Source organism: Delphinapterus leucas, chromosome 17 (genome assembly GCF_059928025.1).
Source record: "Delphinapterus leucas isolate spDelLeu-1000000601 "Yukka" chromosome 17, BTC_Dleu_Yukka2, whole genome shotgun sequence".
NCBI classification, from domain to species: Eukaryota; Metazoa; Chordata; class Mammalia; order Artiodactyla; family Monodontidae; genus Delphinapterus; species Delphinapterus leucas.
Genome location: NC_143145.1, coordinates 65331932 through 65404020, shown reverse-complemented (window position 1 = coordinate 65404020; position 72089 = coordinate 65331932). Strand labels below are relative to the sequence as shown.

General features: G+C 34.1%; 1 pseudogene; it reads right to left on the bottom strand.

The window, feature by feature from the left end:
- Positions 1-36122: 36122 nt before the first annotated feature.
- LOC111185555 (calcineurin B homologous protein 3 pseudogene) lies at positions 36123-37238 on the bottom strand (annotated as a pseudogene).
- Between the last annotated feature and the right edge of the window lie 34851 nt (positions 37239-72089).

Here is a 72089-nt window from a genome sequence, read left to right as displayed (position 1 = left end):
ACTCTCAACCACTGCGCCACCAGGGAAGCCCTGTACTTACTTTTAATTCTTATCAACTAACAGGTAGAAATTTGAATCCTAATTTTACAGATGAAGAAACATGGACCTGATGTCATTAAATATTTGTTGAAGGAATACATAGGTAAGAAATGGGGAGAACAGATTTTGAAGCCAGATCTGCTCACTCTAACCAATTCACATGCTGCCTTGAAAGTAGAACTTTCCAACAGTTGGACCTGCTTAGTAGTATAAAATTCTGCTTCAGGATGTAGTAATTCCTATGTTCCAGATTCACTAGAAACACAAAACAAAACAAAATAGAATAAACCAAAAAAATATATATAATAAGGACTCTTGTGGTCTTCTGCTGGAGATATCATGACGCTGTACAACACAAGAGAATGAAATTTTAAAATTTTTGCTAATGCACTTGGATATTTACTTTTCTTTTTCATCCTATTTATTTCTATTTTATTCTGGTCTAGCCTATCTAATTTTTTAAAAATTCTGGTCACAATTCATTAAATGTGTTTCAAAAATCACTAATGGGTGAAAAGTTTGAAAATCATGAAATTAAGTGATATTTCCCTCTGAGAACCTTTGATTTTTGTGACACACACATGGACACACATACACACATTTTTTGTACTTTTGGACTGGGAACACTGATGCTCACCTGGTAATCCATTAGCCAGTGTTACATGTTTGCTATTGTGTCTCCTTATTTCTGCACCTTAATTCAAAATGGTCTGGGATGAGGAGGTTAGATCTGTTTCCCTGGTATGCAAGCTCCCTTTCATGGGCATGGGAGATTCCAAGGTCTAGCTAGAGTCTTCAGAAGCATATGATGGGGGAACTGAATTCAGTTTCTCTAATTTCCTGTCTTATACATAGTTAATTCATTCATTCATTAAATATTCATTGAACACTTAGTACATGCAAGGTGCTGTGTTAGGCACTGAAATTTCATCAGAAAATTAATGCAGACATGAACTCTTCTCTCACTGAGATTATAATCTAGGTTTATAATCTTTCACACATAATCACACAAAGATATAGAATTGCAACTTTTTGTGACATACTTCAAAAAGATTCTCTTGCTTAGAAAATCCCTCTTCCTATTGCTTTACCCCATTTCCCCCTCCTTCCCCAGTAAATATAGGGAATAAAACAATGTTTAGTAGGTAAATCTAGAAATGTCACCAAAAGTAGCTCTCTGAAAAAAATGTGCCCTACCCCCTGCCTCAGCCCTGTCACATACAAATAGCATATTATAGTGTCATTGGGGGAGGGGGTGAAGAAGGAAAGAAAGAAGGAAAGGTAACTGCCTGTCTCAATTCCTGACAATTGATTTCCAAATGCAGATTTGGAATACAGTTCATTTGAATTTGAAGGTTTCCTGCAAAGCAGTTTTGCAAAGCATAATAACAGCGACCAAATTTTCAGCAAATTTGATTTATTTCATACATTGATTTTGTCATAAAAAGCCAGACATCTGCAGCTTTACTTTTCCTGAGGCAGGTAGAGTGATGTAGATTCACAGGACAAAACAGATTTGCTACTTTTTTTCTTTTCTTTGAACTGATTATTCCCTATTAAAATAGATTCTCCTCTGAGTTTCAGTCAGCCTTCCAGTCAGGGATGGTTTTCCTGAACAGTATTGGCAGGAAGTTCTGACTCTGATTTGGATTTTGAGATTTAGTGTCAGGTTGAGTTAAGGAGTTGATTAAATTATTTCATTTCATTTCTAAGGTACCATTTTTAAATGTCAAATCATTGTTAGATGCTAAACCTTTCATTGTATTTTAAAAGTGTATTTCAGCTTACTTTTAAAGAAAAAAATACTCCCAAAAATATTGGATCAATAGAGCCTAAATGATGGACATTTATGCAGTTACATTCAGTTGTCTGAAAAATGAAACCTACATTATAGCTGTTGTTTGAAACCTTCCAACCTTCATATGTGGTTACTAGTATCCTTCTCAGTGAGTGCCATACATAGCCCTCTAGTGATTCTGATTTCCACTGGTAAATTCTCAGAAAGAATCCTTATAATGAACAACACATTTAGTCTTAGAGGCATAGATTTTTTTTTAAGTTAAAAATTAGCCAAACAATCACATTTAATAAATTACTCTCTATACAACACCTAGCCTAAACTTACATATAATTTAATGTAAACTTTACGTTATGTTAATGTATTTCTAATTGGGCAATAGTTTGGTTACATGGTTTCTTTTTTTTTCATCAAAGGTCTTTCAAATGATAGATGGCAAAATAGAAGACTGAGTAAGGGCTAAAGCAATATATTTGATTAAACATTTGCATAAGAATAATATAGAAGTACCAACTGCAAACAGATGAAGCATTATATTGGACTGTCCATAACAAGAGTATATAATATTAAACTATGTATCAGTTCTTCTTCGCTTAGTGTTAACTTATATGAACATAATATAGGGTAAGGTTTTAGAGCTAAAAGCTTAGGCTTTGGGGATAACCAGACTCTGTTTTCTCACATTAGTTACATGCCCTTGGGTACATTATTCAACTTCTCTAAGCCCAGATTTCTCCACTTACAAAATCTAGATAATATGGCAAGAATTGAAAACGGCACTAAATTAAATAATTTATTTAGGGAGCCTTGTAGTAATCAACAAATAGTAGTTCTTTTCCACGCTTCCCTAGATCATTCATAATTCACTTCTCAATTTAATCCAAATTTAGAGGGCCTGGAAAAGCATTTTCAGTAGTACTAATTATCACTGCCCATCCTTCAAGTTCTATGAGTTGTGAAAATAGAATTGTTTTCCAATTTTTATTTTTGCTAGTACTTGTACCCAGAGAGCTCTAAATATCTAATAGGTGTCTTATTCTTGAAGCCACCTCCATCTCCCCAGTGCCCAGTGCTACCCAGCACCCTCCAGGAATGATGCATTGCTTGAGCTTGTATTTCAGCAAGTTCTTATAACATTTTTCTGACTGCCCTGCTTCCTTTAGATTTAGCTTGCTCTTCAAATCTTGTTAGGTATTTTTCTGTCATCAATTCTCTTCATAAGTCGAGCTCAGTGGACCTATTTTATATCAAGTAATGTTTAAACACTAGTAGAGTGATTGTGTTATAAGATTCATCAATCTTACCATTTGATATTAATAAATGCCTCTAGGGTATTAGTTTTTGTTTGGTAGGGTTTTTTTTCCTTGAAAGAGTTAGCACCATCCTGGATTTGGGTATCTGTAGAGTCTAGCTTGACTATCCAGTGGTGGTGAAGAAAGAAAATTGGACACTAAAGATTTTGGTTCATTGGATGCACTGTTTATTGAAAATCCTTTAAAAATCTAAGTGATATTCCCGGTAGGTCAAACAATTAGCAAAGAGAATTGATTGATGTTACTTTTGTAAAGTGATAGTTTGGCACAGAGAATAAGAAATCATTGACCCTCATCATATTTTCAATATCTAAGTTACTTACTTGTCTTCCTGATTTTCTTCAACCAACAGGGCCTCATTCATATTTCCTGCTGAGATTGCAAAATTTGTTTACTGTATTTACTCTCTTACTATTTAAAAAATGTCAAATTGTGGAAGGTTTTATTATATGTTCTTTTCAACAATTATGCTAGGGATCACAATAACCTCCATGTACATAATTACATTGTTTAAGGCAAAGTAAACTATTTTACAATTATAGGCATAGAAGACACAGTAAATGTTTTAAATTGCAGAAATATTCATGAACCAAAATCCAGTAATCTAATTTCTGAAATTTTTATTTTAGGGAAACACTAAAAATTAATAAATATTTCACTCAAAATTTATTGCAGCAACATTTTTACTGATGACAAGTTGAAACCAATCAAGATGATGCATGCATATAAAATTGGAGAAAATAATAGAAAAATTTTAAAAGTCTGATTTTTCTCTGTGGTTATATTTTCTTTTTTGTTCTCTATTATATTTGATATTATCCAAATTTTTTTTAAGGTAAAGCTTGTGTGTGTGTATGTTTGTGTGTGTGTGTGTGCTAGAGAGAGAGAGGCTCCTACATCAATTTTTCTGGAAATCAATACTTACTTCCAACACAAATTCAACAGTGCCATCATTTATATATATGGTAACTAAAATTTAGTTCTAAAAATAAGCCCTGATATTTAAATGTTTATCTTTGTTAAGTTTTATTTTAAAATACCAGACATCTCTGAAAATAGTGAAGGATAGAACTGACCAAAATGATTAAGTAAGTTTAAATTTGTCCTCATGATAGAATTCAGCAAATATACCCTCAAAGTAATGGAATACACTTGACTCTCCTCAGGACTGATTACGTCTTCATCATGTACCTACACAATGTAAACATTATGGAGACTGTAATGATATAAAATGTCCAAGCATTCCACAACAATAACAAAGCAACTGATATGTTACTTTTCTATAAAATCTTAAATTGTCATAATAATATTAATACCTATGAAATTTGAATAGAAAGGTAAAATTTACTAAAACTGCAGTTGTCTCCTTTTACCAGCAGATCATTACTATCTACTACTACTACTATCTACTACTATTACTATAGTAAAGTAATAACTTTTGTTAAAAAATACATTTTATTTTCCTTGGCTGTTGTTTGAAATAAGCCTTACTGAAATTCTGTGCAGTTATATTCCTTGCCACATTGAGGCATATACATTTTTGAGGCAGTTAGCAAAATTGAGAAATTGAACCCAAGGTTTTGCATTTTCACTACTTAATGGGAAAATTTTGTCATTTTTGAATTCAGTTGGATATAAGCAAACCCAACTCCTTATTTGTACCACTGAGACTCTTACAAAATAAATATCATTATAGTAAAATTAAAAGAAAAAAGCACAATCTTGTGCTCACTGGACATTTGCTGTTTATGAATATTACTTTAAATGAGTGGGCCATTATCTGCAACATTAATTATTTCAATGCTGAGATTTTCTTCATAAATTATATGTTTGTAATAGAATATCACTGACAGAGCATCAATCTTTCTTTTTTTCCTTTTTTACAAATGAAAACCGTAATCTGTACAGAGACCAGATTCTACCCAAAGCGCAAAATCCTGCTTTACATTCAGAACATATAATTGAGATGAAATGATATCTGGATTAGTATTAACAATGGATAGCAGAAGTCCATAAGTTAGCAATAATTATGTTTCCTTTGGATGATTTTAAGGCATGGTTTGATAATGCAAAGTTAGAAAAGAAAATCTCATTCAACTAACTATAAGCTCTTTTGTAAACTCAGAGATCCCAAATTTTGAAAATTGCCCTAGAATGCCCTATTTTTCTTACCAGTGTAATGGATAAATCAGTATATTACCTAAATCATTGAGAACTTGGTATTTGCTGATTGCTTTATATATATATATATATATATATATATATATATCACCTAACCTTCCCAATAATAATATGCATGGTGACTATAACCTCAGCTGACATATAAGGAACTGAAGCTTTGAGGCAATACATAACATATTCAAGATCACTCTGTTAATAAATGATAGCACCAATCAGATTGGATTCCAGTTATATCTGACTCCAGAACCAATGCTTTCTGTGATAATGTTGTTGTACAGCAGAACAATATATATCTAGGAGTCTAAACATGCAAAATAGCTCAACAATAGATTAATTCAGAAGTTGAGTTTTAAATGACTAATCAGTACTTTAAGAAACATACCATTGTAATGTACAAATAATAAATAGTGTATCATGAAGGCATGACACACGTGATGCAGATCAAGGAGATGGTGGTGTTGAACAAGTACAAACTACAAGATGGAGAAGACAAGGGTTGCACTGCAAATGGCAGATTAAAATACATTTACTGATTGTTATTTTGAGCTGTGAAAAATCTCAAATATAATGGAAGGAATTAATAGCATGAAGGATATTTACTACTGAGCAGAAGACACTGTGGATTTGCAGACTGAGGGGACAATTTGCAAAGGAACGATATCACAAGGCACTCAAATGACTCCAATGGACAGTTTCAGGAGAGCTTTGACATCTTTATTTTCCTCATAATAAGTCACTTTAATATACTCCTACCTGGTGGTCAAAAAGATTCTCAGACATTAAAAATGACTCACTTTTTTATGATTATAAAACCTTTTCTGACATTTTTAAGGAGATGAGAATGAGTCGCAAACTGATTTTCTGTGACAGAATCTACAAGTAAAGTGCGCTGATTAAATTTAAATAATATATAAGTTTTAAAAACTTATATTTTCCTATTTCCTATTTTGATTGATATAATATGCTTTCTGAAGTCATCAAATATTTTATAAAATATTTAAAGACTTTTAAATATTTTATACGTTATATATTTACATTAAATATATATTTCATATTTAGTTTAAATCAAATGTGTTTAGTTTTTTACCATACCTAATGGTCCAGTATGCTAAATACCTTTTCCTTTTTGATATTACAGTATTCAAACATAAATATTATTAATCCAGAACAGGTCAGTGCCTAGCCAATCCAGAGACATGGTCTACAGCGCATCTTTCTGCCATCAGTCAGTGATGGTTATTCGTATAAAGGAGTTCTGTTTTCTAGCCTTTTTTTGCCTACCTGAGACATAGTGTGCAGCAGAGGGCTGCACATAAACCAGGCTAAATCAGAAGTGTTTGATTCATTTAGTTTCCCTACTGATCAGCTTTACACTTAAGTGACTAGGTAAGAAGACCACATCCATTCAAAGAAGGCTGTCTCTTGGTGACGGTGGTAGTCAATCTAACATTGGAAGACAATAAGCAGGAGATGGAAATAAGTTTTGTTTTTTTTAGGGTGGAGATTACAGGTAACATATTTTTTTCTTTTCATAATGCTTTCTTTCATATTAGTATTACATTGTTTTTGTAATTAAGATTCAATGTACTCTGCATCCCTGCCATCACACTGCCAGATCCCTTGCAAGCTCCCAGCATCTGTTTTATTCTGAATCCGTTGTTAACCCTGAAACTCAAGATCTCTGCAAGCAGGGCTCTTTTATGCCAAAGACCATTCACTCTACATTGCTCATATTTGAAAAGCACCAATAAGATTTGACTGACCAAGAATATCTCTTCCAGCTCTTTCAATTTCTAAGGTTGATTCAAATAGTATTTCCTGGGAGAATTACACATCAATCAACACATATTTAGTACACATTCTAAGCAAGACCTATGTAAATATTGTAACTCATTAACAGTATCACAGTCTATAAATTAGGCAGCTATTGCAAGATAACGGCAAGGCCAGGAGGTAATGGGGCATAGGACATTAATCAGAAATATAAGCCCTACATGAGAATAGGGCAGGCCAAGTTGTTCAGGATGGAGTGGAGTTCTGAGTAATGTGGATAACTGTTGGACAACTGTGGAGGAAAACAAAGAAAAGTTTGCCTGTGATACTATGTTGACAATAATAACAGCTGCATTACATGGAGTTTTGGCTATAAGCTGAATCTGCTTCTGCCAGGCACATTATTTTATAAACATTATTTGTAATTTTCACAAGTAAGGATACATATCTTCATTTTATAGATGAGGACACCAAGATGTAGAGACTGTAAGTGTTACTTAAAGCCACACAGCTAATAAATGGTTCAGCCAGGATCTGTCTGAGTGCCCCCTACTTGCTGGTACTTATTATTCATTTGTTCATTACCATAAGTTGAAATTTTCATGGGGATTTTCTTCGTATTTTTTTTTTATTCCTTTAGGTAATATTTAGGTCACGCCTCTATCTACGGGCCCTAGTGCTTCCAACCCTGGAAAATCAGTTAAGCTCTGAAGTCATAATTCCTATGATAAAGCATTTCATTGCTTATCACTTACCCCTGCCTCATTATTTTTCCATTATATCCAAGAGGGAAATTCAACTAACAAATATGCTCCAAATTACTGAAACCCCATGCCCTGAATATATGCATTTACTCTTTTATTGTGAAGTTGAGATAATTCATTTTCTAATTCCATCCTTTCCATGTTCCATTTCTCACATTCATGCGTTCCTTATAATATTTTTAAAGTATAAGGAGAATAAAAAGAATGAAACATTGGAGGGAAAAAAAGTAACCTGCTATTCCTCCTTAGTATGTATTGTCCTTTTTTCTTTCCTTTTTCTTGTCTCATATGAATGGCTTTATTGGGAAAATCTCAACACAGACTTTCCCTTCTTTCTTTCATTTTATCATGTTTCTTTCTCCAAAATCCCATATAATTTAAATATTACCTAACTTTCTCACTTAGCTTTCCAGAAGTTTACAAGCCCGAAGGCCCAAGAAGAAGTCTCATGTGAGATCATGAAAAAATATTTACATGTGAAAATATATGTGATTTGCAAATCATTAATAGATATGACTTTAGTAGTAAGAATTCTTACTAATACAGATATCTGGGGAACACAGGACCTCTAGTTGCTGCATAGCTATTTCCCAATGGATTTTACGTAGAAGAGGAATTCCTCCTTGCCCTGTCAGGTCATATCACCTACACAGACTACTTGGCAGTGAATGATATGTGAGCTTGGCTGTGTTAATGGGAGAAAAACATTCCTGGTTCTCATTCAAGATCATAGAGTTATGCCATTAAAAGATACTATCTTCCCTCTCTGTAATACCAAAAAGCAGAGTATGGTCACATTTTAAGAAAAATATTCAAAAAATTAAGAAACTCTCACTTTCATAGCATTTAAAACTGAATGATTATTCAAAATACCACACTTTTCAGCATTTTGTAAATAAGGACACTCACCGAGTAAAATCTATTCTGCAAATTTTTCTTAGGCGGTAAATATAATCCCTTCATGATTATTAAAACCATGGCATTGTTAATGTTTTTGATAGCACAGACCTAAATGAACACATAGATGAATCCATTATTTTAAATGGCAGTATTGTCAATTCTTAAGCAATTAACAATTATTCATTTAAAAAGGGTGCCTTTAGGAACAATATTTTTAAGCATCTCCCTTTTCTTTTTTTCTTTCTTTTGAAAAAGAGACGCACTTTGATAAGCTGTTTAAACATATTATGCATTATTAAAACTTAACATTATATGCTTGACAGATAGCATATAGTTTTCTCTAGGGCTTTATTGCAGTCTGTGAAACTCATTAGTTGTGATTTCATTGCCAGTGGCAAAACACAGAATGTTCTATAAATTAAAACATTTGGCTATGGCTATGGGAAATTCTCCATGATAAACAGGGGTTGAGGATGGGAGTGGGAATCAAACCTCACTGTTTTCATCCAAAAAAGAAAAAAATTCAGTGTGTGCTGAATTTGTGCTCCAAGTTTGTTTATCTCAGAGATTGAACATTCTAAACAACGTGGGAATTGCAGTAATTTTAGAACCAGTGTAGATAAATTTACAAGTTAAATCACAATGTTTACGAAAGAATATATAGAGCAGTACACCTTACTTGTACCAGATGCTGGTAATCCGGACAGTGGGCTATCAATTAAAGTGGACAGTAACTTGGCCATTCTTCATGTTGACTCCATTTTGCCAGATTCTTTTTTTTTAGGTTAATGTTTTTTAACAGCATGCTATTTCCTGTCATCATCAACTTTTACTATCTCTTCAGTTTCCATTCTATATTTAATTCAATTATTTTATTGGAATTGACAAATATATATTCCACCATTGACCCATATAGATCCAGCCAACCATGTGTCCTGAAGTAAATACGTTTCTGCCCATAATACTATAGGTGGTTGATTTCATACTCATTTGTATGACATTAATATAAAATTCAACTTAGGTACACATTTCTATGACTTGAAACATATATAGATACCATCAATGTAACTCACACCTTTACATAGGATAAAATGATCAAGATTATGTAAGTGCGAACGAATTACTACCAACACGTAAATAACGGGGACACTTTCAACTGAATTGCTGATACTTAATTAGTTAAACTTGTCAAATAATTACAGAATAATCAAAGCTCTCATCAGCAACTGTGATACGCTGATGAAATTTGATTTAATAGAACATGTATAAATTTGCACTTGGTTGAAACATCTGCAAACTGGCAAACTGTTTTAGCGCATTGGGCTAGAGGCATTTCTGCAATCACTGTGACTGTATTCCTCGCTCCTCCACAACCTGCAACCTTCTCCTTTTTGTTTATCCCCTTCCTCTTTCCTGCCTTTTCTCTTCTTTTTGCTTCTTTACTATCCCCCACCTCGTCTTTATTACAGTTTTAAATATTGTATGTATAATCCATGTTACTCTACCATTAAACTGTGCGAGTCTAGAGCACTTACCTATTTGAATGTATTTTTGGTAAGCCTAGAAATGTATATGCACCTAATTTGTTTACCAAATTCTATATTAAACTCACATATTTTTGATAAAATAGTTGACAATGGATTGCCTTCAATTACATTATTCATTTTTCAGATTGTAAAAAATTCAGTGTTTGCTGGTTTCCTTACTTACTACAGAGTTAGTCCTCATGCAGTTCACATCCTCTGTGATCTCTTTCCAAACTAAAGCCATAAATATGCCTTCCTTGGCCTGAATTCACCTGCCAGAAACTATTTTAAAATCATAGTGTCTTCTATGTTGGAAAATATATACACCTACATATTCACTCCAACCAATCTTAAGCTTTTCTCTAGATATAGGAGGGCTGAAAACTAAAACAAAAGAAATTTGGGGAATTCAGTAATTTGGTTTTGTTCATACATTGAGCTGCATTGTTTGAAATTGTGGGGGTAGGTATGATAAAAATTTTCAGTTTATGTCATGCTTGCTGTTTATAAAGAGATTAAAAATATATTTACCTCACTAGACTGGAAAAATGAAGGCAGAAAATATGTCTACTTATTTTTTACTCGTGTATTGCTAAATAATATTATTTGCATAAAGCTTTTATAACACACATCAATTGTACAAAAGGATCATCAATTATAAAAATAATTTTATTTTATCAGAAGTATTGTGGTACTTTGGGGGGAATCAGTAGATTCCTAATAAATTTGTAAGAGTAAAAATATTGGAATAAATAAAGGAAAAATGAGGAGCAAAGTATAAGAACATGGAAGAAACACCATGTGAAGAGACAGTAGTTTCTATTACTCTCAATTGGTATTTTGATTGCACATTAAATTTTTTGTTTGTAGATGATATTAAAGTTCATTAGTTCTAGCTTCCTAATGTTACAGATTAGACAACTAAACCTCACAGAGATTAAATATTTTCTTCCTTTTAACTAGCTGTCTATGACCTATTTAACTAGTTTTTAAGCTAGTTGTGAGGGTCATGCCCAGAAGGATTTCATACAAACCACCTCAGTGGGCTTTCTACTGAAAGTTGCTATCAGTCAGAGTGTATACAGAAGGACTATAGTAAAGTGGAATAAACAATGAATTTAAATTGAAGACCTTAGACTAATACTACCTTAGTCATTTACTAGCAAGTAGCTCAGTTCTGCTAAGCTTCAGTTTCTACATCTATAAAATTAGAATTGCTCTATCTATCCCGGAGTGTTAGAGCAGATACAGTCATCAAATTATATACTTCTAACCTCTCTACAGTGGCCTGTGGGGTCATAGGTGATCTAGCTGCTATCCAATTTTCCAGTTTCATATTATACTACCTGAATTCAGCTTAACTGGCTCCCTTTATATTGCTTGCACATATCCAATTATTTTCTATCTAAGCACCTATAAACTTACATTTTTTCTCTGCTTGAATCTTGTTTTATTCTTGGTTCATAGCTCACTTCACGTCTGGGATTAATTTCCTAAATTGTGCTTAAATTTTATCTCCTCAGAGGACCCTTCCTTTTCTACACTGCATGTGGCCATTCTTCACCTTTCAACAAATATTGAGTGCCTGCTATGGACTGAATGTTTGTATCTCCTGAAAAATTCATTTGTAGAAGTCTTTAAGAGGTAATTAGGTCATGAGGATGGAGCCCTCAGGATGGGATTAGTGGCTTTATTTTTAAAAAATGAAGAAAAATAAAGAGAAGAGAGCTAGTTCTCTCTCTCTCAGCCACCTGAGAATATAGTAAGAAGGTGGCTGTATACAAACCTGATAGCAGGTCCTCATCAGAGCCCAGGATGTGCTGGCATCTTGGTTTTGAAACTTTCCAGCCTCCAGGACTGTGAGAGATAAATATTTGTTGTATTTTGTTATAGCAACTCAAGCTGACTAATACAGTGCCCATGAACCTAGTCCTGGCCAGTTACTCTATATCACATCACTAAGCTATTTTTCCACAGTACTTAAGATCATTTTTATTTATTTATTTATTTATTTATCCTGTCAATCTGCAGGGTTTTAACCTTCAAGGATTTTTTGGTCTTATTCATAGAAATGTTCACAGAGCTAAGCCTCATGTCTGGCATATTATAAATGCTCAAGATATATATTGAATGAATAAATGATTTCACAAATACTTTTTGAGAAGCCTTTGTGTCAGTCATTGATAATTGCTAGGCACACATTTCTTGTCATCAAGATTGAAAGGAAACAAATATGTAAGAATTTATTCATTCAACAAATACTTTTTAAACACCAAACAAGTGTGTATGATAGATGGCAGGAATACAGTTGTGAATAAACTTAACTCCAGGCACACGGAACTGACATAAAGGAGAAAATAATTAAAAGTTATGCAAGTATACACTTAAAAATGGATAAGATGATAAATTGTATTTGATAAGTTTGAACCACATTTAAAAATAAAATAATAAAAATGTTATAAGGTTAAATACTTCTATTTGAGATATGTTCCATGAAGGAAAAGCACAGGGGTCTATGAAAATGCATAACGGGAGGACTTGATCTGCTGTTGGGAAGAGGAAAGTTCAAGAAGAGTCTATTGAAGAGTAACTGTTAAATTGAGAACTAAAGAATACACAGTGATTGTCTAACTGAAAAGACACATGAGTCCTAGGCACATGTCATAACTTAAGTTGTTGAAATGAGGGCTGAGCAAAGGCTAAAGTAGCAGTAGCAGAGACGGGAAGGTGAAGAGCAGCCTGAGAGGAGTATGAAGGTGTCATTGGTGATGGGATCCTATAGTGCTGCCATGGAGGAAACCCTAGGTCTCTCTGGAACTATGCAAAGGCAGTGAATTCAATTTTGTGGGCAGGACAATTTTCTGAAGGAAGACTTATGGTGAAGCAGAGTAAGCAGAGTTCAGCAGCGTGAGTATGATGGTAGATGCAGAGATGGGGGGGAACTGTGAGGCTCTTTGAGCTTGTGCAAAGCTAGAGATACTTCTATTATTAATAATGGACCCCTTTGGAGAGTCTAATGTGCACACCCTGCTTCTCTCTTTCATCATATGTTGGTGCATCCAGTCCAAATAGTTTCCCTTCTTTCCCGTTCTAATAACAGAATTATTCCAACAAGTAGAAGAGGAGTTTGTTTTGTTTCTCTTTAATTTTTTAAATCTTTTTTCTCTGAGAAAGACCTCTGTACATTGGTAACATATTTTTAAATGTCAAGGCATTACTACAAAGACTTTCATAAAGGCACTAAGATGCTAGAGAATTTATCTCAAACCATCCCTGCCAGGCTTTCCTTATTATTTGTAGAAAAACAAAAATGCCTTTTGTGAGAAAAAGCTTTGAAGGATGAATAAGAGATACATTGGAGGAAAGAGTAGGGAAAGGAATTATTTGGCAGAGGAAATCAGAGGAGCAAGTAGTGGGCTTGTTTAGAAAATTACTAGTAGATATTTTCTTTTTATACTTGAATGAAAATTGCAAGGGAAAGCATGATGGACATGAGATCATCAAACATAAGTATGTCTATTAGCTTTCTAGAGCTGCTGAACAAGGTACCACAACCTGGGTGCCTTAAACAACAGAAATTTATTGTCTCACAGTTTTGGAGGCTAGAAGTCCAAAATCAAGGTATTGGCAGTGTTGGTTTCTTCTGAGGGCTATGAGAGAAAGATATGTCCCAGGCCTCTGTCCTTGACTTGCAGAGGGCTTTTCCTTTTGTCTCTTTATATTATCTTCTCTCTGTCTGAACATCGGTGTCCAAATTTTCCATTTTTATAAAGATGCCAGTCATACTGAATTAGGGCCCACCTTAATGATCTCATTTTACCTTGATTACTTCTGTAAAGACACTAGCTCCAAATAAGATTATCCTCTGAGGTACTGGGTGTTAGTACTTAATCACACAAATTTAAGGGGAACACAATTCAACCCATAATAGTATGTCAAATTGTTTTAGTAAACTGTAAAGTATTGAAAATGAGCATTCACAATATTACATATTTCATTGGATGGTGGCAAGGACCAAAAGGGATTATATATGAATACATGATTTCTAGAAAAAATTGTATATTTGGACACTCATATGGACAATTCTTTCAGTGATACAGAATGGAACTGTTAAGAAGATGTTTTTATGAGCCATTGATTGATTAGCTCCAAAGGAGCCTTTGGAGTTCACACCTACATTTCAAACAAAAAGGATGAATTAACAATATAATAAAAAGAGGTAGAAAAAGGAAGATTCATATGTGAGTACTCTGTATAAGAGGAGTTGGGGTGAAAAATAAGGGACACTATTATCAGAGGTAAAAAATGGAAGCGTGTCTATTGTGGACATTATTATATTAGATTTTAGTATGTACTAAAATGATTTATACTTTGTTGTATCATCCCACGTATTGACCAGCCAACTAATGCTTAAAATCACATTTTTTTTGTTATGGTTGAATTTTGGAGTGTAGGTGAAGGTACAAAATAGCTGAAAACTATTATAAGGATGTTCAATTGTCATAAGGTAAAAAGTGATGGCCCTAACTATGGACCATGGAGTTATGGTTAGAAATCAAACTATCTTCTCATTTCTCTTGAAATCATTCTCTTACAATGGTACATCAACTAAGAATTATCATTGACACCTTTTGTGTTACCAATTTTTTGATAGATTATGCTACATTTCAGTATACTGTAAAATCATGGTCAAATTGTTTTGTTAATTAAAACTCTATGCTTTGGGTTTTCGTTTTGAAGACATTGCTGCCACCTCAATTCTTTGAGTTTAGTCTTTGCCTAAAATTTCTTTCAGCCCTACATCCCTTTCTTCTACTTTCTTAACTCCCTAATACAGACCACTGTCCACTTAAACTATTGCTCTTGTTTTTCAGCTTCGACTCTGCCGGTGTTCTCTTCAAAAACAATTCATCTCATTATTATTTTCTTATTATGAGAAACTATATTAATTTTGTAGCATGTTTATATAAGTAATTCACATTGCTTTTAAAATGTATGGCAAGGCTCTTAATAAAAATTGACAGACATTTCCTAGAGAAAAAATAAATTTTAAATATTCATCTTTCAACAAATATGTGTCCATTCCCTAGAGAAAATAGCTTTTAATTGTTAATATTTTAATTCATCTAAGTTAAGATTTTATAAAGCTATTTTTAAATGTAACAACTTTATATTTTAATCAGTTGGCACCCTGATAGGTTAAATGAAGATTTAATTTATTTTTCCAATTCCCCTTTCTTTTCCTACTCCTTCCAATATAGTTTGAGCACTTTTTTCATCTCTCAGTTGGGAAATATTGTAATTTAAATAATATATATAAATAGTCATTTCCTATTTCTTCAACCACAAACTTTATCTTTCGATTCTCAACTTTGGAGCATGAAGGTAATACTATCTATATCCCTCATTGCTAAAGCAATGAAATGTAGCCATATTTGCATTTACTTTTATATTTTCAATATTTGTTTTGTCACTAAAATTACTTTTATGCTCAGTCTGTAGGTTCTTCAAATAGATGGAAATAAATAAATATGATTGCATTATTATGACTATTTAATATTTCAAAGCCAAGAATTTCCATTCATTTCCTTTAACATCTTTGCTTTTTCATTTACCTGAGATTCTAATTGCCTTCTATTTTTGGATTCTCATTTATGGAATATTTTCGGGATCTTTCCTTTATTATTCTCTATTCTATGAGAAGTACGAATTGCAAATTTGAGTTGGATTGCCTTAACACTAGTAACAAGGAGAACAGTTAGGAGGCTGCTGCCTTGTAAAAGCTGAAATATAAAGGGAGCTTAAATGACAAAGGTGGCAGTAGGATCAGTTCAAATCCATCATTATTATGAGTAAAACAGCTGGAAGCACATGCTCTCCATATAGTATGTCAGTGGCATCATTTTGCATAGAAAGTATTGCACAATATTGTTATATTTTCTATCACACAAGTCCCAAGATTAGAGATCATAAAGCCACTCTAGGTCACAGAGATTTCAGAATTAATAAATGTGGTAAACACATACACACTACTTTAAGAGCTATGTGTAGACGTATATCACACTTTTATTGTATTTTTTAATAGCTGCAGTAAATTTTTATTAGTTTTTTTAAAATTAAGTCATAGGGATAAAAAAATCTGTGAGTTATAATGAAGTAGTTTTAATAATATGTATCCTTAATAGACAATAATTAATTGGGATGTGTATGTGTTAGAGGGTGTTTAGTGGTCAGTATTTGTAAAGGATGACCTTGCCGTGGTTTGTGAGGCCTCCAAAGCAATTACTGTAGAAACCGAGATGGAAAACAATGGCATAAAGCAGATAGAACTGCTTGACTTAGTCCAAATCACAGACATTGCTCAGCAGCATTAGATGACAGTTAACTTTTAATGAGGGATGACAAGAGGTAATTAAATCTTGACACACAATTATGAAAGAAAATATCAGGTAACAATCTTGCTATGCAATATAAAAGAAGAAAAGACATTTTCTGAAAACTTGCCTGATGCTCTGTCATCTGAAACTATGCTTTATGAGTGCAGGGTGAAGGTCAAAGAGGTATCTCAACTCCATCAATCCTTTGGACAGTTACAAATGACCTTTCGCTTTCCATAAGACATTCAATATTCTGAATTGGAGGGATACATTTTTCTGTGTTTAGAAAATGGCAAAATTGAAACCTTTCCTATTGCAGGAGGCTCACTTTTGTTGACTCTCTTGGACAGCCTGTTCATTCCCCAAAGCTTGTTCAAATGATCTCATTTGCATTAACTACCTAATCTAGAGAAAAACATCAATTTGATATTGTGCGACTGAAAGTTTTCTACTTGCTGAATAACTTTTGCTCAAGCTTTAAAAACCCAAAATTGGCCTATTAGAGTATGATAATTCTTCCTTTAAAATACTTGAGCGATTTTTAACTTCAGAGAAGTAATCCAAGAGTTTTGCATTTACATTAGAAAGCTAATAAGGGGAATGGAAGCAAGATTTTAATTCTTGAACTTTTCCCCTCTCTGATAGTCTTAAAAAATAGTTATTTTTTAGTAACATTTTAAATACCAAAAAAAGTTCCTATTCAGAAATAAGACTCTTCTTGCTCTAATGAATTCAGATTTTTATAATACTCAATTTTTCTTATTTTTCCATATAAAATGTCACAGTAATCAAGCTGTCATCAACTTATGTAATATATAACAGTACAGCTACTGGCTAAAATTACATGTATAGGTACCTTAAGATAACACAAGACTTATACTATACTTAAGAATAAGTGCTTTGTGACATGTAGTTACAAAGTTATAAGCATTAAAAATGCATGTGACACAAATTCAAAGAGTAAGGTATTTTATTTTTTACTTATTTACTTCATTATTCCTTTAATATAGAAGAATTGGGTCTCTCCTACAAGTTAGAGACTGTTCTAGGCAATGAGCATACAGCCAGTGTACAAGACAGACAGTATCCCAGTCCTTGTGGAGGTTCCTTTGTGAAGAGATGAAGAAGTATGTAAGCAAATACATAAAAAAATCATTCCCAATACTGTGAAATCCACTGGAAAAAAACAAAGTAATGGATAGACAAATGGAAACTGGAGCATAGTGCTTTTTACACTATGTGGTCAGGAAAACTTTGAATAAAGTGTATATTCTTGCCTGCCAGGCTATTAAACTTGTTATACAAATATATGTAATTTAATGAGTAACTGACTGAGGTTTTTGGTCACTGATTGCTTTCTTCCCAAAGCCATTTCTCCAGCTGAACCATTCATACTGATTCTTACCTATATTCATTATTTATTCTTCTAAAAGGGAAAATAATTTTTTTTTTTTTCTTTTTTCGCGGTTCGCGGGCCTCTCACTGTTGTGGCCTCTCCCGTTGCGGAGCACAGGCTCCAGACACGCAGGCTCAGCGGTCATGGCTCACGAGCCTAGCCGCTCCGCGGCATGTGGGATCTTCCCGGACCGGGGCACGAACCCGTGTCCCTTGCATCGGCAGGCAGACTCTCAAACACCGCACCACCAGGGAAGCCCAGAAAGGTAGTTTTTGATCATTGACTAATCTTACGGAAGATTACAGAAATGCTTACTTCCTTAAATTGTTGTATTTTCTGCAATACAGCTGTAACAAAATTAATATTTTTTGTTAGATAATTTTCTAAGTTTAATTATGGAAGAAGTTAATATAACAGCTGGTTGCTTTCATTTTCTAAATGTTGTCTTTATGCTTTTGTAAATTATAGAATTTGGAAAATAATTATAAAATTATTCAAAATTCCATCATATAGTGTACAAAAGAGTATGCATTGTTCTAAAAGGGTCTTTTTTTGACAATTACATGATAGTTATGTCGTCTACTCTTGGATTTCTATATAATTTTAAAAGTTTACTTCTGAGAGGCAGAGAATAATTTTTGTTGGCCAATAAACAGATACAGACAACTAAAGATAACCCAAAAAGAATTAACAAAGCAAAAATAAAAATAAAGCTAGATAAATTATTTATGATGGTTGATATTCTTAAAAAATTTAAAAATAGTTTTGAAATTTAATTCAAGGGAAATAACTTTACTCTCTAAGTTGTGATTAGTTCCACTCAGAGTCTAGTTGGTTTCATGTTAGTTGACACAGATTTTGTAGAAATATGGATGCGGTCCTGTTACTTGTCTCACCTGAGAGCAAACATTTAAGTTTTCAGTGGCAAATCTATCACGAGTTAAGAAGAATAATCAACTTCAGATTTAAAACTTAGTTGTAGCAAGATCTATTTTCAGCAGGAAAAAAAGTACCTCACCTTTTTTTACTTCAGAATTCCACTTATAAAATTGACTTCTAACTTAGAAATAATTGTTTTATTTTTATAAAATGAGATACAAAATATTTTATTCCCAATTCAGACTCATGTGAATCAGATCTTTGCTAGTATCTGATTTTTCTAATTGGTTCAAGGATAAAAATCATAGGGTGCAAGCAAAACAGGAAGTGGTCTGGGATCTCCAATGCCTCTCCCCATGTTCTACCTGCTGTGTTAGAATGCACTCCAACCAGGATAACCTGTGAGATCTTTAATAATATATACAGGCACATCATTAACACAGAAGGAGTGATTTTGGTCATGAAATATCTTCATCTTATACTTAGTTACATAGATTACATAACATTCTGCAGGGAACCCTAAGGATTCATGCCAGGTGAATTTGCAGATTCCAGATTTGGTTACCATCAGCAATCCTAGCCAGGTTGGTAGGTCCTGTATATTCATAGATAAGGATTCTCCTGTTAGCAAATACCAAATTTTCTTTCACCAAGAGGTCTATCATTTGTCTGTTTAGAAGATTTGACTGTGTCAAATTCTTTCTATCCCTGGGACATCAACCCTCTTCACCCAGAAGAAAATGTAAAACACAGCTTCCATTTAACCATTTACTTCTCATGAGCAAATGCAATGAGAAGATGAAAGATACTTTGCTTACCCTGCTACACTCCTGCTCATCAAGAAGAAACCCTCGCTCCATCTGCAAATAACAAGGATAATAGCCAATGGATCATTGCAATGAAATCGTTGATACAAATCATAGAAAGTACAGTTTCATTACTGCTTCTCTATACACAATTTGAAAGTAATGAAAAATAAAATAAAGAAAATAATTTCACCCAGGTTTTATTCTGTAGTTGAATAAAACCTGAGAGAGAGTGCGTATTGGTTAGATATCCAACTCTGCAGTCACAGTGCCTGGATTAAAATCTGGAAATTTATTCAATCTCTGATTGCCTTCATTCCCTCAACTAAGAATTAAATAATATATGTAAGGTCTTTAAAAGCAGGTATTCTCAGAAACAATACCAGCTAAACCAACTTTCAGTCATCCAAGTTGTGATTGTGCTGTAAGACTTGCATTATTGCTTTTCTATTTTAATAGACAATTACGAAGATGCAATTATACTCAGTTAACTTATTCTCACATTATTTGCCTGCTATTGTTATGTTTATTAAATTTGTTTTTAATGTTACTATTGTGCTAAAGTATAGTTCTCATTAACTGTAATGGGTTAATGGCTCTAATGTCATTAATCGAAACATAATGATAAAATGCTAATATAAACATCTAACTTAAAATAATGTTGCAAGCTTAAATAAGAACAGACTTCAGTAAAACTATGGATTGTGAATTTCTGTTATGACTTTACAATGAGCATAGGCTATAATTATTTTCCACAAGTAGCTGAAAAAGAAACAAAGCCCAAATTAACAAATACAAAATTAGTATTAAAATACTAGTATCTTGTCAAACTAATAAGCTGTTTACACCAATGTCCAGCGTGTTTTTTTTTAAAGTGTTAATGAGTTGCATCTTCATTTTCAAAGTATAGTTTCTAGTAATATGATGGAGACACCCCATAATACTTCCAAAATGCTTTCCTATATTAAATGAATGTTGTCCAAAAAGGTAAAGAAAAGGCCAAAACTACAGCAACATTTTTCAAAGTTTCATTTTCTGTAACAAAAGAAGAATGATACAGTATTTCTGAGAACTTCATAAAGCTAGTGCAAAGTAAATGATAAACATGGCCAGTGAAGAAGATCTATTTGGTTATGTGCAAAATCCTTTTACCAAGTAGCACTGTGGTACAGGGTGTAATATCAAAGGCATATATACCAGGAGAGAACAGCATGGAGTGGTTGCAGATATTTCTCTTTACAGGTGGATGACTCCACCAAGGAAGAGTGTGAACTTCTCTTAGCAGTTTGCCATAATATCTGGAGAAAAATAATATGTGACAGAATGACATTTTTTCTTTTATAACTGGAAAGTCATGTTCAAAGAAGGGTTTGCTTTTTTAAAAAAAATTTGGTAGAGGTATGGATAATTATTAACACTTTTATTTTTGGAGTCATGCTGACTGAGAAATGTACTTTTAATCAGTTCTAACGGAGCAGCAATCACTGAAAAAGGGTCTGCTCTAAATGAAATTTCCAAGTGCTCCTCCAAACAGAATATTCGGAAGGTGCCAACAGGGCTTTTTACCATGATTTTAATATTAAAAAAATAGTAAAATTAGTGTATTAGAAATGGACTAAGTTCCAGTCACAGCTAACTAGAGAACATTTTTCTGCTTCCAGAGAGTTCAAGATTTTACTTTTCCATTCTGAAACATACATCTTGTGAAAAATCTTTGTGCTGGTTTGTAAAATGGATAAAACAAACATTTCCTTGTGACATCAATACTGTTAGAAAGTTCTATTTCCATGATAGTACATCCAAGTGACATAACTCAGTAATAAATGCATCATCTTAAAATGCCTTAATTTATCAACCTAGGGTCAAAAATTTTTTTGTTTTTAATGTTGACAATTACTTTTTAGCATTTTAAGGAGATAAGCAAATAACTTGATCAATGACAATGTAACTCTTCCAAAAATACTATTTTTCTATTTCTGGAGTAAAAAAATAAACATACACACACACACATACACATACACATACACACACATATATGTATATATTAGTTATCAATTGCTAATAAATTACTACACACCTAGCCCTTTAAAACTTCACTTACTTATCTCAGTTTTCACAGATCAAGAGTTCAGGCAAAGCTTAACTGGGTTCTCTGCTTAGAATCTCAGAAGGCTGCAAAGTGCCAGCCAGGCTGCGTTCTTATTTGGAGGCTCGACCTGGGAAAATCTGATTTAAACTTAGGTTGTTGCCGGGATTTATTTTCTGGAGGCTGAATGATTGAAGTCCTGGTTTTCTTGCCAGCTGTCAGCCAGGGACTGCTCTTGCTTCCTAGAGACCATCTTCAGGTCCTTGGCTTGTGGTCCCCTCCATAAGTCATCTCACAACATAGGAGCTCACTTCTTCAAGGCTAGCAGGACAATCTCTCTTTTGATTAACTTAAAGTCAACTGTTAGCGACCTTTATTATATATGAAAAATCTCTTCACTTTGCTGTATAATATAACCCAATCATAAGAGTTAAACTTGGTCACTTTTTCAATATTCTATTAGTTTGAGACAAGTCACAGCCCAGATTCAATGGGAAGAGATTGCACAAGATGTAGAGATGAGGGCATGGTAATCATCTTAGAATTCTACCTATCAATATATTACTGGATGTATTAAAAATTGCACCCTTTAATATTTCAAAGTCATGAATTCAGTATACATTGTTCCCAGTTGGATATTACTCCATAATTTCTGAATAAGTTTTCCTCTTCAATATCTTTAACTCTCTGAAAGACTTAACCATGGTTTATTGCTGTTAATTATTATTGTGACTTAAAATTGTGAATTGGGATTCTCTAACTCTAATAACAGAGTATATAGCTACCACTAAAAAATTTAGAATAATTTAGTTCCAGAAACTGTCAAATATCTGAGCTTAGGTAGCTTTGTAAACATCAAAAATTTAGAAAGGCTAGAAATAGAAAGTAATACAAATATTTGCAGGGAGAACTATGAGAATAAACAATTATGAAGACATAAGTGGCTGTTTTTCCAATTACATTTTCTCTATAAATGAATAAAGTGTGTTTATGCTCTTACCTTTTTTAAAAAATATGTTGTTAATTTTTTCTTATTTAATTGTAATGAATCTATACATATGGAGTAGTAGTTTATCTTTTAGTTTCTACTTTTCATTTTGATTTACTTTTAAATTCAATTTTTATTAGGTCAAATATAGAGATATACATACATAATATGTATTATAGTAACAGGTAATATTAACAGAAAATATTTATGAAATAAAAGTGATGATCCTGATACAGTTCTCACATATCAGCTTTAATAAATGGAAAGAGAAGGTAAGAAACCAATAGAGATAAAATATACTTTTCAATAACAGCTGATAGGAGAATTAGCTGTTTGGAAAATAAAATAAAAATCAAGGGACTTTTCCATCGTACTCCATAAAACAAATTTATTTTAAGAGAAAAGAGTTAAATATATATAAAGCACTAAAAAAACTAGGAAAAATAAGGTCATTTATCTGAAAGAAGTCTTTCTAAGCATATAAATAATGAAAATAAGCAAATAAATGATCAAAAAATTTGGGCAAAAAATTTTAAAGCTTTTTGAGTTAAAAAATGTTATACACAGAATTAAAATAACAGTGGAGAGAATTTTAAAAAAAGCTAATTGCCTTAATAGGTCTAGATTTCTTGTAATTCAATAAGGAAAATTCTAACAATACCAGTAAACAATAATAAAGATCACAAACAGCCTTTTGTTTTTCAATTAGTTTAAATTGTCATAATATTTTAATTATGTTTTCATGCAAGTCATATGTATTACTATTTCTTCCTAATATTTATATATCATTTTGTCCATTTATTTAATTGTACCAGCTGACATAAAAATACTAAATAAATGGAATTGATAGGAGAAATATTAAATAGTAATTCTTCATTACACTTTTTTATTTTTTTCAATGTCCTTCAGATAATTTAAGTTTTCAACTGTTTCTGATCTATTTGAGTAATATATAAACTCTTCCACTTTCTGTTATTTTCATATTTATTAGCACTGTGTTATACAAATAATTTTCTTTTAATTCATTTAATATCCTCTGTAAGTGATGTTCTTTCTCAGTTGGTATTTTTTAGTTTTTTTTTTTAATGTACCAAAAAACAAATTTTGTTCTTATAGTAGTACTATATATTTCCTGAAGTTTTCCTAAGAACCCAATATTAAAATGCATTTATCAAATCTATTGTTTCTGATATTTAATTATAACGTTCTGCCTTTTTCCTCTCATTTTATTTAGCTATTTTCTAATTTCTTGAGTTGAATGTTATATTTATTTTCAGTGTTTAAAGGCTAAGTATAACACAGATCCAGATGACATTTTTTTTGTTTTAAGAATTTATACTTTTCCAACAGTTTTAGATTCACAGAAAAATTGAGAGGAAGGTACAGAGATTTCCCATATACCTCCTGCCCCACATAAATAGCCTCCCCCATTATCAGCATTCCCCACCAGAGTAGTACATTTGTTGCAAATGATGAACCTACCTTGACACTTTATAATCACCCAGAGTCATCAGTTTACATTAGAGTTCAGTCTTGGTGTTATAAATTCAAGGGGTTTGGACAAATGTATAATGATATGCATTCATCATTATAGTATCATACAGAGTATTTTTACTGTACTAAAAATCCTCTGTGCTCTGCTTATTCATCACTCTTTTCCTCTTACCCAACCCCTGACAACCTCTGATATTCTCTTACTGTCTCTATAGGTTTTCCTTTTTAAAAATGTCATATAGTTGGAATCATATGGTATGTAACCTTTTCAGATTGACTTATTTCACTTAGTAATATGCATTTAAGGTTCCTCTATGTCTTTTCAGGGCTTGATAATACATTTCTTTTTAGCACCGGATAATATTCCATTGTCTGAATGTACCACAGTTTATTTAACCATTTACCTGCTGAAGTGCATCTTGGTTGCTTCCAAGTGTTGGCAATTATTAATAAAACTGCAATAAATATCTTTGTGCAGGATTCAGGATTGCTGGATTATATGGTAAGAGTATGTTTAGTTTTGCAAGAAAACTTTTCCAAAACAGCTATACCATTGCATTCCCACCAGCAATGAATGAAAGTTCCTGTTGCTCTACATGCTCACCAACATTTAATATTGTCAGTGTTCCAGATTTTGGACAGATGTGGAGAATCTTTTCAGATGGTAATTTGCCATCTGTATATCTTTGGTGAGGTGTCTGAAAATTATAAATTCTTTAAAACACCTTCACAGACACCTCTAATAAGATTTTTTTCCTTGTTGTTGAGTTTTAAGAGTTCTTTATATATTTTGGGTAACAGGTTTTTTTTGTGTTTTTTTGTTTGTTTTGTTTTTAAATCAGAGAAGTATTTTGTAAATATTTTCTCATCATTCATGGCATCTCTTCTCATTCTCTTGAGATGTCTTTCACAGAAAATAAGGTTTTCATTTTAATGAAGTCCAGCTTATCTATTATTTCTTTCATGGATCATGCATTTGATGTTGTATCAAAAAAAACAATTTTCTCAAGGATATCTAGACTTTGTCCTATGTTATCTTCTAGGAGTTTTTTAGTTTTGCATTTGACGCTTAGATTTTTCACCTACTTTGAGTTAAGTTTTTGGGAAGTGTGTAAGGCATGAGTCAAAAGTCATTATTTGCATGTGGATGTCCAGTTATTCAAGCAACATTTGTTGAAGAGACTATATGTGCTCCATTGTATTGCCTTTGCTCCTTTGTCAAAGACCAGGTTTCTGTATTTATAGGGGTTTATTTCTGGGCTCTCTCTTCTGATTCATTGATGTGTTTGCCTTTTCTTTCACCAGCACCACACTGTCTTGATTACTGTAGCTTTATTGTGAGTCTTAAAGTTGGGTCAGTCCACCATCTTTGTTCTTCTCTTTCAATAAGGTATTGGCTATTCTGGTTCTTTTGCCTGTCCATATAAACTTTAGAATTGATTTGTTGATGTCTACAAAGAATGAGATTGCATTTAACCTATAGATCAAGTTGGGAAGAACTGACATCTTGACAATATCAATACCTTCCAATCTAAGAACATGGACTATACCTCATTTATTTAGTTCTTCTTTGATTTTTTCACCATATTTTTAAAGGTTTCGTCATATAGATCTTGTTTATATTTTGTTAGATTCACATCTAAGTATTTCATTTTGGGGGGTACTAATGTAAAATATATTGTGTTTTTAATTTCACATTCCACTTTTTCATTTCTCATTTATAGGAAAGTGTTTGACTTTTATATATTAACCTTGTATTTTCCAATTCTTCCATAGTCACTTCTTAGTTCCAGAAAAATTTTTTTTGTAAATTCTTTCAGATTTTGTACATAAACTATCATGTCATCTGTGACCAAAAAAAATTTTTTTTCCTTCCCAATCTAAACACTTTTTCTCTTCTTGTCTTGTCTTATTGCATTAACTAGTACTTCTAGTACAATATCAAAATGAACTTGTGAAGGAGGGGAATTCTTGCCTTTGGCATGAATATTATAAGCACTTAATTGATTATCTAGTCATTCAGATTATTGTGGCCTGTGTCCAAGAAGGTGCTGGAGTCTAACGACAAATTGTTGTTTTACTAGTCTATTCAGATCAGAATTTCATTATGATAATATTGTCTTGTGTACATTACAAATTGATTGAATTTTATAATTCTCTCTCCTTGATTGAAATTGTAAAGCATCCCAGTTCTTCAATTGAAACTCAAGTTATATTTTAATAATACTTAGGAAAAACCCTAGGTCTTATTGAAAATAAATTTGTAAATTAGCTCTTGAGATAATTACTACTACAGGGTTCAGTCAGTTATTTTACACAGACTTCTATTATTATGGTGGCATCCATCTTCAATAATGCCTATTATATTATTGACTCATGAGAACACTTCATTTTCTAAAATGTGCTATAGGTAATAAAAACTCAGGATTCTTAGAGGAGGGAGAAGTTTCATTAGTCAAATAAATTTGGAAAATGTTATTCTATATCTCCCTCTTGGAAATTTACAGTGCACATTAACCTTTTGAAGCTCAGGGAAATACTGCTAGGAGTAAACAAAATTTAACTTTTTACTCATTTTTTTTTCCAAATAGAAGAGACCATGTCTCAGTGATATCCAACAGATATATTTTTATCTTACCCACATAATTATTTTTATCCAGATAACTTAAAATGGCAAATGGCACAATATTTTTTCTAAAGTTATAACCTAATTTTGTTTTGAATATGGATCACTTTATTTTACAAGTCTCAATGTTTCCTCATTCTCAGTATTGCACCCCATGGATTCTTCTGCCTTACAATTAAGAAAGTGCTTATCAGACTCAAATGTGATCATGCCACTCTCATTCTGAAGAATGTCAAAAAATGTCAACCATTTTGAATATGATGATGTCGAAAATTGTTAGCATGACATATGTGAACTTTAATGAACCTATGTAATTTTCATCTCTACAAACTTTATTCTTCATCTGTTTCCCATACAGTGGGTATTAATGGTCAACTTTCTTCTTTATTCCCTCTTTTCCCTTCCTGAGTAGTCAAATACATTTCTAGGGATATGGGATCTACCTCTCTTCCCTCTTCTTTGTGCCTTTGTACATATTTTCCTGAATTCCTCCAAATGTTGATATATTACAAATGTTGACATATTACAAGCTTCTGGGCCAGAACTTCTTAAATAAGTTACTTATATTCAGAGTACAAATGAGATACTGTTCAAAGTAATTATTTTTTTTCAAAATATCTCAGCCACTCACTGATATAAAGTCTCTGGATGTGTTTAGTTTATATTCAGGATGATATTTAATATCCATGATAGTCTAACTTAAAATTTCATTACTTCATTCTCTATGAAATGTATGGAGTTGTTGATAGACATAAAGCTAGACTCAATAATAATAATAAAGTATACCTAGCATTTTTGCACTCATTTGCAGAGGACAATTATGTGTATGTACAGAATATTTGCAATACATAGAAAACAATGAATTTATTGTCTAATATATAATTGTAAACATAAAGTTGTTTATTTTAGTAGCACCCTTTCTTCATACTCTAATTCATGTATCATTGAAAAGAATCATGTCTTACAAGGAAGTAAAAGTAAATTCTGGGGGAAATAAAAATTATTTTGCAAAGTAATCTCCAGCTAAACCTAATGTTACCAAAAAATTTGTGCTCCCTTATTTTCTACATATTCTCCTTTGTATACTCAATGCCTGAGATAATACCTATTGCATAGTAGACAGTAAATAGATATGCATTGAATTAATAAATAAATGAATAATGAGTAATTCAAGTTTTGAAAAACACAGTGTCTTAAGATGACCTGTTCTTTCGAGGCTTTTTCTTCTTCATATCCTCAAAGACAAAGTTTTTAGTGATACTCAACGTATTTTTCTCTAAGTCTTCACTGATTTATTGATAGTTTCTGTTGATTGTAGTACCTATATCTGAACTGTTGCATTCAAATAAACTTGACCTATTTATTATGAAGAAGCTTTATATTACAAGTTGTCAACTGAATCTTTACAAAGACAATGGATGTCATGCTCCCTGTTTCAAATTCCTTTTAGAATGAATAATAATATCAGATTTGGTTAGACTAAGAGCCATCATTAGTGAATAAGTGGGCATTTTTTCTATGCATTGCTGTGGATTTTGTATAAGTCAGACAATGTGCTACTTATTGCGTGTTCTTTAAATTCATACAACAACCATAAGAAGAAGAAAATATCTCTTCATGACTGTGGAAACTGAAGCTTGGAGTTGTTAAATAAATAGTATAAAGGTATCAACTAAGGGGTAGCAGACTTAGAATTTGAAACCAGAAAATCTCCCTCTAGAAGCTGTGTCTTAAAGTAGATACTACACTATATTTCCTCCCTCAGGGAAAGTCCTTCATATTTTTTCTCAAAGTAAATATGGTATCTGGCATGGTATCTGGCACAGAGTAGGTGCTCAAATAATTTGTTGGAAAAAAATGCTTAATCTAAGGTAAAGTCTGCTATAACTAAGCAAATACTAGGAATACAAACCCATTTTTTATAATAGGAAGGATGTAGAAATTCTGTACTAAAATGACTTCAGATATTCTCTTTAGCCCTTTATGGATGTATAAGATTTATATAATTGGCAGAAAAATGGAATAAACTTATTATCATGAAACTTTTTTAATCCAATGCCACCTAGATGGATATGTAAGATATTCAAGTTTAAATATTTGAACAGTATTTTAAAAGTATATACTGCAATTATATGGGAAAGTAATACAGAGCTTTCACCCCACAAATTGTTTTCAAAGTTCTTTTTAATATTGAAATATCTACCACTGCATAATTTACATAATCTATTCAAAATTTACAGGATTCAAATTCTACATATCCTCTCTTAAATTTGTACCAATCATTGACACCATTTAAAGAAAACAAGAGCCTTACAGGTAATCTAAACCTTTTAAGGCTCATTTCTACTTACTTTATTTAACAAATTCAATATTCATATTTATACCATAACAATCTTAAATTATACATTTTCCCATCCAAAAATTGTGCCTGCTTTTCCATAAAGTCTTCATTTTTATATTCTATCGATACCTGTACTAGCACTTTTTCACAAATATGTGAAGCTCTCACAGTCTTTATTTCACCCCCTTTCCACAGGTCCATTTCAAATTCAGTTAGTACAATTAAATGTTTTATTTATAATGTTTTTACTCCTTATGTAAAATATGCCTATAAAGATTTTGAACTAACAGAGGGAATTCACTCACTCTTCCCATAATTCCTTCCAGGAGCTGGAATACCAATCTTCTTTAGTCATCATAACTCCTTTAAGTATATTTCATAAACTTAATTTTTTCAATCTACAAATATTTATATATTTATAAAATAAATCCATCCCCTTTGAGATCTGCAAAGCTGCTTCAGATCTGTACATGTTTCAAATATTTGTCCTGGTAACACTATATATTCTTTCAGATCACACAATTATTTTGTATGAGGGGCTGAAGACACTCAGCTTTTAAATAAAGAGGAACAGATTAGACTTTGCTATTGAAGGTATAAATAACAACCAGTCCATAAAAGTCACAATCAACAACTAGGAAATACAATTAATCTTGGAAGGCATTCATAAAAATAATTATTTAAAATGAAATTTAAAGCAAGCAACCACTATCCTCCACTTCCTGCTTTATAACATTCTTTTACTTGATTTAAATTTTTCTTTCTTTGTTCTGATAATATTTCCTATGCTTATTTTTTAAAGTTATGAGAAATATGTTTTATCTTAGGTCAATAGTTCTAACAGAAAATAGCACAAGAGGTCAAAAAAAATTACACATATCTCTACACAATTGTTTCTGGAAACAAAGTATTTAAATCATGTTAAAAAACATAGGCACAAATGAAAATGAATAAAATACGGATACACATTTCAACATGCATGAACCTAATAAACATTATGCTGAGTGAAAGAAGCCAGTCATGAAAGAACACATATTATATGATTCCATTCATGTGAAATATCCAGAAAAGGCAAATCTACAGAGACTAAATAGATTATTATTTGCCCAGTACTGAGTGTAGGAATGAGATGTGGCTGCAAATGAGCACAAAGTTTCCTTTTAGGATGATGGGTATGTTCCAAAATTAAATTGTGGTATAGTTGTACAATTGTATAAGTATACTAAAATTCAATGAACAGTACATTTGAAATAGATCAATTTTATGATATGTAAATTATATCTCAGTAAAAGGCATATCATCTTCCATCCCAGAAAGTCGTATATGAAGAAAGACATTAGCACCTCAGCGACTGTGGAAAAAAACTGTTGATCTAGAAGTAGAATGCAAAAAAACCCTAGTATTTGAATGTAATTTTCTCTAACTTAAGCTTTCTCCTTGATTCATGCTTGATCATATTCTCAGCTGGAAATGGTGACATTGAAACTATAGGTGAACACCTTGAAGCTATTGAGTAGAGATTGAATCTCAAAGGTTTTAAGGTGAAACTCAATATTTAATATGAAAAGTTAACTACCTGATGTTCTTAATGGGTAAAAAAAGCTATTTTTAAATTATCACACTTTTTCCCTTTTTTATTGGTGAAATAAAAACTTTTAAAACTTTCATTGTCCTTAGCGTCAATATTATATTTGTATTTTCTTATCTGTTGTCTGCAGAGAGCTCGGAATATAAGGAAAAATAGATGTGCTGATACTGCGTGATACTGTATAAGGATTGCATTCCACTACTTAGTTTGTGAAAACTCATATCCTAGTTTGCCCTGGCAGGTAAGTTAATATAAACTTAGGGAATTGATGAATAGATGATGGAGTGGACTAGTGGCTAATGCGGCAGATAGTGTTGTGGAGGTAGCTGAAATAGTGTTTTTGAAATATCTTTAATTTCTCAAACCAGGTGTCCCATGGATATAAGGTACTGGATCTGATTGTACAGTAATTTAACTGTGTAGTGAGAAAATTGCTCACCAAAATGGGGTGAATTATCTCTTCCCGAAATATGAAGGTTCCAGTGCACTAATGTACTGGAAGTGATTATTTACCAAACGTCATTCTGATCCTTTGAAGTTAATCCAATTCACATGGTTAAAATGTGTATATCTAGTGACTATTTACATTGGCTAATACCATCTTTTCATGTTTAAATTTATATTTAAAATATTTGTGTCAGTGGATTTGTGTAGCTGCTGTTTTACAACCATTGGACACATGCATAGTAAAAAAAAATGAAAAATGTTAATAATTAGGTAGGCTTTATTCTCTTTATACTTTTGAAATGAAGTTTTGCACCAGACTTTAAAAGTTAACAATTGCTACATTGGCAGAAATTAACGAAATTAAAAAGCATAAAAAATGAAAAAAGATCTTCCATAGAAAATATCTGGTTACTTGTTTCTCTATAAAATTTGCTAGCTGGGAGTGTCAATTGTGTTAATGGAGAGAGCAATTTGAAGCTGTAATCAGGATTAAGCCTCCATAAGACTCTTCATTTTTCTTTTCCATTTGATGACAATTTTCTGTAATTAATATCAGTCCTTTTTTACATCAACCAACTGCCTTGATATTACAAATAGAACATTGTTCTGTGGCTTTAGGTAAGGAGTAAATTAAGAACAGATGAATTCTTAATAACAGTCTTCTCTCACAAAATGTTCAAGATTATAAAACAATATGAGGAAATAATCACTGAAGATGTGAAAATATACAGGGATAAATTTACCTTAAAAATGGTGATTTTTCTGAAATTCTATTAATTTAAGTTCATCTGGGCCTTTGTATTTACATGGGCATGCCAAAGGATCTAGAAAATGCATTGCAATATATAAGGATCAGGTTCATGTACATTTATAGATGAATATACATCTACTTTAATACTAGAAATAAGATTAAAAATGGACATGGTAAATCAATTGAATTTTAAACTTTTAAATGAGGTTATTAGTCATGAACATTTAAAATTAACTCTAGTTTGTACAAGTACAATAAACTCATAAGAAATTTCTAGTTTTTTGTTTTTGTTTTTGTAGGAAACAAAAGAATGAAAACTTATACATTAAATTATTGCCAATGGTTATGTCCCATCAGACTACAGGGAAAAAAAGAATCATGTTCATGCATATGGATTTCTTTTCCTTTCACTCATTATTAGCTTATTCTTTATTTCTGTATGATACACATATTTCTCTGCTGTTTCTAAAGTAAATAAATGTATTCAAAATAAAACTGCTGTAATCATTATTTGGAGAATTTAGAGGCACAAAAGAGTAGAAATATGAGTTTTAAACTAGACAATTCTTTTTTTTTTTCTTTTATCTAAAAGCAAATAGTTAATGATTCTAAATCAGATAGTTATGCTTTGAATGGCTCTAAATGGTTCTTCATTCTGGGAAATGTAAGCCTAGCCTTTAGTGCATAAATGGAATTAAAGTTATTAACAAATCAACTATAACTAAAATAAAAGAGAATGATGCAAAGTGATCAAATTGTAGTGATACAAATATGAAAAATAACATTTAATTCTTATTAACAGCCAGGATATGAATATCCTGTCTCTCAGTTTTCTTTCAGTTAAATGGGGATATTAACCTTGACCACTGACCCAGTCAATATCATACACATTAACAAAAAAGTTAAAAATTAGCGTAATAACACTGCAATTCAAACAAGTACCTCCTGGAACCACAGAATGGAGTAATGAAATACATAATGGAGTGGTGTTCTCCTGGAAAATTCAATTTTTCCTATTGTGGCAAAATAAAGATATCTCTTTTAAAAAAGAAAAAAAAATCACTCAAAAATAAAAGCCTTCCTTTAAAAACAAAATCTCTCCCCTCTATACAGACAGTAACTTCCCCACTTAAAATTTAATAATCCTTAAAATATGGCTTTTTATTATGTTCATTAAATAAGAATGATCAACATAAGGACAAAGATATGACTGGGTTATTTCATAATAGTTCCCAAATAAATTTTAGGTTGCATGGTAACAAATCTTTAGAAAATTAACATTCACATAAGCACAGTAAATCTTTTATTAACTGAAGTTATACGACGGTTTTGGAAGTGACAATAATGATTCTTTAACTAAAACTGTTTTTTTTTTTAATTGTTTAATGCTGTCATCTGGTCTTGAGCAAAACTTGCAGAGGCTATATTTTAAATTTTTGTTTTACCAACATTATGAAAACCCTGCCAAGCTTTTTGTTTAAAGTATAAATTGATTGTAAGTTTCGGGTTTTGAGAATTCCTGAGTGGCCACGAAAGGAAAAAAATTATGAACTTTTCAGGCTTATAAAAAGTTGAAAGTTATGCGGTACTTATATTTAGAGTAGACTCAGTTGAACAGTTTCAGGTTACTGCATGAGCTTAGTAGAAAAACAAAATATTGCTACTGCAGAAATAAGTTACTCTGTCACTAGGAACTGCCAGAAGAATCTACTTACATTTGAAAGAATATCAAAGAAACGAAACTCAGAGTTGAAGCAAAAACTGGCCAAACAAAAAAATAAGTTGCTTCATGAAAAAGGTGAGAGGAAATAATTTAACCACCCATGTTTTAATTTTTTATTATAAATACATACATAAAATAAAATATTTGTATAAAGTTTATAAAAGTTTTTTCAGTTCAAATAAAGTCTATTTTAGGTGGAGAAAACCATAGTGTGGAATGCCTAAATATTGGAACTGAATCCCAACACACTTTTTTCAATTTAAGTGGTATTTAGTAAGCTTTTTAAAACATCATGTATACTCTTATTATATGCAAAGCTTTGTTGAATAAATGTTAAATCTACTGTATAAATCAAGCGTGAATAAAATAGTTGTACATTCAGTTATACATTACCCTTTAAAAATAATTTCAAAGACCAACATTTAAAATTTAAGCCTTTACTTTTAAAGTTCTGATATAGAGTCAAAAATCATAAAGGTCACATGTCCAACTTATTACCTTTTCAGTTTTTTTCTAAACTCAAAGTGCATTTCCAGTGACCGCAATCTTTATTACTGAGTAAATACTGTTTCAATATTGTGTACTGATATACTCATGTTTTGTGAAAGAAATATTTACATTTTTATATTTATGTACTTATGGAGGAAGATTTCTGAGTTAGGGGGAAACATTTCAAAGGAAATTGGAGTTGATAAAGGTAATTGATCTATCATTCACATGCACACATACATGTTTTGTCTTATTCTCTTTCAAGATAACATTTTGATATTTGCATTCTATTTTGTAATCTTATTCACAATCGTTTAAAGAGTATTTCCATATTTAACTGGTTTTAGTATTCATAATTAGTCCTTTTATATGATGGATTTTCCATTCATTAGTTCTTTACTTTTTTTACTATCTCAATTGAGTAAATGTATTAGTTTGCCAGGATTGCTGTCACAAAGTACCACAGACTGGGTGTCTTAAACAACAGTAATGTATTGTCTTACATTTCTGGAGGCTAGGAGTTTGAGATCAAGATATTGGCAGGGTTGGTTCCTTCTAAGAACTATGAAGGATCTGTTTTATGTCTCTATCCCACCTGGCAGTCTGATGTTCCTGGGGTCCTGCTGTATTACTCCAATCTCTGCCCTCATCTTCACATGATGTTCTCCCCGTGTGTGTGTGTGTGTGTGTGTGTGTGTGTGTATCCAAACGTCCCCTTTTTATTGTTTTTTTTTTTTTTTTTTGCAGGCATCTCACTGTTGTGGCCTCTCCTGTTGCGGAGCACAGGCTCCAGATGCGCAGGCTCAGCGGCCATGGCTCACAGGCCCAGCCGCTCCGCGGCATGTGGGATCTTCCCAGATCGGGTCACGAACCCGTGTCCCCTGCATCGGCAGGCAGACTCTCAACCACTATGCCGCCAGGGAAGCCCTAAACGTCCCCTTTTTATAAAGACACCATTCATATTGGATTAGGAGCCTACACCACCCAGTATGACCTCATCTTAACTAACTACATCGGTAACAATCCCATTTTCCTAAACATTCTGAGGCACTGTGGTTTAGAACTTCAACATATGAATTTTCAGGGTGACACAAATCATATTCACATAACAGTAAGTATATTTTTAATTAAAAAACTTGGTGGAGTAATGTGAGTAACATGTTTTCTAGTCCTTTCCTAGATGAGAATGTTTATTTTAGTTTCCTTCATATACAAACAACAATTTTACTGGTTATAAAATTTTTGAATCATCCTTTGGACAAAACAACTTGGAGAATATACCCCATAATCATCTGGTTTTGAAGCCAGACTGATTGTGTCTTCTTTGTGGACATTTCTTCTTCTTGCCCATCTATCTGAAGGCATTTTTTTTTCTTTATCATAGATGTAATTTGTAAATAATTTACCTGCCACATAGTAAACCAATTTAATTTACAAAATCTGATAGTATTATTTAGGATGTGGGTTTTGCCATTGAAACAGACAGTCATAGTTCACAAGAGATTAACTCTTATGAAAGATTATATCTCATTTAATTCTCTTTCTTGTAAAAGATCCTCTATGCTCAAGGCTTTCCTCCATAAAGTCATCAGGGGCCCAGGCTTGGTCTACCTTGATGCTAGTAACCCTCAATACCTAACTTTCGTCTTCTGGTTTGAAATGTTTATTCCAGTTGCTGCAATTTTATCCCCATTCCAGCTACAGAAGGAAGAAATATAAAGACATGGTTATTTGTGTTAAGGGTACTAACTAGAAATTGTACATGTAACTTTTGCTCCTGTGCTATGGAACAGAATTAGACACATGACCACACTCAGCTGCAGGTAATCTGGAGAAATGTAGTCTTTCCATGGGTAGCCAAGTACTCAATTAAAAATTCTATTAATTTAGAAGAAAAAATATATTAGGGGACATATAGTAAACACTGCTATAGTCTACACTTTTCTTCTCTTAAATATCCATTTGTAACCTCCTTCTCATGCATCTGAATGTACTTGCCTTTTTTTCAGGGAATCAACCTCAATGCCCCATCCAGTTATTGTATCCTACTCAAAGTCTAGGATCTCTGGAAAATGTGCAGTCCTACTGGTTACGTCTGAATTTGGCTTATCATGGCCCAGCATCCTCTAAACTAAAAGACAAATTATCTGTCTTCCTCTTGTCACCCACTCCATAGCCAACACTCATATCCAATATGTATATATAATAAGAACATATCAACAACAAATCTTACAAGAGCTGTAGCAAAAAGATGCCAGCTACTCCAGGCCACTCAGGGAGGCTGCCCCATTGCAAGTGTAGTTTCTTCGGGGGGTAGGCAGTGGGTCAGTGACAAAAGGTGATGGTTTCCATGCTAAGGAAGATGTGCATGTTGGTCTTGCTGTCTACCCCATGGCCAGAGCTTCAAGGAGTCATCAAAGGTGATTTCTTCAGACACCTGATCAGGCTCTACCTGCCCCATGCAGATTCTGGCTGACTCCATCATCGCCCCCTCTGCATAGGAGTGAGTGGAATCATTCTCAGTGTGAGGGTTTCTGGAGAGAAGCTCCTCAACCACATTTTGATAGTCTTCCAGACTGATGCATCATTCCCTGTCTGAGTCATACACACAGAACAAAACTCTTAGCTTCTTTTCAGTGCACCTGCACCTGATCCTCCTCCATGGGTTGGAAGTAAGACATGGTAATCAGGAAGCTCTAGAATTAATCTCCTGGGCCAGGCCACTGAGCCCCTTGCACATGTTCATATTGTCAAAGAAGGCAGATGGCTATTTGGATTGTATTTGGTTGAGTTCCAGGCCTGGGACTTTGTTGAAGTTCTCCTTAGGAATGGCGGGCTGATCTCCACTCAGCTTCTTAAACCTCCACTAGAGCTGCTGGATCTAGTCTGCTGAGAAGCCTGTCTTGTCCATAAGTTCCCACACATCCTCAGATTGGAGGAGGGAAGTGCCCATGGTGCTCCTGGCAGGGGCTGTGGGAAATGGCTTACTCACAGGGCCGGGACTGGCATTGGCTCTGCAGCATCTGGTTAGGCCTTGGGTCCAACATGGGTGAGGGTGCCAGGGATGGGTCTGAGCCACAGGTCAAGCAGCTTGGGAAAAGAAAAAATATATATTCATCTAAATAGGAAAGAAAGAAGTAAAACTGTCACTATTTGCAGATAACATAATATTATGCATTGAAAACCCTGAAGATTCCACTAAAAATCTATTAGAACTAATAAACAAATTGAGTAAAGTTGTAAGATACAAAATCAACATAAAAAAGCTGTTGTGTTTCTACACAATAACAAGACAATCAGAAAGATAAATTAATAAAACAATCTCATTTACACCTCTACCAATAAAAAAAAGAAACTAGGTATATATTTATTGGAGGAAGTGATAGACCTGCACAATGAAAATTATAAGACATTGATGAAAGAAACTGGAGAATTATTATTGTTAAAATAACCATACTACTCAAAGCACAGACTCCAAAAGCCAAAGCAATCTTGAGAAAGAACAAAGCTAGAGGCATCACACTTCCTGATTTCAAACTATATTACAAAGCTATAGTAATTAAAACAGTGTGGTATTAGCATAAAAACAGACACATAGATTAACAGAAAACAAGAGGAGCCTAGAAATAAATCCACTCATATATGGTTAAATAATTTATAGCAATGGAGCCAAGAACATGCAATGGTGAAAAAAACTCTCTTCAATAAAAGGTGTTGGGAAAACTGGACAGCCACACACAAAAGAATAAAACATAACCCCTATTTTACATTATATATACAAATTACCTGAAAATGGATTAAAGACTTGAACATAAGACCTGAAACCATAAACCTTCTAGAAGAAAACATAGGTGGTAAGTTCCTTGACATTAGTCTTGGTAATGATTTTTTTTGAAATTAACACCAAAAGCAAAGGAAACAAAAGCAAAAACAAACAAGTGAATAAGCAAGTGGGACTATGTAAAATGGGAAAGCTTCTGCACAGCAAAGGAAACCATCAAAAAGAAAAGCAACCTACCGAATAGGAGAAAATATTTACAAATCATCTATCTGATAAGAGATTAATATTCAAAATACATAAAGAACTCATACAACTTAATATCGAAAGAAAAAGAAAATACCGAAAAACAATCTGATTAAAAAATGGGCAGAGGATCTGAATAAACATTTTTACAAATAAGACATACAGATATATGGCTAATAGGTACATGAAAATGTGCTCAGTATCACTAATTATCAGGGAAATACAAATCAAAACCACATTGAGATACACCTCACCCCTGTTAGGATGACTATTATCAAAAAGTCAAGAAATAACAAGTGTTGGCAAGAATGTGGAGAAAAGGAAACTGTTGTGCACTGCTGGAGAAAATGTAAATTGGTTCAGTCACTATGGAAAACAGTATGGAGGTTCTTAAAAATTTAAAAATAAAAGGGTCTTATAATCCAACAATTCCACTTCTGGTACTTATCTGAAGGAAACAAAAACATTAATTCAAAAAGATGCATGCACCCCAGTATTCATAGCAGGGTTATTCACAATGGCCAAGACATGGAAGTAGCCTAGGTGTCCAACAATGGATGAAAAAAGAAATATATATATGTGTGTGTGTGTGTATACATATGTGTGTGTGTGTGTGTGTGTGTGTGTATAATTCAGTAATAAAAAAGAGAAGGAAATCTTGCCATTTGTGACAATGTGGATGAACCTTGAGGGCATTATGTTAAGTAAATTTAGTCAGAGAAAGACAAATACCATATGACCTCACTTACAAATGAAATCTGAAACAAACATACCAAAATAAAAAATAAAGCTGAACTCACAGATATAGAGAAAATATTGGTGGTTGCCTGAGGTAGAGGGTGGAGAGTAAGCAAAATGGTTGAAGGTGGTCAAAAGGTACACACTTCCAGTTATAAAATCAATAAGTACTGTGGATATAATGTACAGCATAGTGACAATAGCTAATAATACTGTACTGTATATTTGAAAGTTCCTAAGAGAGTTGTTCTCACCACAAGAAAAAATTCTGTAACTATGTAAAGTGATGGATTTCAGCTAGATTTATTGTGATGATCATTTCACAATATGTGCGAATATCAAATTATTATTTGTACACTTAAAACTAATAAATTACTATACATCAATTATATCTCAATACAAAATTTGGGGGGTTGTGTAATGGGGCAACAAACATTCCCCCAAATTTCAGTAGCTTATCACAACACAAATTTATTTCTCTGTCATGGAAAGCCCAATTGAGATGTTCCTCGCCTAAAGCTTTCCTTCAAGCAGAGATGGAGACTTGGAGATTTGGGCTCATTTAATTTTGGGGGGCTGCCATTTTAAACAGATGGTCCTTGACGTCACTATAGATCAAAAACAAACAAGCAAAGAAACAAACCAAATGCCAAAAACAAACAAATAAAAACGTTCCCATGAAGAGTACTGAAGAACGGGAACACATAACAGTCTCTTTTTCAGATTATGTTAAGTCATTATTTCTGCTAAGTATTTCAGAGATCAAAGCCATAAATTATTTGAAAGCAGAGATATATGATAGCTATTCAATATAGGTAAATTCACCATTTTCCCTTGAAATATTAGCATGAAAGATGCGACACTAAACCAGTCTCAATGATGCCCCATTTTTCAGGTTAGCTACATTCAGTTGACAGTTGTCAGCTGATAAACTAAATCAGGATCCCAAATTTTTCAACACAACACAGATTTTATGAAGGTAAAAGTTAAAGAAGCAGCTTATAGCCACAAATATTGATCAGAAAGTTACTTGATAATTTATGTAATAATATATTTTACATAACTATAAGAAATAGAAGCAGGTTACAAATGAAGTAGAAAAATAGTCCTATATTGAAACTTTGGAATAATTCATGCTTAAAAGGAAAATCTAAAAAACACTATTTTGGAATTAGATTTTTATAAATTTTTATTTATATATACTGTTCTCCCTAAGAATTGAGACCTCCATACCTTTGTGTTAATAAATCATTTTTCTTCCACTACCCTTTTAATATTTTATGGCAGCATGGTTAGGCCCCATCTCCTCAGAGAAGCAAAATAGTGTAGAATCTTAGAGCACTGATTCTCCAACTAGACCATCTCTTTCATATCTAGGCTCTACAATGTCTTATCTTTGCAAATTTAGACATGTTATTTAGTCTCCCCTTGGATTGAGATGGAGTAACTACACAGCCCCAAACAATCCATTAACAATTATTCTCAGACCAGATAATTGGTACTGAACGACTCTTAGATGGACGAATTAGGCATGTTTCTTAGCTGTCTGTGCGTGAAAGGACTGATAATCTTTTAACAGCTTCAAGCAAACCCACAGCCATCAGAGTCCAGAGGCTGACTTCAGGGGACACGGATTTGGGAAATCCCAGGAGGGAATTTCTGGGAATTTTCTAGTGGAGAAGGAGGGAGGTCTCAGACTCTAGTTCCTCTCTCTTGCCCTCTTCCCTCTTGGGCTCAATAGAAGCACTGGAGACCTTCTGCCAACTTCCTGAGCTCTGCCTGAAGATGGCCACCCAGCACTGGTTGGGGGCAAGGGATAAACAATGGTCACCAGCCACACGTAGGAGCCAGGGCCCGAAAGACAGGCAAGGTCTGGCCACGGGGGCCACTTCTTACCCTCCCAGCTCGCAAGGGGGTCACTGTTTCCTCTAATCCCTCAGTGCAGTTCCTGTGCTCCTGTAGATGGAAAGGTGAGTCCTCCACACATTCCTGGCTGGGGTCCTCCAGCCTGCTTTTTCTCTGCTGCTCCACCACACTCTGCACCTTTTCTTATTTTGGTGAATCCCCCTTCCTCGAATTAAAGTCTCTTCTTGCCCCTTTGGGGCTACGTGAAAAAAAAAAAAAAAACGAAAAAGAGAATTACTCAAATTTCACAAATTATTACCTTCACTTTAAAAAACTACACTTGTTTCCCTTAGGATTGTAGACACTTACATAAGAGGGGTAAATGTACTTTTTTTAACTCAAGCAATATTCAACTATCTGTTCAACTCCTAATCTTTGTGTATCAGGTGACTTTTTTTTTTTTTTATCTAAGACCATCTGTTGACAAAAATTATTTTAATTAATTTAGTCATTTGTTAACTTTAGAATGCCATTTATTTTCAAGTAATCTTGATATATTTTTTATGTCCTATACATTTTTTAAAAGTTTAAGACCATAATTTGATACTGAGGTAAAATGATGCATATAAGTTGCAGGGGTTTTTTGTACATTTTCTCTTACAGAAAAAACACATGTTGACAGAAAACTTCATTCATTTACTTATGAATTTGTATTGATCTTTTGTGTTTTAAATATAATAGGTAACATTTATTGAGGGCTTGCTATTTGTTATAAATGTTTTCACCACTTTAATGGGCTACCTCATTTTATTTTATGACAATTTTATCTGGTAAAATATTATTCCCCTTTACTTGGGAAGTGAGACCCAAGGTCATATAGTTATAAAACAGACCACACTCCCTCAGATGTTTCAGCCATGAATTATCTATGCTTACTGTAAGTCAGGAAAACCTAGGTAACTATTTCCTGCCCCATAGTACAGAAGAAAGTGGCAGAGGTTTAGAGTGTGGCATTGTAGTGCCTTACAGTTTAATTTTCTAACACAGCTCTAAGTTTCTCCAAAGAGTTGTCCAGTTGCATAAAATTCCCACTTGAACTTTCCTCAGGGAAGCTAATATGAGTGCTCTGTCTACATGGCTGTTTGTGTACGGCCCTGAGCTTTCTTGTACATCAGACTTTTAGGAACAGCTGAAAAAATCAAGAGACAACTGGGATCCTTTGATAGGTGCTGATGATGAAAGAACCACTGCTAGAAGAGGCCATTACTCTTCACAGAAGCCCTACTGGGAACTGCAGAAGGCCTCTAGGAGTGAATACCAACAAGACTTAAGGCCAGAAATAACTGCCACGTATGTAAGTGGGATGTACTATGGCTCTGATAATGTAAGGAGCAGACTTTGTTTCTTCAGTCTCTTCTGTTTCCAAACTGTAGGAATGGATCTGATATTAGATGCTGAGAACTTAGCTTTAATAAATGTAGTCTTTTAATGTGTTTTCATTTAAATACTTTTTCACCCCATGATGGTGTATGCTGGGAGAGGGAACATGCTGGATGAGTAGAAAAATGGGAGTGGCAAATCAGCAAACTGGAAAATCTGTTTTTGTTTTTTTTTTTAATTGTCTTACCCTAAAGTGAGGCCAGTTCTACTACTATATCTCCTCTTTCAAAATTAATATATTATATTGATCCTCACAGTATTATAATATATCAAGTGCAATTTATGAAAAGATGATAGAATGTCTTCTTTAGACTATTCATGTCATTTTATTTATTTATTTCATATGACATTCTTCATGTTTCACCTTATTAGATAAACTTTAATCTAGTAGGTAATGAAAAACATTACCTACCATGGAAATTTGATCTGATATGTTGGGAAGAACATTGAATATTGATTGGGAAATTAGTCATAGTAATTTGAATCTGAAAGTAGTGTAAAATATTTTTACATTATATTCATTTATTCATAAACTATACATTTATTGAGCACTTACTCTGTACCAGGCATTTTGGTAGATGATAACCAAAAGAAGAAATGTTTCTGCCCTCAAAGAGCTTGCAGTTTATTAGAAAAAGCATGTTTAAACAGTTTCAGAATAATAAAGTTAATATTAAAATAGAAATACTGTATGTACTAGACAGGTACCTAAATGAGAGAACACTCAATTCTTCCCTGGAGAGGAAAGGCTCAGAAAAATTAGTGCAGGGATGATGCAATACAACATATGATTTAAAATGCCAACATTAAAAATTAGTTTATTTGTCTGGGTTTGTCCTTTAAAATATGAGAGATGTAAAGAAAATAGATCTATAAACCAAATATGATTAAAAATATCCAAAGTTCTTCTTGTGAGAGTATCTAAATCATGGTACTGAATTTAATTAAATAAGAAAATATGTTCAATTTGAAGGGCTAATCTGTGCAACTTCATAAGGTTTAAAAATTTTTAGGCATGATGGAAAGCTGTTTCATAATGGAGGAAAGTGGGAAAAAACTTTATTGATGTTATTCCATTGACTTTTGATTTTCCATCAATTTTGTTAGCGTATTAGCATTTAGTCCTATTTTTGCTCCTTTAATTTTTTTTTCTTTTAGTTGTTTAAAAATGTTTTTCTATTTAATTTATTTACAGAATTTTGAGTATGTTAAACTTAAATACTATTTTCTGTATTTATCCTGTTTTAATTTTATAGAGATTCTTGACTATGTAGGCTAACATCACAAAGAGTTTTTGCAAGTTCTTAACCATTATTTCTTGCCATAAAATTTCTGTTCTTTTTGTTTCTCTTTTCCTTCTAGGATTCCATTTACATGTGTGTTTAACATTTTCACTGGTTCCCTTATTTAATTTTTTTTATCCCATTTTCCATTGTTTTGCCTCTCTGTGCTTTAGTCAACAATTTTCTTAGTATTTTCCAGTGCATTATTTTCTAGTTAACTAATCTTTTCTCCAGCTGTGTCTAATATGTTTTGAAACCCATGTATGGAATTGAGTGTGATGCTCCTTTCAGCTTCTAAAAATGTGTTGAAATCTCTTTGCCCACTGATAATATAGATCTTGCCCTCTTTATGTATGTTTTACTTAAATAACATTTTGTTAAAGTTTAAGTTCTATGATGACTCTTTTCCTTATGAAAAAGTATCCATTCATCACTGAAATAAATAGTAGTATGTATCTAAGGCTTTAGAATTATATTTTCATAGGTGACTTGGGGAACTGTGTTCAATAATATAGACAGCACCTCTGCATTCATTTGCATTTCTAAACTTTCCATTGTCTTTATTTCAATAGTCAGAAGTTTTATTTAACATCAAAAGTTACATTGGAAATTGCTGAATAAATTTTAAAATCCTTTGTATTCTGTTTTATATTGTTGGTACCTAATAGGGAAAATATTCTTAGTAAATTTTAGTGTTATCTGGTAGTATAATGTAGGGAAGTACTACTTTATATATGAAATTAGGAAGTCTAATAATATATATAAACAACACTCAATAGGTTTTAAATAATAACTTGAATAGATATGTCCCATTTACTTTTAGGATTTCTTTCTTTACATTTTGATATATATGCATTGCATATATGCATAGCCAATACATATATAATGGATAGATAGATAGATAGATAAACAGATAGACAGATAGTTGGATATAGATATACAAATATAGATATATAGAGAGGTATAGTGTTGATGGATAATGGGACCCCTGGAAAAACTTTTTACTTTCTATTCTCTTAGTAAAGAGAATTTGCTATCATTGACTTATGCACTATTGTTCTGATTCAACGAAACCCTTTCCCACAATTTTATCCTATGAATTTATTTCAACTGGTCTCCAATTTGAAGAGTACATTTGAAATAACAGGGTAAAAAGAAAATAAAATTTATTAATTAAAACAAAATGTATAACTTTGCATTCCAATTCCCATTCTAATTCCATATAGTGATAGTAAAATAAAACCTAATTAAGATTGAAATCGTATTCTCCCTCTCCATTTACCACATTTGGGTAAAAATTGTACGGATTAGTCTGTTGTATTTACTCTACATTGCTCCAAAACTCCAAGAAATTCTCTCTGGAAGGTGATTCAGAACTGAACATGCTTCTAATTAAAAAAAAAAAAAAAAAATCTAAGAATTTTTTTTTTTTTTTGTGCCTCACTAATTTTTAGGTGCTATAGAAAAATATGTCACTTCTCTTCCCACCACAAAGAACTTACAATATAATTATGGAAATAAGACTAAGAATGACAACAAAGTCAGGTAACTAATTCCAATAGAATTAGGTTCTAATCATTTTCATTTTGTTTTAATTGTACTTCGATATCGGAAGAGAAAAAGAGTAATACCAAGTCATATATTACAAATATTAAATAAGTCTGTGAAGAGGTTATGGAATTTAAACTTAGATCTTGCATTTCAAAAAACAGTGAAAATGATACTCTTCAGCAGGGCACAGTTGGGGATATTGTGCTTCTCAAAGCTTTACCTGTTCTACAAACAAAGCATGTGAGACATGAATTGGCTGAGATCATTTTCAAAGTGGGAAAAGTCATGGATCTAGTGACCATAAAACCCAGCTCAGGAACTACCTTTTCAGAGAGTCCAGTCAGTTTGAAAACCACTCTCATAACCAAAAATCAGGAAGAACTAGGTATCTCTTCAACACAGTGAAGGGGGATTGGAAGACAGAGCCAAAGGAAAAGAGTTATAAGTTTGCTTTATGGAAAATTTTTTCTAAATTTCATCACAAGCTGTCCAATTTATCTTCTGGTATTTATGAGATAGCTAAAAATAAATGAAGTAAAGTTCTTGCTAAAATTTTTTCATAAAAAAATACGGTGAAGAATTTTATAACCTCTGACTGTGTAGGAATGATATAAACCATAAAAATAAGACTGGAAGGGGACAGAAACTGGAAGATACAATAATTAGTCCAGTTTTCTCATATTTTATAATAAGTAATCATTTTATGATCAAGTATTATATCAAAGTGTTAAAAGTATTAATACAAGAATGACTATATATTTAAAGATACGAAGTAGACTTATTAAATAATTCAATATAGTTGAAATCATGTAGTATGTGTTACAAGCACTTACTCATATCTTGCTCACATCTCCTTCTTGGTACCAGCAGGAGTACTGTCTCCTTCTTAAGATTTAGTTTATGGCAAGAAGGATATCAACAGAAATGACTGCTGTCACTTATGGGCTGACACATTGAATTCCTGCTGCAGACTCCTCCATGTTCCCCTCTCCTGCAGAGTGGACCAGAAGCATTATGTTGAGAAGTAAGTGCCACAAGATTGAAGCAGCCTGAGATTCTGAGCTGCCACATGGAGAATAGCTGCTTTGGAGAGATGCCCAGACTGTAAGGTACTTTTTGCAAGACATAAACTTTGTTGCCAAAATGTCACTGAAATGTTGTGTTCTTTTTACTGCAGTATAACCTAGTCTTTTCTGATTGACACAAAATAAGCAGTGATTGGGACATGGTAGAAGAGGAAGTCAATAGAGCTTGTTTAAAGATTTAGATAACTAAGAATATGGCTAAAAGTAATACCTATAAAGAAAACCTCTAGAAAATGTATAAACATTCCAAATTATCAGGAAAAAACCCCACAAACATGCATAAAAGAAAACACTGTTTACATAGTGAAATATTTTAAAAAGCAGTGGGAAATAATGACATAATTAACCAAACATATATATAATTTAAATAAATGTAAATAGGCTTAACTCAAACGTTTAAAGTAAACATTTTTATTAGAACAAAACCTAGTAATATATTGTATACAAAAATATACACATTGCAAAATAACCCAGAAAAGCCAAATATGGAAAAGATGGATCTAGCCAGCCAAGGAAAATGTAAATAAACAAAAATCCAAAAGTGGGATTAGCAATATTAAATCAGAAAAGAACAAACTTCAGGGCAAGACATAATTAAATGAAGAAAAATTTAAAAATAATACAATTTACAACAAAGATCAAAGAAAATATTCATTCATTAAATAAAACAGTAAGAGCCAAATCATCAGGAAATCCAGAGAAAAAGACAGAAACACATTTGTAACAGGAAACTAATTTTTCTTTTCCATTTTACGTTAAATTAAATTTAAAACAAAAATAAACATGTAAACAGTATAAATAATATTATTAATATATACTTATAATTTTTAAGTTCTGTATATTGATATAGAAAATATTCTTTTAAAAATGTTATTAACTTTGAAATTTTGTCATGTATAATGTCATGAAGCATTTCAATCAACTTTGGCAGTCAAATTTTTATATACTATACCCTCTGATTTAATTTAAGAGAGCACAAAGTTATAGGGGAAAATATAAAAAGTATAATGTCCAAAGCTTAAAAACTATATGTATATGTGTGTGTGTATGTAAACATATATTTAACAACTTTATTAAGATGTATTTTAAATTGCACAAAATTAATGCATTTCAAGTGTACAATTCAATGATTTTTTATTAACTTTATTGGCAGCTTCAATAATCACCATAAATAATCCTTAGAGTATTTTCACATCTCCCAAAAGGATTCCTCATGCCCATTTACAGTTCAGCCGGTTCCCACCCAGTTTCCCACTTCTAGTCCCCAGCACCCACTAATCTACTTTCTATCTCTATAAAATTGCCTTCAGGACTGGACCTTCAAGATGGTGGAGGAGTAAGACATGGAGATCACCTTCCTCCCCACAAATACATCAGAAATACATCTATGCATGGAGCAACTCCTACAGAACACCTACTGAACTCTGGCAGAAGACCTCAGACTTCCCAAAAGGCAAGGAACTCCCCACGTACCTGGGTAGGGCAAAAGAAAAAAGGAAAAACAGAGACAAAAGAATAGGGACGGGCCCTCACCTTGGGGAGGGAGCTGTGATGGAGGAAAATTTCCACACACTGGGAAGCCCCTTCACCGGCAGAGACAGGGGTGGAGGTTCCGGGGCGGGGGGAAGCACTGGAGCCACGGAGGAGAACACAGCAATAGGGGTACAGAGGGCAAAGTGGAGAGATTCCTGCACAGAGGATCAGTGCCAACCAGCACTCACCAGCCAGAGAGCCTTATCTGCTCACCCACCGGGTCGGGTTGGGGCTGGGAGCTGAGGCTCAGGCTTCGGAGGAGGTCAGGTCCCAGGGAGAGGACTGGGGTTGGCTGCCTGAATACAGCCTGAAAGGGGCTAGTACACCACAGCTAGCTGGGAGGGAGTCCAGGAAAAACTCTGGAACTGCCAAAGAGGCAAGAGACCATTGTTTCAGGGTGCGCGAGGAGAGGGGATTCAGAGCACTGCCTAAAAGAGCTCCAGAGACGGGTGTCCACAGACACCAGAGACAGAGACGGGCATGAAACGCTAAGACTGCTGCTGCAGCCACCAAGAAGCTTGTGTGCAAGCACAGGTCGCTATCCACACCTCCCCTCCCAGAAGACTGTGCAGCCCGCCACTGCCAGGGTCCTGTGATCCAGGGACAACTTCCCAGGAGAACACACAGCACACCACATGTTGTTGCATCGTCATGCCGACCTCTGCCGCCACAGGCTTGGCCCACATTCCACATCCCTCCCTCCCCCCACCCCCCGGCCTGAGTGAGCCAGAGCCCCCGTACACGCAGAGGCAGGGCAAAATCCAAAGTTGAAACCCAGGAGCTGTGCGAACAAAGAAGAGAAAGGGAAATCTCCCCCAGCAGTCTCAGGAGCAGTGGATTAAATCCTTACAATCAACTTGATGTAGCTTGCATCTGCTGAATACGTGAATAAACAAGGAATCATACCAAAATTGAGATGGTGGACTTTGGGAGCAACTGTAGACCTGGGGTTTGCTTTCTGCATCTAATTGGTTTCTGGTTTTGTGTTTATCTTAGTTTAATATGTAGAGTTTATTATCATTGGTAGATTTGTTTATTGATTTGGTTGCTCTCTTCTTTTTTTAAAAAAAAAATTGTATATATATAAATATATACTTTATTCTTTTTTCTCTTTTTGTGAGTGTGTATGTGTATGTGTATGTTTCTTTGTGTGATTTTGTCTGTATAGCTTTGCTTTTACCATTTGTCCTAGCATTCTGTCTGTCCATTTCTTTTTTTAATTACATTGAATTTTTTTATTTTTAATAATTTATTTTTTATTTTAATATCTTTAATTTTCTTTTCTTTCTTTCTTTCTTTCTTTCTTTCTTTCTTTCTTTCTTTCTCTCTCTCTCTTTCTTTCTTTCTTTCTTTCTTTCTTTCTTTCTTTCTTTCTTTCTTTCTTTCTTTCTTTCTTCCCTTCTTTCTTTCTCTCTCGCTTTTCTTCTGAGCCATGTACTGAGAGAGTCTTGGTGCTCAGCCAGGTGTCAGGCTTGTGTCTCTGAGGTGGGAGAACCAAGTTCAGGCCATTGGTCCACTGGAGACCTCATGGCTTCATGTAATATCAAACAGCAAAGGTTCTTCCAGAGATCTCCATCTCAACACTAAGACCCAGCTCCACTCAATGACCAGCAAGCTCCAGTGGTGGATACCCTATGCCAAACAATTAGCAAGGCAGAAATAAAACCCCACCCATAAGCAGAGAGGCTGCCTAAAATCATAATAAGGACATAGGCATCCCAAAACACACCATCGGATGCAGTCCTGCCCATCAGAAAGACAAGATCCAGCCTCATCCACCAGAACACAGGCACCATTCCCCTCCACAAGGAAGCCTACATAACCCACTGAAACAACCTTACCCACTGGGAGAAGACAACAAAAACAATGGGAACTATGAACCTGCAGCCTGTGAAAAGGAGACCCCAAATACAGTAAATTAAGCAAAATGAGAAGACAGAGAAACACACAGCAGATGAAGGAGCAAGGTAAAAACCCACCAGAACAAACAAACGAAGAAATAGTCAGTCTACCTGAAAAAGAATTCAGAGTAATGAGAGTAAAGATGATCCAAAATCTTGGAAATAGAATAGAGAAAATGCAAGAAACATTTAACAAGGACCTAGAAGAACTAAAGATGAAACAAGCAACGATGAACAAACCAATAAATGAAATTAAAAACACTCTAAAAGGGATCAATAGCAGAATAACTGAAGCAGAAGAATGGATAAGTGACCTGGAAGATAAAATAGTGGAAATAACTACTGCAGAGCAGAATAATAATAAAAAAATAGAATGAACATAATTGAGGACAGTCTCAGAGACCTCTGGGACAATATTAAAGGCACCAACATTCGAATTATAGGGGTCCCAAAGAAGAAGAGAAAAATAAAGGGACTGAGAAAATATTTGAAGAGATTATAGTTGAAAACTTCCCTAATATAGGAAAGGAAATAGTCAAGTACAGGAAGCACAGAGAGTCCCATAAAGGATAAATCCAAGGAAAAACACTTCAAGACACATATTAATCAAACTATCAACAGTTAAATACCAAGAAAAAATATTAAAAGCAGCTAGGAAAACAAAACAAAACAAAACAAATAACATACAAGGGAATCCCCATAAGGTTAAGAGCTGATCTTTCAGCACAAACTCTGCAAGCTGGAAGGGAGTGGCAGGACATATTTAAAGTGATGAAAGGGAAAAACCTACAACAAATATTACTCTACCTAGCAAGGATCTCATTCAGATTTGACAGAGAAATTAAAACCTTTACAGACAAGTAAAAGCTAAGAGAATTCAGCACCATCAAACCAGCTTTACAACAAATGCTAAAGGAACTTCTCTAGGAAGGAAGCACAAAAGAAGGAAAAGGCCTACAATAACAAATCCAAAACAATTAAGAAAATGGTAATAAGAACCTTAAATGTAAATGGATTAAATGCTCCAACCAAAAGACATAGACTGGCTGAATGGATACAGAAAGAAGATCTGTACATATGCTGTCTACAAGTGACCCACTTGAGACCTAGGGACACAAACAGACTGAAAGTGAGGGGATGGAAAAAGATATTCCATGAAACTGGAAATCAAAACAAAGCTGGAGTAGAAATTCTCATATCCAACAAAATAGAGTTTAAAATAAAGAGTATTATAAGAGACACTACATAATGATCAAGGGGTCAATCCAAGAAAAATATATAGCAATTGTAAATATATATGCACCCAATATAGCAGCACCTCAATATATAAGGCAAAATGTAACAGCTATATAAGGGGAAATCAACAGTAACAGAATCATAGTAAGGGACTTTAACATCCCACTTTCACCAAAGGATAGATCATCCAAAATGAAAATAAATTAGGAAACACAAGCTTTAAATGACACATTAAACAAGATGGATTTAATTGATATTTATAGGACATTCCACCCAAAAACAACAGAATACACTTTCTTCTGCAGTGCTCATGGAACATTCTCCAGGATAGATCATATCTTGGGTCACAAATCAAGACTTGATAAATTTAAGAAAATTGAAATTGTATCAAGTATCATTTCTGACCACAACACTATGAGACTAGATATCAATTACAGGAAAAAATCTGTAAAAAATACAAACACATGGAGACCAAAAAATACACTACTTAATAATGAAGTGATCACTGAAGAAATCAAAGAGGAAATCAAAAAATACCTAGAAACAAATGACAATGAAAACACGATGACCCAAAACCTATGGGATTGAGCAAAAGCAGTTTTAAGAGGGAAGTTTATAGCAATACAATCTTACCTCAAGAAACAAGAAACATCTCAAATAAATAATCTAACATTACACCTAAAGCAGTTAGAGAAAGAAGAACAAAAAAATCCCCAAATTTAGCAGAAGGAAAGAAACCACAAAGATCAGATCAGAAATAAATAAAAAAGAAATGAAGGAAAGGATAGCAAAGATCAATAAAACTAAAAGTCTGGTTCTTTGAGAAGATACACAAAATTGATAAACCATTAGTCAGACTCATCAGGAAAAAAGAGATAAGACTCAAATCAATAGAATTAGAAATGAAAAAGATGTAACAAGTGACAATGCAGAAATACAAAGGATCATGAGAGGTTACTACAACCAACTATATGCCAATAAAATGTACAACCTGGAAGAAATGGACAAATTCTTAGAAAAGCACAACCTTCTGAGATTGAACCAGGAAGAAATAGAAAATATAAACAGGCCAATCACAAGAATTGAAATTCAGACTGTGATTAAAAATCTTCCAACAGGGGCTTCCCTGGTGGCGCAGTGGTTGAGAGTCCGCCTGCCAATGCAGGGGACACGGGTTCGTGCCCCAGTCTGGGAAGGTCTCACATGTCACGGAGTGGCTGGACCCGTGTGCCATGACCACTGATCCTGTGTGTCCGGAGCCTGTGCTCCGCAATGGGAGAGGCCAAAACAGTGAGAGGCCCGCGTACAGCAAAAAAAAAAAAAAAAAAATTCTTCCAACAAACAAAAGCCCAGGACCAGATGGCTTCACAGGCAAATTCTATCAAACATTTAGAGAAGAGCTAACATCTATCCTTCTCAAACTCTTCCAAAATATAGCAGAGGGAGGAACAATCCCAAACTCATTCTATGAGGCCACCATCACCCTGATACCACAACCAGACAAAGATGTCACAAAGAAAGAAAACTGCAGTCCAACAACACAGATGAACATAGATGCAAAAATCCTCAACAAAATACTCGCTAACAGAATCCAGTAGCACATTAAAAGGATCATACACCATGATCAAGTGAGGTTTAGCACAGGAATGCAAGGATTCTTCAATATATGCAAATCAGTCAATGTGATACACCATATTAACAAATTGAAGGAGGAAAACTATATGATCATCTCAATAGATGCAGAAAAACTATTGACAAAATTCAACACTGATTTATGATAGAAAAACCTCCAGAAAGTAGGAATGAAGGGAACTTACCTGAACATAATAAAGGCCATATATGAGAAACCCACAGCCAACATCGTTCTCAATGGTGAAAAACTAAAACCATTTCCTCTAAGATCAGGAACAAGAAAATGTTGTCCACTCGCACCACTATTATTCCACATAGTTTTAGAAGTTTTAGCCACAGCAATCAGAGAAGAAAAAGAAACTAAAGGAAGCCAAATTGGAAAAGAAGAAGTAAAGCTGTCACTGTTTTCAGATGACATGATACTATATATAGAGAATCCTAAAGAAGTTACCAGAAAACTGGTAGAGCTAATCAATGAATTTGGTAAAGTAGCAGGATACAAAATTAATGCACAGAAATCTCTTGCCTTCTTATATACTAGTGATGGAATATCTGAAAGAGAAATTAAGGAAACACTCCCATTTACCACTGCAGCAAAAAAAAATAAAGTATCTAGGAATAAACCTACTTAAGGAGACAAAAGACCTGTATGCAGAAAACTATAAGACACTGATGAAATAAATTAAAGATGATACAAACAGATGGAGAGGCAGATATACCATGTTCTTGGATTGGAAGAATCAACATTGTGAAGATGACTATACTACCCAAAGCAATCTACAGATTCAATGAAACCCCTATCAAACTACCAATGGCATTTTTCACAGAATTAGAAAAAAAAATTTCACAATTTGTATGGAAACACAAAAGACCCTAAATAGCCAAAGCAATCTTGAGAAAGAAAAACCGAGCAGGAGGAATCAAGCTCCTGAATTCAGACTATACTACAAAGCTACGGTATTAAAACAGGATGGTACTGGCACAAAAACCAAAATATACATCAATGAAATAGGATAGAAAGCCCAGAGATAAACCCACACACATGTGGTCACCTTGTTTTTGATAAGGCAGCAAAAATATACAGTGGAGAAAAAACAGCTGCCTCAATAAGAGGTGCTGGGAACACTGGACATCTACATATGAAAGAATGAAATTAGAGCATTCCTTAACCCCATACACCAAAATAAACTCAAAATGGATTAAAGGCCTAAATGTAAGCCAGATACTATAAAACTCTTAGAGGAAAACATAGACAGGACATTCTATGACATAAATCACAGCAAGCTCCTTTTTGACCCACCTCCTACAGAAATGGAAATAAAAACAAAAATAAACAAATGGGAGCTAAAGAAACTTAAAAGCTTTTGCACAGCAAAGGAAACTATAAACAAGATGAAAAGACAGCCCTCAGATGGGAGAAAATATTTGCAAATGAAGCAAAGGACTAATCTCCAAAATTTACAAGCAGCTCATGCAGCTCAACATCAAAAAAACAAACAACCAAAAATAGGCAGAAGACCTAAATAGACATTTCTCCAAAGAAGATATACAGATTGCCAACAAACACATGAAAGGATGCTCAATATCACTAATCATTAGAGAAATACAAATCAAACTACAATGAGATATCACCTCTCACTGGTCAGAATGGCCATCATTAAAATCTACAAACAATAAATGCTGGAGAGGGTATGGAGGAAAGGGAGCCCTCTTGCACTGTTGGTGAGAATGTAAATTGATACAGCCACTATGGAGAACTGTATGGAGGTTCCTTAAAAAACTAAAAATAAAACACCATACAACCCAGCAATCCCACTACTGGGCATATATCCTGAGAAAACCATAATTCAAAAAGAGTCATGTACCACAATGTTCACTGCAGCTCTATTTACAATAGCCATGACATGGAAGCAACCTAAGTGTCAATCAACAGATGAATGGATAAAGAAGATCTGGCATATATATATATATATATACACACACACACAATGGAATATTACTCAGCCATAAAAAGAAATGAAATTGAGTTATTTGTAGTGAGGTGGATGGACCTAGATTCTGTCATACAGGGTAAAGTAAGTCAGAAAGAGAAAAACAAATACCGTATGCTAACCTATATATATGGAATCTGAAAAAAAAAAAAATGGTTCTGAAGAACCTAGGGGCAGGACAGGAATAAAGACTCAGATGTAGAGAATGGACTTGAGGGCCCAGGGAGTGGGAATGGTAAGCTGGGACGAAGTGAGAGAGTGGCCTAGACGTATATACACTACCAAATGTAAAATAGCTAGTGGGAAGCGGCCACATAGCACAGGGAGATCAGCTGGATGCTTTGTGACCACCCAGAGGGGTGGGATAGGGAGGGTGGGATGGAGGAGATATGGGGATATATGTGTATGTATCGCTGATTCACTTTGTTATACAGCAGAATCTAACATAACCATTGTAAGGCAATTATACTCCAATAAAGAAGTTAAAAAATAAATTGCCCTAGTTGGAAATTTTATGTACCTGTAACCATATGACATGTTGTCTCTTGTGTCTAGCTTCTTAAACTTAGAATAATGTTTTCTGCAGTTAATCCAGGACATAGCCTGGCCAGGAATTCCTTCCTTTTTATTGTTGAGTAGTATTCTATTGTATGGTTATACAACACTTTGTCTATTCACTTATCAATTGATGGACATTTAGATTGTTTCCACCTTTTGGCTATTGTGAATAATGCTGTTATGGACATTCATGTGCAAGTCTTTGTGTGGACATGCGTTTTCATATAACCTGGGTATAGACCTACAAGTGTTGGGTTCTATGGTATTTTATGTGTAGCTTTTTGAGAAACTTCTAAACTCTTTTCCAAAGTAGCTATACCATCTCACATCCTCCCAGAATTGTATATTTTCCACATTGTCACCACTGTTTGTTATTGATAATCTTATTATTTTTATTTATTTATTTATTTATTTATTTATTTTGTGGTACGCAGGCCTCTCACTGTTGTGGCCTCTCCCGTTGCGGAGCACAGGCTCCAGACGCGCAGGCTCAGCGGCCATGGATCACGGACCCAGCTGCTCTGGGGCATGTGGGATCTTCCCAGACCGGGGCACAAACCCGCGTCCCCTGCATCGGCAGGCAGACTCTCAACCACTGCACCACCAGGGAAGCCCTGTTAGTCTTATTTTTGATAGCTGATCTAGTGGATATGAAATTGTATCTTGTAGTTTTAATTTATATTTCTCTAATGATGAACTTGTTATGTACTTATTAGCTCTGATGTGTATTTTTTTTTCAAGGCCACCAAGGTATTAGCTTAATCCTGATACTATCTACCAGGAGATAGCATCAGATAGCACAGGTTAAGGGTTCAGTACTACAAGATTGGCCCTCCCCCACACACACACACTTCTGAGTCCAAACACAAGTCCAGGTTGCTACCTGTGCTTCTGACCAAACAGCTATAAGTAGGAGGGTCACACAACCACCTGCTTGGGTTCTATTAATCTACTAGAGTGGACCACAGAATTTAGAGAAACATTTTATATCCGGTTATTTTATAAAAGGATATAACTTAGGAAGTGGTAGTTGAAAGAGATGCATAATGCAAGGTATGGTGAAAGGATGCCGTGCTTCTATGCTTTCTGGGTGCACCGCTTTCCAGATATCTCCATGTATTCACTGGAAGCTCTCAAAACCCCATCCTTTTTGGTTTTTATGATGACTTCATTATCTAGGTATGGTTGATTAAATCATCGGCCATTGGTGATTAAACTCAATTTCCAGACGTTTTCCCCTCCCTAGAGGTGAGGGTGTGGTGGGATGGGATTGAAAGTCCAACCCACTAATTGCAAAGTGGGTTCCCCTGGCAACCAGACCCCATACTCAAGTTACCTAGGGGCTTTCCAAAAGTCACCTCAGTAACATTAATAGACCTAATAAATAAACAAGTGAACTATTTTGGGGGAAAATTAAGATAATATAAAATATAAATAATTTTCTAAACCAAACAGGGAAAATTGATATCACACAAATACATGACATACACACTGATAATAGAAATAATCACAGATATAGGGGATGTTACCTAAATCATGAGAGACTAATTTTCTCCATTCTATGTAAGCACATTTACAAACTTGAATGATATATACATATATATATATATATACATAATTTTTTAGGGAAATGTAAACTGCCACTACCAATCACAGAACAGATAGATAATTTGAACAGATTAATACCACCTAAGAAACAGATTTGTCAAAGAGCTATGCTCAAAAAGTGGACTGTTTCCTAGAGCAGTTTGTTAAGAGTTAATTCCAAAGCTATATAAAATCCTTTGAAGCACAGAAAAAAGAAGAGAGCTTCTAACTTTTTTTTATGAAATCGGCAAAATATTGACACCAAACAGTGATAAAAGATGTAGTCCAAAAGATATAGTCCATCAGCTACATAGCCCCCTGCCCCTCCAAAAAAATGAAGAAAAATAAAGAGAACTCAAACTAATCTCACCATGACACCAGTTTACAAAACATTAAATAAAACCTACCAAACATTACCCAGAAGCATACTAATCAAGACTAAGTGAGTCTTATTCCATGTATGCACCTATTCTGCTATTTCCCTGAACCTGACTGCTCTAGTACCAACATATATGGCGTTATAGCATTTGAATAACATTTGGGGACATTTGACGTTTTTTTCACTGGTGGTCATAGTGCCTAATGCCCTGGTGGTAACTCCTAGGTGACTTGAATCATTGTTAGTCTTTAGTAAATTACTTCATGGTTAATGGTTTATTCTCCGATTTTTCTTTCAAGTCTCAGGAATGTCCAGTGCTATATTTTCCTTTGCATTCTATCCTACATTTCATCTCAGCTTTGTTTTGTGTTTGTGTGAAGGGGCAGAGGTTTCCCTGGACCAGAATTAACTGTTAGGCCTTTCAGTCCTACACTATTTACTTTTGTATGCAATTTGTTTAACTAATTAGATATATAGTGGTAGTTTGGCATTAAATGCAATGTATACATTGGTAGTTTTGCATTCAAGATAAACTCAAATGAAACACCAATGTAATATTTAAATGTAACATTTTTCAAATTTTAAGAATGAACAAACCAAAAAAACTGATTCAGTTAGTGGTCAAGTTGAGAAGAAGATATATTAAAACTAATACATCTAGAGTAGAGATCTAACAACTTTCTCTCATCTCTCTCTTTTTCCGTCTCTTAATCTGTCTATTACATTTATCCATCTCTCTTTCTATAGGGCTATTATCTAACCATTTCCTTGAAATTCCTTAAGATTCTACTCTCGCATAAGACTTAAAAAGACTTTTAGTATAAGCTGTACATTCGGATTCCTTTCTGAGGGCAATAGACAGCATCTGATTATCTTACTAATGGAGGTAAATGTCTGTCCTGATTAGGAGAAAAATACCACGGCCTTGTATCAATGCATATCATGGTATAATAAGAAAAGAGTATAATGCAGGGCTTTTATCTGCATTTTCTGTTCTTACTGAAAGAAGGAATGAGACTAGAATAGGTGCTGTAGAAGAACACTAAAAATAAGGTGGATCGCTCTGGGCTTTGCCTGGACTAGCATAAAAGACGCCTGGATAAGGTGGGAGCCAAGCTTGCTAGGAAAGCACCTCATTAAAGGTAGGCTGCCTAGAGAGAGCAGAAGGAACACTGCGGCTTGAGAGCAGTGCAGTAGCAAGTCCAGACTTACAGGAATTCATATACCTGAAGTCCGGAGCAGTCAAACCAGCTTGAGGCCATCTATCACCATAGCAGTTAGTGGCTGCAGGGGCTGTTTGAACCCTAGATTCCTGGAGAGAGTACAATACCAGAGTGACTACAACACAGAGCTTCTGACCCTGAGATCCAGTAAGTAAATGTTCATAAAGCAAGGATCAAGAGGTTTGGTTCTCCCTGGGCACTTAGCTCTGAGGGTGAACAGGCATTCATTAGAGAGATAAGGCTCAAGTTTGAGAGATAGGTCTTAAGTATTAGCAAGAGCATATCTGAGACTTCCTAAAGCAAAACAGCAGGCCACCCACCAGAGTGGAGAGGGCTCAGAGAAGGCACAGCTGTGGCTGTCATAGAAGGATTGGACTAAGGAAAAAATTTATTATAAATGCTAGTGTCTCCAAGAAAAGCAAAATTTACTTGGTGAGATAGTGTTAAATACTTATTCTTCCTATTCCAAAATATACAAAGTAGTTTGTTTTTGACTGATTTGAGTAATATTTTGTTTCTAGTATCTCTAAAGAATAAGTATGCAAATTTTAAAGTTTATGTTTTAAAAACTTAAAAAGAAAGCTTGAGAGCTAGATAGGATTGTAGAGATAATATATTCCATCACATACCCACAAAATCCACTTCCAAATGAGAAATGTGACACTCAGGGAAATTCTCTAACTTGCCTAGAGTCATGAGTGGTAATGAAAGAATTAATACTCACACTGCTGATTCCTAACACAAACTTAGTTTAATATAGAATATCGCTAATAAAGAGTAAATTTGCTAAATAAAATTTCTACTTTATCCATTTTTCAGAACATCAACAACAACAGCAATGAATGGTTGGCTACTTGCAGGAACACAAGTTTTTTAAAGAATAAAAGAAAAAATCCTTATGGATATAACTCATAAGTACTGACACATTCTATATGAGTGCATAAAAATATATACAATGCCACTTTATATACATTGCATATATAGGGAGCTATCTATCTATCTATCTATATATATATATATCTATTTATCTATCCATCCAGATATATATGGATAGCTAGATATATATGGGTATATATTTTTGTATATGTAAACAAATATATGTAGAGATATATGCATACATACAAGTATTCCTTGAAGATGTAATTTCAAGTTGTAATTCTTATCAACTGAAGAACAGAATAAGCTGCCTTAAAATGTGCCGTGTTGGCATGTGGATTGTTTTGAGCTAAAGGCAATCAAGACACAGCAGATTCAACAAAAAAAAGCTTTTTGACCTTCGCCTTAACTGCCTAAAATAATTTTTAAATAAAAGGCCTGGTCCAGCAAGAAACTGTCACCAGAGATAGCTATAAAGAGTATGGGCTACGTGTAATAAGCTGGCAGAGCTTGACAGGGCCTGTAGAGTCCTCTCTGTGTCAAATTGTCTCTGTTAGGCATGGAAAACACTTGTTTACCAAACATTTGCTCTTCCCATCTTGCTGTGAATTGTCTTCCTTCCCTTTGAGGACCTAGACCCCTACCCCCTTCTCCTTAGCTCAGGATGACATATAAGCCTCAATTGCCTGAATGTCTGAGAGCCTCTCATGTCTATGGGTGGTTCCTGTATACATGAACTTAAGTTTATTTTTCTCCTGTTAATCTATCTTACATCAATTTAATTATTAAATGAGTCAAAAATACCTACAAGCGTAGAGAAAAATTTTCCTTCCTGACACAACTTAAAAACATGAGCATAATACAACAAGCAAACATAGGAAGGCTCTGAATGATGGAAAAAAAAAATATGGGCTGACTAAGGACCACGGGATTTGAGGAATGAAAAGACAGTGAGCTCCGTGCATGTTAGCTTTGCCTTCTTTATAGCCAGGTTGAGGCACGGGAGACTGCAACCTGAAACTATCAAAAGACGTAGACAAAAAGACCCAAGAGAAGCCTGTTCTACCTAGCCAAAGAAGAAGGAAAAGGATAAGGATAGCCTAATAGAGTAGTAAACTTATTGACAATACCCACTGTACTCCACCTAAATACCAGTGGAAAAACTCCCCCGTCCCCCCCCCCCCATTCTTGGTGTCAGGGAAGCTGAGCACGGAACCAAAGTTCCACACACCTCTCCCCTACTGCCAATAGACAGCAACAGGTAATGCTCTGATTATCCCACCAGATTGTTCTTGTTTGGGCTAAGCAAAGAACTGAACTTTCACCTTACCAGGCAGTAACAAGGTGGAATAAAGCAGTGTGAGTTGGTGTTATTCAGGACGTTGCACCCACATCTCCCCCAGTATCAATGAAGCCCAGTGGAGTGATGAACCTCCATCCTCACTGTTCTCCACCCTGTTGTCAGCAGTGAGGCAGTGCAAGACAGTGCGAGGCAGTACTAACTGGCATTCTGCTTTTGCTGATAGGGTAGTATTTTTGTGGATTAACAGGGAGCTGAATTTCTATCCCTATCCACCAGCAACAAGGTAGTACAATGCCATGATCTGCTTTTTCAGGGATAGTGTCAGTAGAGCCCAGTGGGTATCTGAACCTCTACCTCCACACAGACCTATGTGCTACAACTAAACAGGGTGAATCTCCACTAAAACAGATTAAATTGAATCCAGAATCTCACAACATATCCTAGAAGTCCAAAATGCAATCCAAAATCACTCATCATTCCAAGAAACAGAACAATCACTACTTGAATAACAAAAGACAATCAGTAGATGCCAACACTGATATAATTCAGCTATTGGAATTATTTGGCAAGGATTTGAAAGCAGTAATCATAAACTTGCTTCATGAGCAATTATGAGCTCTTCTAATAAGTGAAAAAATAGAAAATATCAGCAAAAATGGAATATATTTTAAAATACAAAGAGGAAATATAGAATGTGTAAAAATGTAAATATGAAAAATGAAATAAAATCTCACTGCACCAGCTCAATAGTAGATTGGAAACAACAGAGGAAAGAATCATGAACTTGATGATAGACAATAGAAATTACCTAATCTGAACAGTAAAGAAAAAATAGTTAACAGAGCTTCGATGGCCTGTAGATCAATATCAAAAAAATCTAGTATTCTTATTATCAGAATCCCAAAATGAGAAGAAAATAGAGCATGGGGTTGAAACACTACTCAAAGAAATTATGGCTGAAAATTTCCCAAATTTGGTTAAATGCATAAGCCAGCAGATTAAAGATGCTGAGTAAAACCCAAACAAAATAAACCCAAAGATGAACGTGTTAAGATGTATCATGATCAAACTACTGAAAACTAAAGACAAAGAAAAAATCTTACATACAGCTAAAGAGAAATGATACATTGCCTATACAGGAACATTGGTTTGAATGATAGTAGATTTCTGATCTGAAAGTATGGATTCAGAAGGAAGTGTAATTCATTTTTCAAGTACTGAAAGAAAAGAACTGTCAACCCTGAATTCTATAACCAACAAAAATATTCTTCAGGAATAAATACACTCTCAGATGAAGGAAAATTAAGAGAATTTGTCATCAGCCTACCTATCTTTAAAGAATGTTTAAACTACCTTTAAAGGAAGTTCTCCAAATAAAAAGGAAAATAATAATTGTAAACTTTCATCTGTATGTCATAGTTGAATCACATAGGTTTATCAGTCTAACACTATTCCAGTGGTAGTTCTTTCAGTGGGAGTTAGTGTGTTTGTTTATGTAAGTATGTATGTATTTAGTTTGTTCACATATTAGACATCAGGCATATGATTGCAAGCCTTTGCCAGGCACTAGCTAGGTACAGAGAACACAGTCCATGTTAGAATTGCCCATGCATGCAGAGAACATAAAATTTCGTGGGAGGAAATGATATTGCACACATAATGAGACAATTTTTTAAACTTACAATTATTTAAAATCCTGTGAAAATGTGTAAGATCAAGGAGGGTGCACGTCAAAGGAGCCTTACCTCCTCTAGTGGATTGGGTAGGGAGGGCTTTCTGAGAAGGTGCAATTTAAGATGATACTTAAAAATGAGGGTGATAACAGGGTTAAAGGTGGTGGGGGCCAAGGAAGTGTGCAGAAAGGACATTCAGAGTAAAGGGACAACATGGACTGGGGCCTGATGTGGAAAGGAAGGAGTTTGGGGCATTCTGAGAACTAAAAGAAAACCAGCACAACTGAAATTTTACTGTGTAATGGGGAAATGACACTTTTGAGATGGACGGGGCCTGAAAGCCATGTAGACCATTTTGAACTTTATATAGTGATAGCAGTTATCATTAGTTTCCTCTGCTTGTGACAGGGGCAGCTACTGGCAAAAATTATTCCTAATGACTGCTACTTTCTTTATCAATTTATTGCCCATTTTCTGGAGAAAATTTCAATTGATCATTACTTTTTCAGCACCTTATCTACAGAACATCTTCCAGCAGGATTCTAATCTTCTTAAGTTAAATGAAATTAATAAAATTACACTTAGAATAGTGCCTGACACATAACTTCAAGAAAATGCATTAATTTAAGGTAGTACTTACAGTTTACGCAAAACTTTTTCAAAGTCCACCTAAGGTGTCCTGGGAAGCAAGCCTGAGTAGCATCACTTACCGGTTATGTTTTTATGAGCTCTGTGCCCACAGATACCCCCTATCCTGAGAGAAAGAGCAGGTATTTATTTGCTTTCCTACCTCAAACTGTTATGTATGCTAGTCTTCTCAAGTGTTGCAATGGAAATTCCTCTAGTAGTATGTGAATTTATTTGATGTGCCTAAAATTTATTTTTATCTACATCTCCTGACCCTACTTCTCCTCCCTTATCAGTAAGACACTCATGAATACCTATGTAAACTGGGCCTTGTGAAGACCTCTGAGTATATCACATAGTTCTACATGCCAGAGGGGCAAACTTAATAGAAACAATCAATAAAGTCCATGAGCCAATCTGTGAGACAATAAAATGTTTATTTTGCTTGTTTATGGATAATGTTTATTTATCCCACAGCTCCTCATAGAGAAAGTAAAGCAGGCAGATCACTTAAAGGTTATCTACTGGCCACAGTTAAGAAGAAGAAGCTAGTTGCTGGCACCTACTTCCTTCATGGATATTCTGCACTTTTGGTATCTTCATCTCATTCTCATTGAACCAGATTCTTTTCCTTCCAGGACCCCATCACTGCTGTACTCACAAACGCACATAGAATCTCTTTCTCTCTCTTCTAGCCACTATAGCGGCCTCTATGTTGTTATGTCTGACTTGACAACCAAATTCTGACCTGATGGTTTTATTAGTCTATATCTTAACTTCTGACCTCTAGATTAGATCATGTGTGGTTAACATTAGATCATGTGGGGTTAAACCTCCAACTCTCAGAAAGAGAACACCAGAGTCTTCCATTTGAAAATAAGTAAAAAATAATGATGGCACATTACTCTGTCAAAGGTAATTTTTTATTGAATTATGATTTATTTCTTAATAATCTAACAAAGCAGATTGTTTTAAAAAATTCCATAGACTTCCCTCAATAGACTTATTTTATAATATAAAAATATATATTAAGGAGACAAACATATGATTGCTGAGGAAATCTTTCAAAACATACTGGTATAAGAACATAAGGAGAAAGTCACTTTTCAGAAACAATGAGATTAAAAAGTAGAGTAACTTTTATACATGGTGGCTCAATACTACTTTTTAAAAATATTTATTTATTTATTTTTGGCTGCTTTGGGTCTTAGTTGCGGCACACAGGATATTTTGTTGCGACATATGGGCTCTTCGTTGCAGTGTGTGGGTTTCTAGTTGTGGTGTGCGTGGGCTCAGTAGTTGTGGCTCGTGGGCTCTGTAGTTGTGGCATACGGGCAGTGGAGCTCGTAGGTTCTGTAGTTGCAGCACGTGGGCTTAGTTGCCCTGCAGTATGTGGGATCTTTTTTTTTTTTTTTTTTTTTTTTTTGCGGAACGCAGGCCTCTCACTGTTGTGGCTTCTCCTGTTGCGGAGCACAGGCTCCGGATGCGCAGGCTCAGTGCCCATGGCTCACGGGCCTAGCCACTCCGCAGCATGTGGGATCTTCCCGGACCGGGTCACGAACCCGTGTCCCCTGCATCGGCAGGCGGACTCTCAACCACTGCGCCACCAGGGAAGCCCAGTATATGGGATCTTAATTCTCCAACGGGGGGTCGAACCCATGTCCCCTGCATTGGAAGGCGGATTCTTAACCACTGGACCACCAGGGAAGTCCCTCTATAATAATTTTTAAACTTTCTTAAATTTAAATACACTTTTAATGTAAAAAATAATCACTCAGTATAATAATATTAATAGACTTTTTACTAAGTGCCTATGATGTTAGAAATGTACAGATGTATTATTATTATATTTTTATCTTAACAGAATCTCTAAGAGATAGGTATTACATCTTCATTTTAAGGTGACCAAATTGGGACTCAAGGAGGCTTAATGGTTTAATTAAGTTTACATGCTAATAAGTAGTGAAGTTTTGATGGAAATTAAAATCTGCTTGGAAACCCTGTTCTGGATTCCAGTTCAACATGATGATATATTAACTGTTGGCATATGTAATATTTTGACTACTTTATATTATAATAAAAAAAAACTGACACAGAAATTCCAGTGAGAATTAGTCCTGCTCTAGCTGACAGTCACATACTTGCATATAAATAACAAATATTGGGTTTTTTTTTTGGAAAACACACATAGAATACCACTTTTGAATCTTTAAACAAGCTTGGCTATGAGATTTTTTTACTTTGCTTTTAAAAGACTTGTATGTTCTTTGTGATAAATATGATCAACTATCTTGATTCTTCCTCAGAATTAGACATTTATTTTCACAAAATTCACTGTATGCTTATGAGAGAATATTATAGATTACAACTGTTAACTGCCATTACTCTCCTAACCTACTCATTTTCCAAATTTTGGAAACTAATAGTCATTTATTGCCACATTTTTATTACAAAAATTTCCAAATTAGTGAATTTATCAGTTTTTATAATATGGTCTCTTTAGGGATATTGTCCTCCCAATGTAAGAACTGGGTGTGTATTTAACATGTCACACTATCATATTTACTGTTGCTGCTGAAGACTTCAGTTCAATCCAACAGTTCTTCGTGAGCAACTCCTATGTGTCAGTGCAGAGCAAGAGCTGCTGAATGAAAAACTAATAACATAATCCCTGCCCTCAATAAAATAATGGCCTAATTCTAGTATATTGTATAGAGTAGCAATTACAGAATTTCATTTTTTAATCCCAATCTAAAATGATCAGTTAAGCTCCTAATAATGAGACTGGCCAAAATTCTAATTTTCTGATTTTATTACACATTAAACAGCAGTAGGTTCCAGTTAGGGCCCTTTGTAAAATGAGATTTAGAGGAAACACTAACTTTGCTCTATACTTACGACAACACTGGGTACTCACTGCCTACAGTCTAATATTTCTTGATTCTAACTTATAATCTTTGGTGTCTTCTAGTATTCCACCTTACAATCTTTTTACTAACTGCCTATAGACTATTTTCCCTGATTCTACTTTATGAAACACAGGGCTGACTGAATTCAGGGTAGTATCCCCAATTCTTCAGGACTCTTTGAATTATTCTCTGTTATTAGGCACGTTTCCATCTTTACTTATCTTCTGACCAACATCCCAATCACAATATGGTCAAACTAAATATTAATAGCTAACAGTGTTATCTGGCTTTTGAAAATAATTGCATTTCTGGTTTCAAGGAAATCCTCCACTATGCAAAATTGCCGTCTCTCGATGCAAGTGGGAAAAATCCAGCCCCATTAAAAAACAAGGAAGAGAGAGATTTATTTTCTATTGCTAAGTGGGAATTGTAATTATCACACAAAATAAGTGGATGGTAAAGAGTTCAAATTATGTCAAAATTTTAGAAATGACTTCGTTTAGATACGCGGTTTGCACTGATTTGTGGTTTACATTGAGTACAATGTTATCATTCTCAATGTTATATTATGATCATTGCAATAGAAACACATTTTTATTTAAAAATCAGTTTATTAACCCATTAATTGGTATCATGAAACCCAATCTCTCGGGAAAAATAATAGTATAGTATAGTAGAAAGATGAAAGAATTTGAAGTTTAGTTTCTTTCTAAAATGGAGTGATAATACTTTACAAACTTACAATAAGGACAAAACAAGAAAACTCATATAAAATGCTTTTATAAAATACAATAAAAGTTTTAACTTAGATAAGTATCTGGTAATTAATTGTAAAAATAAGACATCATATTGACTAAGCATATTGGAATAATTCTTAGGAGAGAACTACCTCAATTATATAAAACAAATGTATAGAAGTCCTGCTTTTAGACTTCTTGTAAAAATATGAGAGCTGCTTGACTCCCTAAGATGTCGAAACAGTATAGGTGAAACTACCCCAGGGCTGAGATAATTGGTTTCACTTTTATATGCCCCAGTTTCTACATTTGCATTAGCTGTACTAACAGAAAGACATGTTTGTTTATTTTTTTCTAAGTAGGTCTATAATAATGTTTAGAGAATATAATGAACAGAATATATCTGGTATCATGCACATTAATTTCTCATTTTAACCATGATCTTTAAATGCAATGCAAACATCTATGAAAGTTTAAGAATGTGACTAGATCACAGAGGAAGAAAAAGCTGAAACAGCTAATATACTTGCCCAATATGGGGGGGGGGGAGAAAGCTGCTTGTCATTTGAAAGCTAGAAAAGACCTTGCAGTCACTGCATTTGTATGTAATAGCTACCCGATAGAAACACAAAGTGGAACTTGCTCAGCTAGAACAGCAGATAACACAGCTTGAAAGCGACTTTACAGCTGCCAGGAAACTTTGTAGTTAGAAAGATCAGCTACACCCTTGAGATTCTGAGACATGGGGGAAACAGATATCTGTTTAAAAATTACATTGCTATTGATAAGGAGACGGAACTGGAAACACTGCTTTGTACATTTTTTCTGAATTATTGAGAAATATCTATTTTACCATAAATTTTGTGAATCCATCTTTCTCTCGTTTGTCTCTAAATTCAATATATACCTCAAGTGTTGGTAATAGAAATGCCATCTAGCTTCATTTAAATAGATATTAAAACTAAATAAAAAAGCAGTATTTATTAACTTACGCCTGTAGATGGCTTGAAGATAAATCTGCCAAAACTGTAAGTGTAAATCCTTCCCTATTCACTTTGTATTTCAGAGGCAAAGCAAACGACACATTTTTCCTAGTGGGGAAAATGACACATGTCTGACAGGTGAAATTAACACCATCTATCCAATTCAATTGACTAAGCGCTTATTGTATAGAGAGCTAAATATAGGACTCTGGGCTAGAAGCTGGCAACACACAGGTAGATAATAGGACAAAGTCCTGATCTACATGGAGCTCATTTCTTGATGGGAGTTCATTAAGTGTACCACTGTAATACACAGTCTCCTGCTATGTTCACTAAAAAATATATTCACTTTACAAAGTATGCAATTTTTATTATTCTTAAGAATAGGTTTCCTTTTTCAAAATTTAGGGTGAAAATCAATTATCTGAAATCTGATCAACAAATATGTAGTCTCTACATCCCAGAATTTTCCAATTTCTAAATCTTTAAACATATATACATAAAACATGAATAATGAATTCTATTTCCTAGTGCTTTTAAAGCTAATATTATTTTATAACTTTTTTTTGTGTGTGTGTGTGGTATGCGGGCCTCTCACTGTTGTGGCCTCTCCCGTTGCGTAGCACAGGCTCCGGAAGCGCAGGTTCAGCGGCCATGGCTCACGGGCCCAGCCGCTCCGCGGCATGTGGGGTCTTCCCGGACCGGGGCACGAACACGTGTCCCCTGCATCCGCAGGCGGGCTCTCAACCACTGCGCCACCAGGGAAGCCCTATAACTTTTATAACGTAGGTTTTTGTTTTGTTTGTTTTTTTGACTCTGGATATTTGTACGGCCTGCTCAGAATAAGGGCATGGAAAAATTGGTCATTGAGAGTTCTAGGACTTTTAAATTTTCCATGGAAAACAAACAAAACAATATAACTCTTACGTTTGTAAGAACTTTGAAATGCTTCATTATGTTGAATTGTTTAAAGACTATTAGCAATAGTAATACCAAGTCATTCTTGGGTTGGGCTTACAATTTAACAATTGGTTAGGGAAAAGCCATTTAGAATCAAATGGACCTAAATCCATACCTTTTATTAATAATGACAGAAGTAATGGAACATTGAAATACATATTCATAAGAAGATATCACATGCCATTTACTAAGTTTTGTACACCTAAGAAAATATGTTAATATAGATAATTGTTGTGCTAAAATTATAGCCAAACCTGTCTGCAGGTTTTAGCTGTCTAATCTAATTCTACATTCTCAATGAATAATGTTTAACATTTGAACCAAAAACAGTTTGGCACGAATAATTAAAGGCTTAAGTTAAATACATAGACAGTCATTTAAATTTAGATCTGCAATAACATTTACTATTATTCTCCAAGGCTTTGACTGCTTGACAGAAACAAAGTACTCTGGGATTAATTTCAAGAAATGGTGCCAACTCTGCCGCAATTTGCTGTAATTAAGACATGAAAGAACACTAAATATTCAGATTAAAGAAGCATGATGGAGCATGATAGAGTGTCAAGGTGTGGCAGGGAGCCAATAAAAAAAAACAGCCAGGAATACCATATTGATGGATATGAAAACAGCACCGGTAAAGTTTGGTGAATTTTCTTTTAAGGAAGCACATTCGTTTATCATTTTAGCCTTCGATTATTTTTTATTTCTTTCCTCACTCAAATTTAAAGCTGAGACCTGGTGTGTTAGAAAGGTAATAAAATTGAAAAAGGAAGTGACAAACATTGTGTTCTTTTAAAGCTAATTAGTTCAAGTGTTGTGGAGAAGTCATTAGGAGGGTATCATAATTATCTTTATGGTGAAGGGATTTCCCTGTGTGTCACATTAGTGTAGTTTGCTTTAGAGCTAAATGAAAGAGCCATATAGGTGTTAACTCTAAGAGATTAAATACACTTTTTGTATTCATTAAATTCTTCTTTACAGTTTAAAGAGAAAGTATTCATTTTGATCTAACAAGTCTCCTTTTTAATTCCCTAAGAATCATGGGATATAGTATTCTTTAGTCTTGGAACCTTTATGTATTGATTAACACTTCATTTAGGCTAATGGTGGGTGAATCTTCCAACTGATTCTTTTTTTTTTTTTTAATGAAAGTCCCTTTAAGGTTTTGATCCTAGAAAAGATGTGGATACTTGACCCAGTTGCTAATGAGAAGTTGTATAATATCCAGTATCCTATAGCTCAAAATAGCAGGATGCAATATAAAAAATCCATCATAAAAGGCGCTATTGGAATGCTTTTTGTCTTCACAGGCAATACGCAAAAAAATAGGACTTTCTAAGAAAGTCAGAAGCTGGTCTCCTGCAGGCACAGGAAGCCATCAAAGTCAAAGTGGGTAAGGGGGAGGCGCCTAGACAGTGCGGTCAGGAGACTGAAAGAAAATCCCAGGATCTACAGGGAGGGAAGCTTTGCGAAGAGCAATCTTCCTAGTCGTCAGAGCAGGTCTCCAGCAGCCACGTGGGGCCCTGCCGAATCTGCATAGAGCAGGGCTTTGTGAGAGAAACCAGTGTACCCCAAACTGTGAGCTTCACCAGTACGGAAATCTGTTCAGCCTGACAAAAGAGAATTTCATGTTCCAGGTATATGATTAGAGGCTCAAAATAGAAAATGTGGATCTTTTCAGGCTTTGAGGAAGGTGCTGCTAAGAGTCAGCATCTTCCAGAGAACCATAAAAACAAAACTGAGTTGTTTACACACACAGAGATCTTTGCAGAAACTGTGTAATGTCTTTTGGATACAGACTTTCTTCTATGTTAGCTTTTTCCCTGATTTTGCAAATCTTCATTTGGGAAAAAAGAAGCTTGAAATAAAGGGCATATTGTATAGTGCTCTTAAACAGTTCAAATTGATATTCTGCCTAGAATCTTACATTCTAGTAAAAAAAAAATGTAGTTGGAGAGATATCAAAGTATTTCACAGACGCTAGTATTTACATAACTTAGATAAGATAGAAATAAGATAATTTATTATTTCATAGCATAAATAAGTAATCAATTGTGTTTATAATCTGTGGTGCATAATATTCACACAACATTGAATCTCTATAGTTAGAAGTCTATATGTTTGCTAAGTTTTTTTTCACATAAATAAATAGTATGAAGCTATGAGCATTATTATCTTTATTACATGTGAGCTATTGTTTGACTAAAGTTTGTGGTGTAATACTTTTATGAAATAATATCTGAATGAAGTCACTGGGTACATAATAGACAGCCATCGTCAACCCCTTAATTTTTCCTTCCACTATTCACAACGTTGCCAGATACGTGTTTCTGGATAAAACCCCCTAGAGGTCTCCTGCAAATTCTTTTTCAATACAACCAGATCATTGCAGATAATTGTATTACACAGTGTATCGATCCAAAATCGTTGTGCACCGGAAACATCTGAAAAAACATGATTATAGCTTTCTGTTTATTGTTCGTACATCATATAAGCAGGCTTTTGTGTGAATCACCTGTAAAAAAGGCAAGGTGGAAACATCAGAGAAATTACCTCTTTACAAGAATCTATTGATCACTTTAAATCAAAGAAGTATGTTTGACATAAGATTACCTGCCAGTTTGAACATTAGGTACACTATGTTATAGCCTGGGGCAGTTGTAAGTCTGACAAAGGGATTGTAAATAAAGCATGCAGCTGCGAGCGCCTCTGGCTTGGGATCAACTCCGGCTCAAGTCCAAGGCATAGGTAAACTTAAAATAATTTACCCCTTTTTAACCAGCATATAATGAATTAGAGTAGACTCTTAGGAGAACTGTGGGGCATAAATCTCTTAGTCATTTTGAAGTGGCAAACTTCGTAGAAAATTCACATCATACATAGTTGATAAAAGGTCTTTTTTGTATACATGCCACAAGTTTACTCAAGTAGTCTTGAAGTCAGTCTATTGGTACAGGTAGGTTCTTCAAACAAGAAACTTCCTGAAACATTCCTATATCTATAATCGTTTGTATATAGTCTGATTGCTCAAAGTCCTTTTAACTTAATGACCATTAACCTCTCAATTTCACTGTCTGAAAATTCTCCTTATTTAAAAAGTTTTGGCATAGGGTTTTTTTTTTTCATAAGAAATATGTATACTGTGGAAGGTGAAAAGGCATATAAAATGAAACATTGCACTTTACTTATGCAACTACATTAACAATGTTAAAAACATATCACTATAAAAATATTGATTGTTTTTACTTGATTACATTTTTTTTATTGGTCAAGAGCAGGGAAAGCTAAAGTGCCTTTATATATTTTTAACCTTGAAGGGTTTTAAAAAAAATTTTGAAATTGAACTTGTTGTAATCTTTATTGGATTTTTCCCCATACTTGAACATGTGTTGAAATTATTAAACATTTTACTCATTTGTTCAGAGAGATTTCAATGTATTTGAAATTTAATAAAGATGAGCTCTAGATGATGCATTCTTCCTTGTTAAATATTTAGCTGTTTGAGTTAGCTCTGTGGTTTCCTGAGGCACAAATTTAAACTGCTAATATATAGCAGGTTTAAGCTATAAAAATAGTAGATGCTGTAATTTCTTCTGGGGCAAAACTGGTCATTTTGAATACTTGGAAGTAAACAAAGCAAACATGTATGCACATATTTATTAAAATATAAGCACTCAGTTGCTCAAAATCTATAAATAAGAAACTGAGAATCAGATATTCTTAGATCTAA